Here is a 72,089-nt window from a genome sequence, read left to right as displayed (position 1 = left end):
CTCCTCCGGCTACACCCTACGTGATGATCTCCTGGCCGAGGCGTGGCAGCAGGACCCGCCTTATATGTGTTGCTTCCGGCTGGGCGTAGCCGAAAACCTGTTGCCCTTTGGAAGTTTCTAGAATGGGGCGGATGTCTGCTGACTTCTATCTTTCCCAGTTTGCCGTTATTTGGCCGTGGCAGGCGGTGGGACAGACACGTTTTGGGGCAGTGAGGGGCGATGTTTTCAGGTTTCTTATTACGGGCTTACTTCTAACGTTTCTTGTTTCTAGGACAATAATAGGTTTTATCATTACGTATTGTTATCGTTTCTTTGTTTGTTATTTAATAAAAAGTTCATCAGTGGCCTACTGATTTTCGTTTTCCTATTCTTTTCTTTCCAGGTTGTTTCATGCTAAAGTTTCTGTTAACAGGATACAGTGATCACTTCGTTATTATTGCATATGTCCTTTTCACTAGGGGTGCTCTCTGGTCGGGCCAGATGACCTATCTCTAGTAAATGGTCCGGGTGAAACAGGTGCATCAATCAGTGGGGAGTAGATAGGCATGACAGATTACAACGGGGGAGAAAGGTCCGCATTACGTACCCTTTCACTACTTGCAAAGATTTTCCTACGTTTATTTGCAAACAGGGAATACCTCCAAAAAGAACTAATTCCCAAACAGTCAATGTTCGGACAATCAATCAATCAATGAGGAATGAAATAGGTACGACGTGTTAAAGGCTTGCGTTACCTACCCTTCACTATCTGCAAAGGGAGAGAGAATATTCCTATTCTTCCTCGTTTGCAGGCAGAGAAGATCCTTAAGAGAACCAACTTCGAACAATTCAATGCTCGATTCAAACAATCAACAAGGGGTACTGTGAACACAAATGAACGCCGCTTATGTACATACACATTGCTATTTTCAACAGGTTGTTCCTAATGTTTCTATTTTAGCGAGGTCAAAAAGAGATCCCATTAGTGGCCTACTGATTTTGCTCGATTCCTTTTGTTTTTTTACACGATTTTTCGCTATCTGCAAAGACTAAACAGAGTATTGCGACTCTGTGCTTGTTTGTAAATAGAGAATGAACCAAAGAGAACAATCAATCAAATGGAGAGAGAAGCAGGCACGACGGATTACAACGGGGGCAAAGGCCTGCGTTAACTACCCTTCACTATCTGCAAAGAGAGAGTACTCCTAATAGAAATGAGGGGTGGGGGGCAGCATTCAAAGCAGATCAGTGTGCATAAACACGAAAATGTTTTTACTTACCACGTACTTGACATTCGACAGCTTATGATATTTGCTATTAAAAAACCATTGAAATTCACTGAAAAAACCATAGGTTATAGACCATATATAGTTAGGAATTAGCATTTACAAAACCTTGAAAATTCACTGAAAAAACCATAGGTTATAGACCATATATAGTTAGGAATTAGCATTTACAAAACCTTGAAAATTCACTGAAAAAACCATAGGTTATAGACCATATATCGTTAGGAATTAGCATTTAAAAAACCTTATTTTACTCACACAAAACCATTGAAATTCCATATATAGTTAGTTGCACTAACTATATATCGCGCACCCGCAATCCACTGCTGATGATGTCACATATTACATCATTCATGACATGGTCAGTGACATCACTGATGACATCACTGATGACATCTCAAATGACATCACTGATGACATCACTGATGACAACATCCAGTGACTGTATGTTTCTGTAAAGTTAAAATGTGTCTTACATATTGAAGAATGAGTGGAAGTATAAGTGTCTGGACAAAGGATTTAGTAGGTGCATGACTGAATGTATGAGTGAGTGATTAAATGTGTCTCACTGAGTGCATGGGTTAGTGACTAAAGTGTCTTAATTTGTGCATCATTATGTCTGTTGTTCTGTAAACTGCTGCATGTGTTGATCAGTAGCTATATGATTAACTATATGGGTTACTGATTGATTGTCCAAGTATTTGTATGGGAGACTGAGTGTGTGTGTGGCTGGCTGGGAGGTGTGTGACTCTGTGCAGATCAATGTGTACTTGTATCAATGATTGTATAACAAGGTAAGTATGTGTTAGTATATGTTTGAAAATGTAAGGTGCTCTATGTTTAACTGTATAGACAAGAAAATGGAAGTGTCATTGATTCTTTACAGGACTGACTAGGTGTGTGAGTAACTCCATGGATGAGTGGCAGACTGTGAGTGTCTGTATAGGTGTATGAGTGCATATGATAGTGTTGTAAAGATGAGTGATTGTATGTATGAATGATTGTATGGGTGAATGAGTGAAGGTGTGTGTAGACGTAGGAATCAGTGAGTGCGTATGTAGTAACTAGTATTGGTGTGTCAATGGTTTCAAAAATTATATTCTGTATTTAACACTGGGTGAAACAGAGGTTATATTAAAATGTGAGGAGATGCATTGTATTGTCACATGAATGATATCATCAGTGATGTGGTCATTGATGTCAAATGAGATGTCATCAGTAATGTCATCAGTGATGTCATTTGAGATGTCATCAGTGATGTCATCAGTGATGTCACTGACCATGTCATGAATGATGTAATATGTGACATCATCAGCAGTGGATTGCGGGTGCGCGATATATAGTTAGTGCAACTAACTATATATGGAATTTCAATGGTTTTGTGTGAGTAAAATAAGGTTTTTTAAATGCTAATTCCTAACGATATATGGTCTATAACCTATGGTTTTTTCAGTGAATTTTCAAGGTTTTGTAAATGCTAATTCCTAACTATATATGGTCTATAACCTATGGTGTTTTGTCAGTGAATTTTCAAGGTTTTGTAAATGCTAATTCCTAACTATATATGGTCTATAACCTATGGTTTTTTCAGTGAATATATATATATATATATAACATTTCTATGGCAAAATGAAACCCCTCATTTTGTTCCTTTTCAAATTAAATGTACTAAGTGTTACCACTTTATTCCAATCAAGATGACTTCAGGTGTGCCATACTTTTGTCATAAGTAAGACTGTTAGCGTTCTAGTTGTTCTTTAGAACACTCTGGGACATTCTGTCATTGGGCTATAGTTGGGCTACATCTGGCTGATATTTGGGCTACATTTGGGCTCTTTTGTCTCTGGTGGCCCTCTTGGGAGACTGCATATCAGAATTTTTTTAATGAAATATAAGAGGATTTGAGAAGTCACTCAAAATGTGCCCTAATTTTTCTTTCTTCAGCACTAATCATAATTTCTATGGCAAAATGAACCCCCTCATTTTGTTCCTTTGCAAATTAAATGTTTTAAGTGTTAACACTTTATTCCAATCAAGATGACTTCAGGTGTGCCATACTTTTGTCATAAGTAAGACTGTTAGCGCTCTAGTTGTTCTTTAGAACACTCTGGGACATTCTGTCATTGGGCTATAGTTGGGCTACATCTGGCTGATATTTGGGCTACATTTGTTTTTTTTGGTCTCTGGTGGCCATCTTTGGGCTACATTGGGGGCTACATTGGGCTACATTGGGCTACATTTGGGCTCTAACATATATATAGCCCAATGTAGCCCAATATATATTTTTCAAAGTTAATTTTCGTAAAAACCACTGCAGCATATATCTTGAGACATAGCAAAGGCACATCGGGCTACCAGTCCCTACAATTTTGCCAAGTTTTGTGGAAATCCATTCAGCCGTTCGAGCTAAAAGTGAGTCCAACCGCCCTATGGAAAACTCAATGTTAAAAACACGTTTTGGGACCCCCCTTTTTTCTCGGCCCCCGCTTGAGGAAACCCCCCCAAACTTTCAGGGGACGCTCAAAAACAAAATGTGCCATTTTCCTGAAAATTTCAGCCGATTCTGTCCATCAACGCCAAAGTTATTCAACACAGAATTTTCAGAAATCCCTATTCAAAAAAATCCTAACTATATATACCTACTGGCGACTGCCAGTAGGTAATATATATATATATATATATATATATATATATATATATATATATATATATATATATATATATATATATATATATATATATATATATATATATATATATATACATACACCAATAACGTAAAATCTAATTAAAAAAAACATATTATAAATTAAAACATTAAACTATTTTAAAGTCTTTAAATTAAAATTTTCAACTTCAGTGAATGCAACAGTAGAAAAATTGCTGGACAGTGGAGGGGTGAAAATCCCTATTCACACTCCAGTGAGTGCAACAGTAGGGAAAGTGTTGGATAGCGGAGGATTAAAAATGTCCATTCCCACTTCAGTGAATGCAGCAGTAGGTAAACTGCTGGATTGCGGAGGGGTACAAATTAGTATTCCCACTCCAGTAAGTGCAACAGTAGGGAAAATGTTGGTAAGCGGAGGGGTGAAAATTACTATGGGTAAAATTTACTATTCCCACTCCAGTATGGAACAGTAGGGAAAGTGCTGGATAGTGTATGCGTAAAAATCCCTATTCCCACTCCAGTGAGTGCAACAGTAGGGAAAGTGCTGGATAGTGGAGGGGTAAAAATTACTATTCCCACTCCGGAGAGTGCAACAATAGGGAAAGTGCCGGATAGCGGAGGGGTAAAAATTACTATTCCCACTTCAGTCAGTGCAACAGTGGGGTAAGTGCTGGATAACGAAGAGGTAAAAATTACTATTCCAACTACAGTGAGTGCAACAGTAGGGAAAGTGTTTGATTGTGGCGGGGTAAAATTTACTATTCCTACTCCAGAGAGTACAACAGTAGGGAAAGTGCTGGATAGCGTAGGGGTAAAAATTAATGTTTCCACTTCAGTCATTTCAACAGTAGGGAAAGCGCTGGATAGGGTAGGGGTATAAATTACTATTCCTACTCCAGTGAGTGCAACAGTAGCGAAAGCATTGGATAGCGTGGGGGTAAACATTACTATTCCCACTCCAGGGAGTGCAACAATAGGGAAAGCACTGGATAGCGGATGGGTAAAACTTACTATTCCCACTCCAGTGAGTGCAACAGTGGGGAAAGCGCTGGATAGCATAGGGGTAAAAATTACTATCCCCACTCCAGTGAGTGCAACAGTAGGGAAAGTGCTGGATAGCGAAGGGGTAACAATTACTATTCCAACTCCAGTGAGTGCAACAGTAGGTAAAGCGTATGATAGCGGAGGGGTAAAGTTTACTATTCACACTCCAGAGAGTGCAACAGTAGGGATAGTGTTGGATAGCAAAGGGGTAAAAAATTACTATTCCTATCCCAGCGTGTGCAACAGTAGGGAAAGTACTGGATAGTGGAGGGGTATAAATTACTATTCCCACTCCAGTGAGTGCAACAGTAGGGAAAGTATTGGATAGTGGAGGGGTAAAAATTACTATTCCCACTCCAAAGAATGCAACAGTAGGGAAAGTGTGGGATAGTGGAGGGGTAAAAATTACTATTCCCACTCTAGTGAGTGCAACAGTAGGGTAAGTGTTTGATAGTGGTGGGGTAACAATTACTATTACCACTCCAATGAGTGCAACAATAGGGAAAGTGCTGGATACCGTAGTAAAAAAAGTTACTATTCACACTGAAACACTTAAAAAAATATATATATATTAAAACATCAAAAATATAATAAAAATGAATAATTAATATTCTAAATTAATGTTTAAAACATATAAAAGAACACATATAACAATAGTAATTACATATAACAAAAGCTTACAAATACTATATAGAAAAAAATAACAAATACATTTACCCACTCATATTTATTTTAAAATACTTACAAAAAAATCAATTCATGACAAATTAATGTACTTATATAATGTCCTAACCTATAACACCATACTAATAATAAAACACTTCACATTTCCTAATTAAATTTACTTACATATTTTAAATAATTAATAAACAATTAAAGAATACTTACTAATAAAAAAATTATAAATATTAATCTACTACACACACTTTAACACTATAATTTGCATACCACAAACTAACTTAAACTAACAAATAATAAAACACATTTAGAAATGATCTTAAAATTACAATCAATTACTATAAACAACTAATAATTACATTATTAAAATTATTTAATATCCGCCCTTTACCCTCTTTAAAAATAAATATAACAAAAAATATTACAACATTACCCAAAATATGAATCTATTAACAATAATTTAACAACTATATAATAATCAAACACAAATTTCTTCCCACGGTTTACACCTACAAACACCACAACACACACCTAAAAATAATTAGACAATTACCATAATTAATTTACAAATTAATTTAATTTAATTAACACCAATTATTAATTCATAAATTTAAATTAAATAACTTCCCACCATTTATACCTACAAACAGCACAACGCACACCTAAAATAAAGGACATAATTGTCATAATTATTTAATAATTAATTAATTGAAATGTATTGTTTACTTTATTTATTTATTTATTTAAAAGGTTTTATGTAGCGCTGGTTCCACCTGGTGGTATCAGAACGCTTTAAATTGGAATGACAATAGTACATGGAATACAAAACAATGGAGTCCAAAAGAAGCATTCAGACATGCCGGACTTTGAGAACCACATTGAGTAACATAGCTTGACTTAATAAAAAATGCAAAGAAGTAGCAATTTACAAAACAACATGCGAATAGAGTAATTACAAATTATTACACAGTATAAAGGAGGTGGACTCATTTTTTGTGAATAGGAAGGGTTGTCCGAGTGAGAGAAAGGGGGGAGGGGAAGTGTTCGGAAAGGGGTGGTAGGGTGGAAGAAAAGGTGAAGATGGGTAGGGAAGGGGGGGTTGACAGAGGAGGAGTGAAGAGAGGGGGATGACGGGGTTTCAAGAAGGGGGAAGAGTATAACAGGTATGGAAATGGAAGGATGAAGGACACTAATATTTGTTGAGCAGGTGCATTTTAAGGTCTTTTTTTAAACTGGCATATGAAGGATTGAGTCGTAGATCTTTAGGGACGGCAGTCCAGATGCTGGGAGCCTTACCAGAGAAGGATCAAAATTGCACAGCTTTCTTTTTTAACAGAGGAGGAGAGAGTTGGTGCTTCTCATCGGTCGGGCACAGCCCGCTTTATTGAGATTGTTTTTGGGGGGGGGGAGGCACGAGTGGATTGCGGAAAGTTGAGGAGAGGGTCAGGGGGAGCCAGGAGAGGAGAGGATTCTGCTGGTCCTTATAATAACGGGGATGTTGAAGTGAGGAACGGCCATATGCTTAAGTGAGGTTATTGGCGGGTAGGAGTTGCAGATGTCGTATAGGTCAGTGGCAGAGTGGTCACTTAAGGTGTGAAGAGTCAATGTGTACGGTTATGTAGTGGTGTGGTTTTCCAAGGTTTGGGATTAGTGGACCAGAAGGGGCAGGTTTTGGGGTTAAATGGATTTGAAGTCTTTGAAATCCTCTCTTAGCCAGGCGACTTCAGATACCAAGTAAGCAATATTGCAGTCAATGTTGCAAAGAGTTAAAAGAGTGAGATGGGACGTAGTTGAGGCAGGAGGGGGAGGTGTTTTCTGAGTTGGTCAGGGGAGGTGTTTTGGCGTTCGGAGAGGGTGAGAGGTCTGGGGGGCAAGAACGGTGCTGATGTTGTGGGAGTGTGGGAGGTCTCTGGGGAGGAGAGTTCTGGCAGACAGGGAGAGGTACGTGGGAAGGGCAGGATAGTTAAAGAGGTAGTTGGGGCAGGTGGAGTGGAGGAGGAGTGGAGAAGGTGTGTTCGTAGTTGGTCGGGGAGGATGTCTGGTGTTGGGAGAGGGTGAGAGGCCTGGGGGGTGGTAAGCAGGGTGCTGAAGCTGTGGGGAGGTCTGGGGGAGAGAGGGATGATCTGGCAGTGTGCAGGAGAGACAGGCATGGAGAGGGGTGTAGGGGTGCGGGGACGGGATAGTAGGAGAAGAGAGGGTGTAAGGGGTGAGTGGAGAGGTGTCAAGGTACCACGACGTCCCTTACCTTAGATGTCTTCTTTGACGTTGTAGGATTTCGCAGGGACGCAAGGGACCAACTTCCCAAATAACTAACTTAAAGCTTGTGCTTTTAAACTTACAACAAGGAATACATTAGCAACTAGGGAGGAGGGCCGGGGTACTGGGCGCTGTGGGTTCTTGCTGTCGACCTGCGAAACAACAAGGGAAGAACTAAGACTCTGTAGAATTTCCTCACTATTCTGCTAAGACTTCTTCAGACTACTGTTAAGGCCTTTCTAAAGAAATATGTCTTGTCTCCTACCTGCGATCAGTAGATGTCTTGTTTTGCACCCAGTATGTATTGTGTAGATGTGGATGGTTTGGTCATGTCTCTTGATGACCTTCTTCTATGCTACTAGGTACCACTTTTTAGGGTGCTGTATTGGTGGGCACTTACACACTCTAATAACTCCCATGTGACCACTACCAAAAAGTGTAGGTAGATCCTTCTGGTCCTGACGAATCACCATCTTAATAGGTTGAAAGGCGAGAAACATGTTGACCTGATTTCACAAGCACATATACTCCACATCCTAACTAGGACAGGGGCCAAAGTCATTAAAATTGTTCTGAGTGGACCTCCTGCCCTATTTTACTACACCTTACTTACACTTCACTCACACCTACACTCTCTTAGGGCCCTCAAACGCACCTCACCCACCAGCATTAAGGAAAAAAGATCTCCGCCAAGTACGCCCCATCACGGGTGCCTGATCAGGTATTGCACCGCCGACCCGATAAGGAGCAGACCCGATGATGAAGCATGACACCTAGCTGGCTGGGTGTGTGAGGGTCTTTTTCCGAAGGAGAGGTGCCCTCTCCATACCATCTTGTAATCTGCGGATCTCCTTCAGCGTCCGCACCTAACACTTCTAAAATCCGGCACCCACTGTTAGGAACTGCATAGTGGTTTTGTTCTAATGTTATTCCGGACATGTATGCTGGACCTGGTTAAATAACAGTCCGGTCTACCCTTTCTTTGTGTCGCACGACAGCACGGGCTTAGGCCCGCAGGTAATCTAAGGTTACCAGGTAACGAAAAACGTTTTCCTTGGTCCATCTTTTAATGTAGTGTACCTCCTCTGCTACATTACCCAAGTCCAGTAATACCTATCTCGGGCAGATGGAGGTCTACCAGGGACTTAGTTTCAGAGATGAAGATGCGGCAGAGATCCTGAGAGCTCCACCCTTACTATGGCCGGATGGCAGTTCAGCCTCTGGGAGCCAGTCGGAAGACTAGTCCTCGCTAGCCAATTTGAAACATGAATGGCTCAAAGTCACACTTCATGGGGCAATGATGACTGAATATCTTAGAGCCAAAATAGCCCCTAATGGCTTAATTGTCAACAATGTCCCTCGCTTGTTTTTGGAGGATACCACATTCAAAAAAGAATGATCCCTAGTAGCATGGAAATGCACAAGGGACTGGTTGATCCTCATTATCAACACGGCTAAGAGGATCGCCGACACCCTTCTCATTAGGATACAGACAGCAGAGGGTGCAATCAAGGTCATTGTACAAACCACTGCATACAAGAGCAAGCTGGCAGAAATCAATGCAGAATTAGCAGAGAACCGTGAATACCTGATGAAGCAGAAAATCTCTAAGCTTCAGAAGGATATCCAGAAGTTCTAAACTGAGAAAGTTTACCCATACCTTAAAACCGACTACCAGGCAACATCCACAGGATACTCTTCAGAGGAGGGCTCCACCTCATCACGCAGAGGGTCATCTACCAACAGCAACTTTAGCGCTGGGAGTTGGAATAACAGGAGGACCCGGCAGTTCCAACCTCCAACATATCCACCATACAGCGCCCCCCAATACCCGGAACTTCCCTATTGGCAATATCCGATGTACCAACAAGGCCCTCCACCCTTTTTTCCTCCCAGATCTGAGCCACCTTTTTTAGACAGAGGTTGGGGCAGAGGAAGAGGGCGCAAAAGAGGGCACAAAAGATTCCAATGGCAAGATCAACCAACACGGTCAGTGGAAACCAGGAGTACCACCAGGGGAAAGATAGGTTAGTCATTAACCTCTCCCCAAGAGCCCTGACTGCCACTGAGGAAAGGGTACTACAAAAAGGCATAGGCTTTGTCCCCACCCCCAAAAATGACAAATTCCGCGATGTGTGTGAAATACAAGGTTTTTTCCGCAAAATCCGGTTACAAGCCTTTTTTCAAGACCAGGCACCACCTGACACCAATGACTCTGGCCTGCACAAGAATAAACAAAGTGGAATCCACTCAAGGTGATAGTGATCTCTAGAGCGATGGGGAACACACAATGTTGTTTAAATGCCCCTCACACACCAACAGGCCCCTTGGTGTCATGCTTCATCATTGGGGCCTTCGCACCCCTCTACGGAATGCGGCGTGCTACGACTCGCGAATACGCAGGAGCACTTGACGTGAACTAAGTGTGGGGGTGTGTGTTTATTACAAAAGAGTGAGTGAGGTGAGGTGAAAAAAGGTGAGTAGTTAAAAAATACCTGGCACGTGGGAGTAAAAAACTTTATTAAATCCCCGGCTGGTATTATTAAAATAAAAGTGCAGGGCGTGGTTTTTAGGAGATACGTGTTAGGGTATCAAACCACTGTATTAAAAGTCAACATGTTTCGGAGGTCAAAGCCCCCTTCTTCAGGACAAGGGTTATTGCACTAACCCCCCTTACTCACATGTAAAATGTAAAAGTGAAAACAACAAATTACCACAATGTGTAATGTTCCTCACAATGTTAAATGTAAGTGAGTGTCGTTGCGCCCAATTGGCGTCAGAACCTGTGGAGACAAAATCATAAATAAACATACAAATCTAACTGTCACAGGTATGAAGAAGAAGAATCATGCTTCTCCGAAAAAACATCAGGTGATACCCAGAAAAATAATTGGGACCTGGAAAGGAAAAAGAAAAAGACAAGGGACACTACAGACATATATACACGCAACACCAACAATACTCTGTGCTCAGGTGTCAAAAGAGCACAACAGAAAGGAATCCAAATCTTACTTAGAGTTCCCAAATACTGGACTTCATGAGCCTTTAGCGTATAGGGGAATCCTTCCTTTCTTAATCAGAAAACCTAAAAATCAATGTCAGGGGTTCAGTAGGAGAAATACGTATTCAGAACGACATAGGTACAGTGAAAAACGGCTTCTTTCTGTGGTCTATAACTCACGGTTACTGCAACAGCTAATCGCCTGCCTTCCCACAACGCGGCTCGAATGAAGTGAGCTGCAAAGGGATCGAGGCCCTTATATATGTTGTGCCTGTCGGTAATTAGCAAAGGTTAATTGAATAATGCAACCCGGTAAATGCCCAAATACGGAGAGAAACTCTCCGGGCGTCCGGTGTTGCGCTCGCGTCCTCCGCTACTCTGGCGCGCATGCGCACTACCGCTACTGAAAGACGCATGCGCGGCAGACACGGCTGGTGCGCATGCGCCAACGGAGACACTATGCTTGGACAAGAAGCACTTGGTAATGCGTTATAACCCCATGCAGCTAAATGGCGCTATGGATTAAATGCGAGGTGTTGAGGCAACTTGCTAGCAAAACAAGTCGAGCCAAAGAGAATCTCGTATCTTACCGAGATCTACAGTAAAATGGACATGCTGTTACATATGGAGTTTCACACACGTTGGTTCAATGAGGAGAAAATTGGTTGTGAAAAAGGGAAACCCCTGGAATCCAACCCTAGGGGTGACCCCATAATTACAACTCGGTGATACCTGTCCGCACTCACACAACAATCCATATGAACCCCAACATAAACACTTGTTGTATGTAACAATATGTGAACATCAACCACATTATGATGGGTAGTCAGATCTAGTGTTTATCTGAGAAGGTTCCATGGAATAGAATCGTTCAGCCCAGTGGTATCCGTTCCCAAACGAAACACCCACCGTTGTTCTTTCTCCAAGAGACCTGCCTCTGAGGGTAATTGTTCAATTATTGTCCACTGTAGCTCATTCACACAGTGTTGTTGTTCAATAAAATGAGTTGACATCTTAGTCGTTAACCTCTTACACCTGATGTTGCTTTTATGTTCATTTAATCTGACCCTGACAGGTCTGGTGGTCATACCCACATATTCCTTTCCACATGGGCAGGTGATCAGATAGACTACATTCTTACTGTTGCAGTTCGTGAATGCACGTTGTTCCCATGTTGTTCCATTGGTGAAAATTAGATTCTTACTCTTTTTTGTGAGGTGGCAGTTATTACAGTTGCCACATGGGTAGTGCCCATGTACGCCTTGTAACCTCGTCTGATTTTCGATAGGAGGGGGTGGTCTCCAGAAGGGCATCCCGATTGTTATTTCGTGCTCTGGTGAAGGCTTTTTTGATCACAGTCTCCGGATATTTTCTCTGTCTTAGTTTGGCACTGAGATCCATGGCCTGAGTTTTGTATCTGGCCACATCGGTACAGTTCCGACGGAGGCGTAGGAACTGTCCATACGGAAGGTTCTCTCTCAGATGACGAGGATGAAAGCTGTCAAATCTGAGGAGACAGTTCCTAGCCGTAGGTTTAAAATGTGTTTCCGTTTTTAACATGACTGTGATCAAAAAAGCCTTCACCAGAGCACGAAATAACAATCGGGATGCCCTTCTGGAGGACAATCCACGTCAGGAGAATGCCGCAAATAGGACTGTTTGCGTCACCACATACAGTCCGGTTAGCAACCAAGTGACTAAACTGGTTCACAAACATTGGCGTACTCTAACAAGTGGTGGCTTAACTTTGGAGAAACCTCTTTTTGCCCACAGAAGGGGCAGAAACTTAAGAGATATACTAGTTCACACCAGACCACCCCCTCCTATCGAAAATCAGACGAGGTTACAAGGCGTACATGGGCACTACCCATGTGGCAACTGTAATAACTGCCACCTCACAAAAAAGAGTAAGAATCTAATTTTCACCAATGGAACAACATGGGAACAACGTGCATTCACGAACTGCAACAGTAAGAATGTAGTCTATCTGATCACCTGCCCATGTGGAAAGGAATATGTGGGTATGACCACCAGACCTGTCAGGGTCAGATTAAATGAACATAAAAGCAACATCAGGTGTAAGAGGTTAACGACTAAGATGTCAACTCATTTTATTGAACAACAACACTGTGTGAATGAGCTACAGTGGACAATAATTGAACAATTACCCTCAGAGGCAGGTCTCTTGGAGAAAGAACAACGGTGGGTGTTTCGTTTGGGAACGGATACCACTGGGCTGAACGATTCTATTCCATGGAACCTTCTCAGATAAACACTAGATCTGACTACCCATCATAATGTGGTTGATGTTCACATATTGTTACATACAACAAGTGTTTATGTTGGGGTTCATATGGATTGTTGTGTGAGTGCGGACAGGTATCACCGAGTTGTAATTATGGGGTCACCCCTAGGGTTGGATTCCAGGGGTTTCCCTTTTTCACAACCAATTTTCTCCTCATTGAACCAACGTGTGTGAAACTCCATATGTAACAGCATGTCCATTTTACTGTACATCTCGGTAAGATACGAGATTCTCTTTGGCTCGACTTGTTTTGCTAGCAAGTTGCCTCAACACCTCGCATTTAATCCATAGCGCCATTTAGCTGCATGGGGTTATAACGCATTACCAAGTGCTTCTTGTCCAAGCATAGTGTCTCCGTTGGCGCATGCGCACCAGCCGTGTCTGCCGCGCATGCGTCTTTCAGTAGCGGTAGTGCGCATGCGCGCCAGAGTAGCGGAGGACGCGAGCGCAACACCGGACGCCCGGAGAGTTTCTCTCCGTATTTGGGCATTTACCGGGTTGCATTATTCAATTAACCTTTGCTAATTACCGACAGGCACAACATATATAAGGGCCTCGATCCCTTTGCAGCTCACTTCATTCGAGCCGCGTTGTGGGAAGGCAGGCGATTAGCTGTTGCAGTAACCGTGAGTTATAGACCACAGAAAGAAGCCGTTTTTCACTGTACCTATGTCGTTCTGAATACGTATTTCTCCTACTGAACCCCTGACATTGATTTTTAGGTTTTCTGATTAAGAAAGGAAGGATTCCCCTATACGCTAAAGGCTCATGAAGTCCAGTATTTGGGAACTCTAAGTAAGATTTGGATTCCTTTCTGTTGTGCTCTTTTGACACCTGAGCACAGAGTATTGTTGGTGTTGCGTGTATATATGTCTGTAGTGTCCCTTGTCTTTTTCTTTTTCCTTTCCAGGTCCCAATTATTTTTCTGGGTATCACCTGATGTTTTTTCGGAGAAGCATGATTCTTCTTCTTCATACCTGTGACAGTTAGATTTGTATGTTTATTTATGATTTTGTCTCCACAGGTTCTGACGCCAATTGGGCGCAACGACACTCACTTACATTTAACATTGTGAGGAACATTACACATTGTGGTAATTTATTGTTTTCACTTTTACATTTTACATGTGAGTAAGGGGGGTTAGTGCAATAACCCTTGTCCTGAAGAAGGGGGCTTTGACCTCCGAAACATGTTGACTTTTAATACAGTGGTTTGATACCCTAACACGTATCTCCTAAAAACCACGCCCTGCACTTTTATTTTAATAATACCAGCCGGGGATTTAATAAAGTTTTTTACTCCCACGTGCCAGGTATTTTTTAACTACTCACCTTTTTTCACCTCACCTCACTCACTCTTTTGTAATAAACACACACCCCCACACTTAGTTCACGTCAAGTGCTCCTGCGTATTCGCGAGTCGTAGCACGCCGCATTCCGTAGAGGGGTGCGAAGGCCCCAATGATGAAGCATGACACCAAGGGGCCTGTTGGTGTGTGAGGGGCATTTAAACAACATTGTGTGTTCCCCATCGCTCTAGAGATCACTATCACCTTGAGTGGATTCCACTTTGTTTATTCGTATGACTCGGGAGACTGAATCCACTGACTCTCTCTCTCCCCCCTCTTGTTAAAATTTCTGGCCTGCACAAACCATCTACTTTCACACCTACAAGCAGCATGGTCCCCAACGAAATACTGACTTTTGAGCAGGCAGTAATAAAAGACCTCAACAGTATGACCTCCACTACTGCCTTTCACAATTTGTCTAATGATGAGACTGCAGCTATCAAGTCTATAGCAGATGATCCCAATATCACTATCAAGTAGGCAGACAAGGGTGGCACCACAGTCATCATGTCCACCCTTGATTAATTAATTGTGGGTTTCTAAAGCGCTAGAATCGACTCCCGAAGGAGTATCTCTGCGCTGTAGACCGCTGGGGAACCCGTCCTGGCTTTCCCTGTGAGATGGTCCCTACTGGGTATCTCCAAGGTGAAACCAGGCATCCCCGGCGTATGTGGGGGGTCGTTGTGGAGATGAGGCAAGCTAATGCCCAGAGTTGCCGAGTGTGATCCCTGGTTAGAGTAGGCACCGAGGCGAGAATTATCGAGTCCGCTGACCCTGGTCCTCGACCCTGCCGCGTCGGGAATAGAACCCTGGTCCCGGGCCGTACTCTGCTTCCAGGTCTGCCGCCTCTAACCAGTGAGCCACACCACTCCATTACAATATGGAATTCCAGAGACAACTGAGTGACAGGAAATAATATACTCCTATAAGAGAAAACCCCACACCTAGATTGAGCAAGGTCATCTCCACTATGGTATTCGCGGCAGAAACACAAGAGTGGATCACGGAGAAGAAAGCAGACTTCCTGGTCACTAGGGAACCCATCACCCCCTACTTCTACTGCCTGCCAAAGATACACAAGAAGACGTCCCCCATTCCAGGACGTCCCATAGTATCAGGGATTGGATCATTACTGGAACCACTACTATCCAAATTTGTGGACCATTTCATTCAGCCCTTGGTCAGAGAAACTCCATCCTTCGTCAGGGACACCACTGACGTCATCCGTTTGATTGAAGGGACTCAACATCCAGAACAAGTAGACCTGCTGGCCACCCTGGATGTCATTGAAGACGTAGCAAAGCCACAAATACTCATTTAAGCTTCACTGCCAGAAAGATTGCAATGTTACAGTGGCAGCAAAACAATAAACACCTAATCAAGAATCTAAACAATACCGATGCCAAGTATTTGTACAGGTAACCATCTTAATATTTACCAGCTGTACCCCAGGTATTTATCAGATAATATCACTCCTTAGTATATAAGTGAGGCCCTTTTTAAATTATTTTCAATAGAAATCCTCCCATATAATAATTGTTTTTCAAACTTTATCACCATGGAAAAAACTAATTAGGATAGAGGCCCACGGGGAATTCATGCTCAACTATTTGAAAGCCGGTATCATCCCTTTAAGATTAAAAGTTAGGAACATTCCCGGTCTCTTTGTAGATGAGAAAACATTCCTACACAAATGGAGCATGATAGCTAGTAGATGTTCCCGCGACCTCATGATACTAATTATAGCCACATCCAAAGAACTAGCCTCAGATTTAAAAAAAGAAATAGAAGATCTGGAAGATAAAATAAAGAAATCATCCACAATAGAAGAGGCTGATAAACAACTAGAAACCCTAAAGAAAGATATCCTATCCTTTGCTGAATACTTAACAAAAAGGAAAAATGAGAAATTCACAAAGGATAAGAGATTCTATACCTTGGAACGAACTTATCCTTACCTCGGATTTTTTTTTTATAAAACAGATTACCATCAAGGAGAAACCAACTATAATCCCCAAAAGATTAACGCCTTTTCAGACTCCTCAGATCCTGATTCGCATGGAGATAGTAATTCCAACTACCATGAGGAAGGTCAATATAATCCACATAATGGACGTAGAAATACACGTCAGCCTTTTTTAGGCTACCGCGGTGCCAAACGGGGACGACGAGAGTAAGATTTTAGCCCCAATCGAGAGGCCATTATCAGACCCACCAGTACCCCCTGGAACCTCTACACTACCTAGAGACACGCAGCAAACAATATCAAAGACAATGGATGTAATACCCATTTTTTTTTTCCAAACCTTTATTTGTAGCAAATCAGAGTACAGAGATGGGCCTACAACCATCGCGGCCGGCCGCTAGTAAAGTCAAAACATTGCGAGCAATAAGCTTTGTGGCAACAATTCAAGGCACAGGATAATACAGTAACAGTACAGAATTCGGATGCGGCATAGCAGCTCGAGTAAGGATATGAAAGGTTCATTTTACTAATAAGGAGCAAAAAGAAGCGTCACGCAGTCACACGCATTCCCACGATAGTGCGTCAATCAGGATAGATGAAACAGTGTCTATACGATGAGGGGGGCCCCCGGGGACAAAATATACATAACAGGAGAAGCAAAGGCACAGCCCCAGCATACAACAGGTCCAAACCCACCCTTCAGCGCCATACACACCGCAAGAAACACAGGCAACGACGACAACTGAGAAAAGGAAAGACTAAAGGGCCATAGTAACGAACACAAACATACGCCCCACCCGCAACCCCCCACCCTGCACACCCGCAGAAGGTCAAGGCCTACCCCCCAGCCGCGTGCCTGTTGCCCTAATAGAACCCGAAATATAGAAAGATAGAAAAGAAAGAAAACAAAAAGAAAAAGAGAGAAATGGAGGAGGACCCCCAGTGTGCCGCTCGGCCCCACCCTGCACCACAACACTACGAAAATCCCAAAAAGGAGTCAATACCACAAAGAAGATCAATAGAGCCTGGGTACAGGAACAAAGAAATAGCAATCACAGATATCCACGACACCGCCCGTCAATAATAAAGCAAATAGAGGACAGGCCACCTCAGCCCTGACCCTGTCTGATAAGAATACTGCCTGAAGTTCTATCAATAAGCAATGGGAAGCACAGTCTCGAAGGTCCGAACAGGATAGGCGGGCCCGGACGGAACAAGGCCATAAAAAAGCATAATAATTCAAAGCCACCCAAATACAGACAGTAAAGATAAGGCAACCACAGCGCCGGGCCCATGGACTCCCAAAAGCAGACACAAAAGAACAGCATCCAGGAGGAGAAAGTCAAAAAGCCCGGCCATGGCCGCGAACCCCCGGGGCCAGTCCAAGACGGAAAACAGCGCTCCACTCCCAGCCGCCAGTCAAACAGGTGCCCCGAGGACAAAGTCATACAGGCGACCAAGACGGCCAGCACGGGCAAAGAAGTCCGGGCTCCAAGCGGTCCGAGGAGCCTCCGAGGAACCAAAACCTTCCCCACAGAGGCAGCAGCATGGTCAGCGGCCGACTCCCGGAGTAGGACCCTGGTCGACATAGGTAGCGAAACAGCGATGGCGTCCAGTCCTGTACCCAGAACTCGGGCGTAGCAATCAACAGTCTCCTGCAAAGTCGTCAAGGCAGCCAACACATCTCGGGGTGTGAACTCCGTCGTGCGATGCGGGCATCCCTGTCCCATCTCTGCAACAGCCGCCCGGCCCGGACGTGAGCCGCGAAGAAAGGCGCCAGCCGCCATCTTGAGCCGATCGGCACCGGTCCCCTGCACAGATCCAGGGAGCGGGCCGCACCGTGGGGACACCGCAGGATGCATCTCCAGGACAAACAAATTGTGGGGCATGGTCCAGAAAGGAGAGCCACCAAAAGGCTAAAGTCCCGCCGGGCCTCGGGAGTCGCCCACTTATATCAGAGCGATCTCCGGTTATGCCTGGACAACAAATGTTGGGGAGGGGGCAGGAGTCAAGCGCCCCCTCCGATCGCACGCCTCCACTCTGTCCTACGAGGGTCCACGTCGATCAGTTCGTGTCGTTGCCGCTGGCAGCGGTCGTTCAGAACATCAGCCCCCACCGGCGAGGCGCCGCTCCACCCTCGACGGCCGTTGATGCTGCGGCCGAGGCCGGAGGCCTCGCCTAATCAACACCCCGGTCCCACCATCACACGGGCCGCAAAGCAGACGGGGAGATTTCTCAGGATCGGCGGCACGTAGACGCTCCGGAAGCAGACGGTAGGTGTTCGCTTTCTCTTCGGAGGCAAAGGAGGGCACTTTGGGTCAGGATATTCGGCAGGATAGTCGTGTGGGGCAAAGGGGCTCGCGGAGCCGAGCGACTATGCGGCCATTTCAGATGGCTGCTTGGCTCCTCCCCCCGTAATACCCATTTTTAACCTTTCAACATATAACTTAGATACTGCTGACATGTCTCTTTTAACGAAAGGATTAACATTTGTTCCCCACTCCAATGTAGAGCTATTTGAATTACATCAGGATATCCACTCTTTCTTCAGAAAAATAAGATTAAAAAAGTTCTTTATGAACAAAGAAGAAATTGATCAAGACATCAGAGTAGATAACATAGTAACCTTACCATCTACCTTCACACCCTCTCTGGACCAAGTTGGCCCAGAGATGGCAATATTTGAAAAGGTGGTCTTAAATAAATTAGAACAAGCCTTGCGGTTTGTACCCAAACCTAGATATAACATTTCTAAGGAAGAACACATATCCTTAAACAATCTGAAAAACAATAAATCACTTGTCATTAAAAGCAGTGACAAAGGAGGAGGCATAGTCCTCATGGACTCAATAAACTATGAGACCAATATGTTAAAAATGTTAAATGACCCCTCTTTCTACAAAAAAAATCACAACTAATCCAACAGACAGAGTAATTAAAACAATCCAAAGAATTACTAACAGGGCTCTAGACACAGGAGCAATAAACAAAAAAGAATATGATTTCTTAAATAAATCAGAAAAAAAGATATCTTGTATTTACGGGGTACCTAAAATACATAAGAACCAGCAGGACCCCCCCTATCGCACAATTGTTTCTACAATAGGCACTCCCACTGAAGCCATCTCCAAATACCTAGACAATATTCTGAGACTGTATATTCCATTGACATCCTCCTATATTAAAGATACAGGGTCAATCATCACAAAGGTTGAACATCTGCCTTTTAACCAACATAGTGACCTGTTAGTCACCCTTGATGTTGAATCCCTGTATAGCAACATCCCCCAAAAAGAAGCAGTAGATGCAACCTTGTGGTTCATAGATATGTACAATATTCCATGTTCCAAACCGTTCATCCATGAATGCCTCTCCTTGGTCCTAAAAGAGAATGTCTTTCAGTTTGGTGAGTTTATGTATCAGCAAACCAAGGGCGTGGGCATGGGGGCAGCCATGGCTCCGTCCATAGCTAATATATACATGGCTCTTTTTGAGTCCAGACATATATATAACGAGATGGCCCCATTCTTTGAGTCTGTTTCCCATTGGTACCGTTATATCGATGATATTTTTTTCATCTGGACCAATGGGGAACAGACCCTTCAAGAATTTTTAGATTGGCTTAATCTTGCAGATATTAATCTCCACTTCACTGCCCACATTAACACAACGCAAGTTGAATTTTTGGACATCTATATTAGGAATGAATCTAATAAGCTTGAGGTAGATCTATATACCAAGCCGATGGCAAGGAATACCCTGCTTTACTTTACTAGCTACCATCCCAGGAATCAGAAGGATAGTATCCCCTTTTCGCAGTTTCTTAGAGTAAGAAGAAATTGCACAAACCTGAGAGATTACGATACCCAATCAGTTGCCATGAAACAAAAATTTCTCGAACAAGGCTATCCCCACCGCCTCGTAAGAGAAGCATACAAAAGAGCCCGGTTTTATGACTGGGATGCTCTACTCAAACCCCAAAAAGAACAACAAGAACCTAAACTGGTATGCATCACTAAGCATTCCACTCTAAATGCCACTGTTAGACAAATCATAAATGCTAACTGGCATCTTTTAAATGTGGATTCATCTCAAACTAAAATAAAAAAAACAATGTTTGCACATCGTCGTAACAAGAATTTAAAAGACCTAGTAGTGCATTCACGTTACACCACATCAACCACCAAAAATCCATTCATAAAAAAATCAATAGATGGCACTAACCAAATAAGGGGCACCTCCTGATGCGGTTCCTGTCAGTCATGTAATAGTATTATACCAGGAGAGTCATTTATCTTCAATCAATTTAATATTCAAGCAAAAGAACTATGGACGTGCAATACACGTAACATAGTTTACCTGATTCTATGCCCTTGCAATTTGGGCTACGTGGGAGAAACCTCACGGACAATAAAAACCCGTCTCACAGAGCATAGGTCTGCCATTAAAACACGTAAGCTCACAGCCTCACTGGTCCATCATTTCTCTGAATTTAAACATTCCCCATCAGATATCAGATGGCGTATTTTGGAGAAGATCCATACGCCAAATGATAACGGTGGTGATAAGATCAGAAAGAAAAAAGAAGTATTCTGGATCTTTTCCTTGGGGACATTCACCCAGGGCTTAAATAATGAATTACCCTGGGAGAACGCTATTGTGTAGAAATAAAGACTTTGGACATTGATGTGATTATACGGTACCCCTTTACAATTAATCAGATTCAGCAATTTAAGATTCTTCTCCCCAGTAATGCACCAAACCAATAAACCAATAAATTAATAAACCAATACCTCCTTCCCCTTTCCCTCTCTTCTCCTCCGTTTCCCCTTCGGCCCCTCCCTTTCCCGGCCGCCCCCTCCCCCGCCCACTGCCCTTTTTCCGCCCCCCCTCCGATCCCACAGCTCAACCCATTATCACATTATCAGATAACGATCTCTTCCTCTCTTTTGATTATAGCTTTTCTCCAACAAGCGCTATAGAACTTTTTCCAAATACGTAGCGATTATAAATCCAGTTACACATCGATTTTGCCCCATTGTTCCACCACCCCCATATTCTACTAATTACGAGACAATACACCTTTAAAAGGTGAACCTGGCAACCCATACCACTGCTCTGCGACAGTATACACCTTTAAAAGGAGGCAACACCAATGAGAACCACCTATGACTTTGCGCACTATATAAACCAATCAGTGCAACTGTCTCTAATCACTCTACTAAATTTCCAGCGGCTAAACCGCGGCATTCCGGCACGCCAATACACTCTTAAAAACAGGTAAGAAATATTGCGCCATCCTAAAGAATTAACCCGCAAATAAGATCCATAGAGTTGTGTCTTTAAGTACGGCCATTTTCTATCCCTGATAGCCGGAAATCTGAATCCATCTTAACGCTATTCGCTGTGCAGCCACGCGGTTCCATAGACAACTTCTATCTCGTTCTACTCCTAGATGCCAAACAACGTAACTCTGGCACGTTATCATCTCTTTTACAACAGGTATGCAATATGTAATCATCGCGCCATTTAAAACAACTAACCAGTAACGTATTTTGCAAGAAAGCTCTTTTAAAAAGTCAATTATATTTTTTCCTATATAGCCGGGAATTTGTACCCGCTTAAACCCTCTTCGGCTGTGCAGCCATACGGTATCACAGATGGTTCATCCTTCCAATGTAGCGTGTTACCTATTTTTAAAACACAGGTAAGAATTACAAAGAATTAAAATCACACATCTTTTAGCCAACTTTAGAAATAATGTCCCAATATACAGTCTCTGATTTCCGCTATCCCATCCTTAGATAGCTGTCACTCTGCACCTGCCCGGACCGTTTTCTTGTCATGAAGTATCACTGTCCCGACGTCTGATATCGTCATCAACTTCTAAACGCAGGTAGAATCCATTAAGAAACTAAACCACGTATCACTCTGTTAGTCTTCATTAAAAAAAAAATTCCGAAATGCAGTCCCTCATTTCTGCTATCCCACCCTCAGATAGCTTGAACCCTGCACCCGCCCGGATTATAATCTAACCACGAAGCATTACTGTCCGGGCGCTCGATATACTCTGCACTACAGGTAAACTACAACAGAGATATTTATTTGCTAGACTCTTTTCGCAGCATGCCTAATTATCAACTTATGCCTTGCCGTTGAGCTATGATTATCTGTCGCTCTTAACGGTGGGTCATAACTTCTAAGTAAGATCGCTACTCGGCATGCAGCAGAACGAGGCCTTTGTGTTAAAAGCCATGCTACTCCGGCTCCACATAAAAACCGTACGATAGGCAACAATATGCATCAATTGCCTTGCTGCAACTGTAGCAAAGCCACAAATACTCATTTAAGCTTCACTGCCAGAAAGATTGCAATGTTACAGTGGCAGCAAAACAATAAACACCTAATCAAGAATCTAAACAATACCGATGCCAAGTATTTGTACAGGTAACCATCTTAATATTTACCAGCTGTACCCCAGGTATTTATCAGATAATATCACTCCTTAGTATATAAGTGAGGCCCTTTTTAAATTATTTTCAATAGAAATCCTCCCATATAATAATTTTTTCCAAACTTTATCACCATTTTGTTTGTCATTATTCAATGTTGAGTTAATTTAATATACCTAACTGGTTAGATACCCTTTGAGTAAATATAAGTTGTCATTTTACTCAATACCGCCAAATAGATTAAAATTAATTCCTGATTATCTTAATATTTGCAAGGTACAAACAAACACCACTTCATTTCTTTTTTTCTTTCCCAAACACTGTGTATCACTCCATTCTTTCTCGTTTTGTGTTCAAAATGAAATATGTACTGTATGCTTTAATCACACTACATGCTGTCTTAATAGGATTAATATGACTGTAATCATGTCTTGTTAGTACCTTTTTATATGTTAGACAAAATGAACCAATGCTATGCGGTATATCATGAAACCTTATCGACTCACTGGCCCAAATACTCTAGCAAACTGTATTTATTAATGACAACTGTTTAACACAAAGATATACTCTAAATATTGTCTGTTTACTTTTAGTATCACGATGGTATTGTCCTGAGGAAGACACCTTCAACGTGTCGAAACGCGTAGACAGGAAACCATCCCTCCATGATATTACTTTACTGTACAACACAATGTATATCTGTCAATAGAATCTTTTTTATCATTTTTTATCAAGTTTTATTAATATGTCAATGATATATCCCATGACACCTTTTATCAAATTTATTAAAATGTATTTTTTGTGCTAATTCAGTGTCTCACCATTTAATTTCCTGTTTGTTTGCTAATTGAATTGCGCCAGTGTTCACTTTGTATGCCTGGGTACGTTACTTTGCACATATTATTTGCCCTGACCCAGGAACCTTATCCAAATCAGGGGGTCCTTGTTTTTTCACATAGTGTTTAAGACCTTGACCTTTGACCCCCCTTTCCCACGCATCAGGTAGGTATGTCCTCAGTCGGAGTGTTCAAGACCATGACCTTTGACCCCCTCTTTGCAACACTTTCCGTTAGGTATGTCCTCACCAGAGTTTTGAAGACCTTGACCATTGACCTCTCTTTCCCACACGTCAGGTAGGTATGTCCTCACCGGAGTTTTGAAGACCATGACTTTTGACCCTCTCCCACGCGTTAGGTAAGTATGTCCTCGGCGGAGTGTTGAAGACCATGACCTTTGACCTCTTCTTTCCACATGCGTCAGGTAGTTATGTCCTCGCCGGAGTGTTAAAGAACTTGACCTTTGACACCCTCTTTCCCACGTGTCAGGTAGGTATATCCTCGTCGGAGTGTTGAAGAATTTGACCTTTGAGCCCATCTTTCCCACGCGTCAGGTAGGGATGCCCTCGCCAGAGTGTTGAAGAAATTGACCTTTGACCCCCCTCTGCCCCACCATCAGGTAGGTATGTCGTCGCCGGTGTGTTGAAGAACTTGACATTTGACCCCCCTCTTTCCCACGCATCAGGTAGGTACCAGATTGTTGAAGACCTTGACCATTGACCTCCTCCTTCCCACGCGTCCTGTAGGTATGTCCTTGACGGAGTGTTGAAGACCTTGACCCTTGACCCCCTCTTTCTCACGTGTCAGGTAGGTATGTCTTTGCCGGAGTGTTGAAGACCTTGACCTTTGACCCCCTCTTTCCCATGCATCAGGTAGGTATGTCCTCAGTCGGAGTGTTGAAGACCATGACCTTTGACCCCCTCTTTGCAACACTGTCCGTTAGGTATGTCCTCGCCAGATTTTTGAAGGCCTTGACCTTTGACCTCTCTTTCCCACATGTCAGGTAGGTATGTCCTCACCGGAGTTTTGAAGACCATGACCTTTGACCCCCTCTTTCCCACACGTTAGGTAGGTATGTCCTCGCCAGAGTTTTGAAGACCTTGACCTTTGACACCCTCTTTCCCACACGTCAGGTAGGTATGTCCTCGCCAGAGTGTTGAAGACCTTGACCTTTGACACCCTCTTTCCCACACGTCAGGTAGGTATGTCCTCGCCAGAGTGTTGAAGACCTGGACCTTTCAGCCCCTCTTTCCCACACATCAGGTAGGCATGTCCTCTCCAGAGTGTTGTAAAAACTTGACCTTTGACCCCCCTCTTTCCCACTCATCAGGTAGGTATGTCCTCGCCAGTGTGTTGAAGAACTTGACCTTTGACCCCCTCTTTCCCATGCGTCAGGTAGGTATGTCCTCGCCAGAGTGTTGAAGACCTTGACCTTTGACCCCCTCTTTCTTACGCGTCAGGTAGGTATATCCTCGCCGGAGTGTTGAAGACATTGACCTTTGACCCCCTCTTTCTCACACGTCAGGTAGGTATGTCCCCGCCAGACTGTTGAAGACCTTGACCTTTGACCCCCTCTTTCCCACACGTCAGGTAGGTATGTCCGCGCCGGGGTGTTGAAAACCTTGACCTTTGAGCTCCTTTTTCCCATGCGTCAGGTAGGTATGTCCTCGCCGAAGTGTTGAAGACCTTGACCTTTGATTCCCTCTTTCCCACGTGTCAGGTAGGTATGCCCTTGCCGGAGTGTTGAAGACCTTGACCTTTGACCACCTCATTCCCACACGTCAGGTAGGTATGTCCTCGCCGGAGTGTAGTAGACCTTGGCATTTGACACCCTCCTTCCAATACTTTCCGGTTGGTATGTCCTCTCCGGAGTCTTGAAAACCTTGACCTTTGACCCCCTCTTTCCCACGCGTCAGGCAGGTATGTCCTCGCCGGAGTGTTGAAGACCTTTATCATTTGACCACCTTTTACCCACGCATCAGGTAGGTATGTCCTCGCTGGTGAGTTGAAGACCTTGAACTTTGACCCACCTTTTGCCACGCTTCAGGTAGGTATGTCCTCGCCAGAGTGTTGAAGACCTTGACCTTTGACCCCCTCTTTCCCACGCGTCAGGTAGGTATGTCCTCGCCGGAGTATTGAAGAACTTGACCTTTGACCCCATCTTTCCGATGCCTCAGGTAGGTATGTCCTCGCCGGAGTATTCAAGACCTTGACCTTTAACCCCCACTTTCCCACGCGTCCGGTATGTATGTCCTCGCCGGAGTGTTGAAGCCCTTGACCTTTGACCCCCTCTTTCCAGCACTTTCCGGTAAGTATGTCCTCGCTGGAGTGTTGAAGACATTGACCTTTGACCTCTCTTTCCCACTCATCAGGTAGGTATGTCCTCCCCGGAGTGTTGAAGACCTTGACCTTTAACCCCCTGTTTCCCACACATCAGGTAGGTATGTCTTTACCAGAGTTTTGAAGACCTTGACCTTCGACACCCTCTTTACCACATGTCAGGTAGGTATGTCCTCGCCGGAGTGTTGAAGACCTTGACCTTTGGCCCACCTTTTGCCACGCTTCAGGTATGTATGTCCTCGCCAGAGTATTGAAGACCTTGACCTTTGACCCTGTCTTTCCCAAGCGTCAGATAGGTATGTTCTCGCCAGAGTGTTGAAGATGTAGACCTTTGAGCCCCTCTTTCCCATGCGTCAGGTAGGAATGTCCTCTCCGGAGTGTTGGAGACCATGACCTTTGACCCCCTCTTTCACACGCGTCAGGCAGGTATGTCCTCGCTGGAGTGTGGAACACCTTGACCTTTGACCTCGTCTTTCCCTTGCATCAGATAGGTATGTCCTCGCCAGAGTGTTGAAGACGTTGACCTTTAACCACCTCTTTTCCACGCGTCCGGTAGGTATCTGCTCGCCAGAGTGTTGAAGACCTTGTCCTTTGACCCCCTCTTTCGCACGCGTCAGGTAGGTATGTCCTCGGCGGAGTGTTGAATACCATGACCTTTGACCCCTGACCCCTTCTTTCCACATGCATCAGGTAGTTATGTCCTCACCGGAGTGTTAAAGAACTTGACCTTTGACACCCTCTTTCCCACGCGTCAGGTTGGTATGTCCTCGCCGGAGTGTTGAAGACACACCTGCGAGAACATCTTTCCCACGCGTCAGGTAGGCATGCCCTCGCCAGAGTGTTGAAGAAATTGACCTTTGACCCCCTCTGTCCCACCATCAGGTAGGTATGTCGCCGCCGGTGTGATGAAGAACTTCACTTTTGACCCCCCTCTTTCCCAGGCATCGGGTAGGTACCGGAGTGTTGAAGACCTTGACCATTGACCTCCTCCTTCCCACACGTCCTGTAGGTATGTCCTTGTTTGAGTGTTGAACACCTTGACCCTTGACCCCCTCTTTCTCATGTGTCAGGTAGGTGTGTCTTTGCCGGAGTGTTGAAGACCTTGACCTTTGACCCCCTCTTTCCCACGCATCAGATAGGTATGTCCTCAGTCGGAGTGTTGAAGACCATGACCTTTGACCCCCTCTTTGCAACACTGTCCGTGTGGTATGTCCTCGCCAGACTTTTGAAGACTTTGACATTTGACCTCTCTTTCCCACGCGTTAGGTAGGTATGTCCTCGCCAGAGTTTTGAAGACCTTGATTTTTGACACCCTCTTTCCCACACATCAGGTAGTCCTCGCCGGAGTGTTGAAGACCTTGACCTTTGACCCCCTCTTTCCCACTCATCAGGTAGGTATGTCCTCGCCTGAGTGTTGAAGACCTTGACCGTTGACCCCCTCTTTTCCACCCGTCAGGTAGGTATGTCCTCGCTGGAGTGTTGAAGACCTTGACCTTTGACCCCCTCTTTCCAATGGTTCAGGTGGGTATATCCTCGCTGGAGTGTTGAAGACCTTGACCTTTGAGCCCCTCTTTCCCACACGTCAGGTGGGTATGTCCTCACCGGAGTGTTGGAGTCCTTGACTTTGATCCCCCCCTTTTCCCACGTGTCAGGTATATATGTCCTCGCCACAGTGTTGAAGACCTTGACCTTTGACCCCCTCTTTTCAATGGGTCAGGTAGCTATGTCCTCTCCTCGCCGGAGTGTTGAAGACTTTGACCTTTGACCCCCCTTTCCCACGCATCAGGTAGCTATGTCCCGGCCGGAGTGTTAAAGACCTTGAGCTTTGACCTCCCCCTTTCCCACGCATCAGGTAGCTATGCCCTGGTCAGTGTGTTGAAGACCTTGAGCTTTGACCCCCCCTTTTTCACGCGTCAGGTAGCTATGTCCTTGCTGTAGTGTTTAAGACCTTGACCTTTGACCCCCCTTTCCCACGCATCAGGTAGGTATGTCCTCAGTCGGAGTGTTCAAGACCATGACCTTTGACCCCCTCTTTGCAACACTTTCCGTTAGGTATGTCCTCGCCAGAGTTTTGAAGGCCTTGAACATTGACCTCTCTTTCCCACATGTCAGGTAGGTATGTCCTCACCGGAGTTTTGAAGACCATGACTTCTGACCCCCTCTTTCCCACGCGTTAGGTAGGTATGTCCTCGCCAGAGTTTTGAAGACCTTGACCTTTGACACCCTCTTTCCCACGCGTCAGCTAGGTATGTCCTCGCCAGAGTGTTGAAGACCTTGACCTTTCAGCCCCTCTTTCCCACACATCAGGTAGGTATGTCCTCACCGGAGTGTTGTAAAAACTTGACCTTTGACCCCCTCTTTCCCACTCATCAGGTAGGTATGTCCTCGCCAGTGTATTGAAGAACTTGACCTTTGACCCCCTCTTTCTCACGCGTCAGGTAGGTATGTCTTCGCCGTAGTGTTGAAGACCTTGACCCTTGAGCCCCTCTTTCCCACGCGTCTGGTAGGTATGTCCGCACTGGGGTGTTGAAGACCTTGACCTTTGAGCTCCTCTTTCTTACGCGTCAGGTAGGTATATCCTCGCCGGAGTGTTGAAGACATTGACCTTTGACCCCCTCTTTCTCACACGTCAGGTAGGTATGTCCCCGCCAGACTGTTGAAGACCTTGACCTTTGACCCCCTCTTTCCCACACGTCAGGTAGGTATGTCCGCGCCGGGGTGTTGAAAACCTTGACCTTTGAGCTCCTTTTTCCCATGCGTCAGGTAGGTATGTCCTCGCCGAAGTGTTGAAGACCTTGACCTTTGATTCCCTCTTTCCCACGTGTCAGGTAGGTATGCCCTTGCCGGAGTGTTGAAGACCTTGACCTTTGACCACCTCATTCCCACGCGTCAGGTAGGTATGTCCTCGCCGGAGTGTAGTAGACCTTGGCATTTGACACCCTCCTTCCAATACTTTCCGGTTGGTATGTCCTCTCCGGAGTCTTGAAAACCTTGACCTTTGACCCCCTCTTTCCCACGCGTCAGGCAGGTATGTCCTCGCCGGAGTGTTGAAGACCTTTATCATTTGACCACCTTTTACCCACGCATCAGGTAGGTATGTCCTCGCTGGTGAGTTGAAGACCTTGAACTTTGACCCACCTTTTGCCACGCTTCAGGTAGGTATGTCCCCGCCAGAGTGTTGAAGACCTTGACCTTTGACCCCCTCTTTCCCACGCGTCAGGTAGGTATGTCCTCGCCGGAGTATTGAAGAACTTGACCTTTGACCCCATCTTTCCGATGCCTCAGGTAGGTATGTCCTCGCCGGAGTATTCAAGACCTTGACCTTTAACCCCCACTTTCCCACGCGTCCGGTATGTATGTCCTCGCCGGAGTGTTGAAGCCCTTGACCTTTGACCCCCTCTTTCCAACACTTTCCGGTAAGTATGTCCTCGCTGGAGTGTTGAAGACATTGACCTTTGACCTCTCTTTCCCACTCATCAGGTAGGTATGTCCTCCCCGGAGTGTTGAAGACCTTGACCTTTAACCCCCTGTTTCCCACACATCAGGTAGGTATGTCTTTACCAGAGTTTTGAAGACCTTGACCTTCGACACCCTCTTTACCACACGTCAGGTAGGTATGTCCTCGCCGGAGTGTTGAAGACCTTGACCTTTGGCCCACCTTTTGCCACGCTTCAGGTATGTATGTCCTCGCCAGAGTATTGAAGACCTTGACCTTTGACCCTGTCTTTCCCAAGCGTCAGATAGGTATGTTCTCGCCAGAGTGTTGAAGATGTAGACCTTTGAGCCCCTCTTTCCCATGCGTCAGGTAGGAATGTCCTCTCCGGAGTGTTGGAGACCATGACCTTTGACCCCCTCTTTCACACGCGTCAGGCAGGTATGTCCTCGCTGGAGTGTGGAACACCTTGACCTTTGACCCCGTCTTACCCTTGCATCAGATAGGTATGTCCTCGCCAGAGTGTTGAAGACGTTGACCTTTAACCACCTCTTTTCCACGCGTCCGGTAGGTATCTGCTCGCCAGAGTGTTGAAGACCTTGTCCTTTGACCCCCTCTTTCGCACGCGTCAGGTAGGTATGTCCTCGGCGGAGTGTTGAATACCATGACCTTTGACCCCTGACCCCTTCTTTCCACATGCATCAGGTAGTTATGTCCTCACCGGAGTGTTAAAGAACTTGACCTTTGACACCCTCTTTCCCACGCGTCAGGTTGGTATGTCCTCTCCGGAGTGTTGAAGACACACCTGCGAGAACATCTTTCCCACGCGTCAGGTAGGCATGCCCTCGCCAGAGTGTTGAAGAAATTGACCTTTGACCCCCTCTGTCCCACCATCAGGTAGGTATGTCGACGCCGGTGTGATGAAGAACTTCAATTTTGACCCCCTCTTTCCCAGGCATCGGGTAGGTACCGGAGTGTTGAAGACCTTGACCATTGACCTCCTCCTTCCCACACGTCCTGTAGGTATGTCCCTGTTTGAGTGTTGAACACCTTGACCCTTGACCCCCTCTTTCTCATGTGTCAGGTAGGTGTGTCTTTGCCGGAGTGTTGAAGACCTTGACCTTTGACCCCCTCTTTCCCACGCATCAGATAGGTATGTCCTCAGTCGGAGTGTTGAAGACCATGACCTTTGACCCCCTCTTTGCAACACTGTCCGTGTGGTATGTCCTCGCCAGACTTTTGAAGACTTTGACATTTGACCTCTCTTTCCCACGCGTTAGGTAGGTATGTCCTCGCCAGAGTTTTGAAGACCTTGATTTTTGACACCCTCTTTCCCACACATCAGGTAGTCCTCGCCGGAGTGTTGAAGACCTTGACCTTTGACCCCCTCTTTCCCACTCATCAGGTAGGTATGTCCTCGCCTGAGTGTTGAAGACCTTGACCGTTGACCCCCTCTTTTCCACCCGTCAGGTAGGTATGTCCTCGCTGGAGTGTTGAAGACCTTGACCTTTGACCCCCTCTTTCCAATGGTTCAGGTGGGTATATCCTCGCTGGAGTGTTGAAGACCTTGACCTTTGAGCCCCTCTTTCCCACACGTCAGGTGGGTATGTCCTCACCGGAGTGTTGGAGTCCTTGACTTTGACCCCCCCCCCTTTTCCCACGTGTCAGGTATATATGTCCTCGCCACAGTGTTGAAGACCTTGACCTTTGACCCCCTCTTTTCAACGGGTCAGGTAGCTATGTCCTCTCCTCGCCGGAGTGTTGAAGACTTTGACCTTTGACCCCCCTTTCCCACGCATCAGGTAGCTATGTCCCGGCCGGAGTGTTAAAGACCTTGAGCTTTGACCTCCCCCTTTCCCACGCATCAGGTAGCTATGCCCTGGTCAGTGTGTTGAAGACCTTGAGCTTTGACCCCCCCTTTCCCACGCGTCAGGTAGCTATGTCCTTGCTGTAGTGTTTAAGACCTTGACCTTTGACCCCCCTTTCCCACGCATCAGGTAGGTATGTCCTCAGTCGGAGTGTTCAAGACCATGACCTTTGACCCCCTCTTTGCAACACTTTCCGTTAGGTATGTCCTCGCCAGAGTTTTGAAGGCCTTGAACATTGACCTCTCTTTCCCACATGTCAGGTAGGTATGTCCTCACCGGAGTTTTGAAGACCATGACTTCTGACCCCCTCTTTCCCACGCGTTAGGTAGGTATGTCCTCGCCAGAGTTTTGAAGACCTTGACCTTTGACACCCTCTTTCCCACGCGTCAGCTAGGTATGTCCTCGCCAGAGTGTTGAAGACCTTGACCTTTCAGCCCCTCTTTCCCACACATCAGGTAGGTATGTCCTCACCGGAGTGTTGTAAAAACTTGACCTTTGACCCCCTCTTTCCCACTCATCAGGTAGGTATGTCCTCGCGAGTGTATTGAAGAACTTGACCTTTGACCCCCTCTTTCTCACGCGTCAGGTAGGTATGTCTTCGCCGTAGTGTTGAAGACCTTGACCTTTGAGCCGCTCTTTCCCACGCGTCTGGTAGGTATGTCCGCACTGGGGTGTTGAAGACCTTGACCTTTGAGCTCCTCTTTCCCATGCGTCAGGTAGGTATGTCCTCACCGGAGTGTTGAAGACCTTGACCTTTGAGTCCCTCTTTCCCACGTGGCAGGTAGGCATGCCCTTGCTGGAATTTTGAAGAACTTGACTTTTGACCCCCCTCTTTCCCACGCGTCCGGTAGGTATGTCCTCGCCGGAGTGTTGAAGACCTTGACCTTTGCCCCCCCTCTTTCCAAACACTTTCCGGTAGGTATGTCCTCACAGGAGTGTTGTAGACATTGCCCTTTGACCCCCTCTTTCCCAGGCGTCAGGTAGGTATGTCCTCTCCAGAGTGCTGAAGACCTTGAGACCTTGACCTTTGACCCCCTCTTTCCCACATGTGAGGTAGGTATGTGCTCGCCAGAGTGCTGAAGACCTTGACAGTTGACCTCCTCTTTCCCATGCCTCACGTAGGTATGTCCTCACCTGAGTGTTGAAGACCTTGACCGTTGACCCCCTCTTTCCCATGGGTCAGGTAGGTATGTCCTCGCCGGAGTGTTGAAGACCTTGACCTTTGACCCCCTCTTTCCAATGCTTCAGGTGGGTATGTCCTCGCTGGAGTGTTGAAGACCTTGACCTTTGAGCCCCTCTTTCCCACACGTCAGATGGGTATGTCCTCACCGGAGTGTTGAAGTCCTTGACATTGACCCCTCCCTTTCCCACGTGTCAGGTATATATGTCCTCGCCACAGTGTTGAAAACCTTGACCTTTGACCCCCTCTTTTCAACGGGTTCTGTAGCTATGTTCTCTCCTCACCGGAGTGTTGAAGACTTTGACCTTTGACCCCCCCTTTCCCACGCATCAGGTAGCTATGTCCCGGCCTGAGTGTTAAAGACCTTGATCTTTGACCCCCTCCCTTCCCACGCATCAGGTAGCTATGCCCTGGCCAGTGTGTTGAAGACCTTGAGCTTTAACCCCCCCTTTCCCACACGTCAGGTAGCTATGTCCTTGCTGTAGTGTTTAAGACATTGACCTTTGACCCCCCTTTCCCACGCATCAGGTAGGTATGTCCTCAGTCGGAGTGTTCAAGACCATGACCTTTGACCCCCTCTTTGCAACACTTTCCATTAGGTATGTCCTCACCAGAGTTTTGAAGACCTTGACCATTGACCTCTCTTTCCCACACGTCAGGTAGGTATGTCCTCACCGGAGTTTTGAAGACCATGACTTTTGACCCTCTCTTTCCCATGCGTCAGGTAGTTATGTCCTCGACGGAGTGTTAAAGAACTTGACCTTTGACACCCTCTTTCCCACGCGTCAGGTAGGTATAAACTCGCCGGAGTGTTGAAGAATTTGACCTTTGAGCCCATCTTTCGCACGCATCAGGTAGGGATGCCCTCGCCAGAGTGTTGAAGAAATTGAACTTTGACCCCCCTCTGTCCCACCATCAGGTAGGTATGTCGTCTCCGGCGTGTTGATGAACTTGACTTTTGACCCCCCTCTTACCCACGCATCAGGTAGGTACCGGATTGTTGAAGACCTTAACCATTGACCTCCTCCTTCCAACGCGTCCTGTAGGTATGTCCTTGACTGAGTGTTGTAGACCTTGACCCTTGACCCCCTCTTTCCCACGTGTCAGGTAGGTATGTCTTTGCCGGAGTGTTGAAGACCTTGACCTTTGACCCCCTCTTTCCCATGCATCAGGTAGGTATGTCCTCAGTCGGAGTGTTGAAGACCATGACCTTTGACCCCCTCTTTGCAACACTGTCCGTTAGGTATGTCCTCGCCAGATTTTTGAAAACCTTGACCTTTGACCTCTCTTTCCCACATGTCAGGTAGGTATGTCCTCACCGGAGTTTTGAAGATCATGACCTTTGACCCCCTCTTTCCCACGTGTTAGGTAGGTATGTCCTCGCCAGAGTTTGGAAGACCTTGACCTTTGACACCCTCTTTCCCACACGTCAGGTAGGTATGTCCTCCCCAGAGTGTTGAAGACCTGGACCTTTCAGCCACTCTTTCCCACACATCAGGTAGGCAAGTCCTCGCCAGAGTGTTGTAAAAACTTGACCTTTGACCCCCCTCTTTCCCACTCATCTGGTAGGTATGTCCTCGCCAGTGTGTTGAAGAACTTGACCTTTGACCCCCTCTTTCCCATGCGTCAGGTAGGTATGTCCTCGCCAGAGTGTTGAAGACCTTGACCTTTGACCCCCTCTTTCTTACGCGTCAGGTAGGTATGTCCTCGCCGGAGTGTTGAAGACATTGACCTTTGACCCCCTCGTTCCCACACGTCAGGTAGGTATGTCCCCGCCAGACTGTTGAAGACCTTGACCTTTGACCCCCTCTTTCCCACGCGTCAGGTAGGTATGTCCGCGCCGGGGTGTTGAAAACCTTGACCTTTGAGCTCCTCTTTCCCACACGTCAGGTAGGTATGTCCTCACCGGAGTTTTGAAGACCATGACCTTTGACCCCCTCTTTCCCACGCGTTAGGTAGGTATGTCCTCGCCAGAGTTTGGAAGACCTTGACCTTTGACACCCTCTTTCCCACACGTCAGGTAGGTATGTCCTCGCCAGAGTGTTGAAGACCTGGACCTTTCAGCCCCTCTTTCCCACACATCAGGTAGGCATGTCCTCGCCAGAGAGTTGTAAAAACTTGACCTTTAACCCCCCTCTTTCCCACCCATCTGGCAGGTATGCCCTCGCCAGTGTGTTGAAGAACTTGACCTTTGACCCCCTCTTTCCCATGCGTCAGGTAGGTATGTCCTCGCCAGATTGTTGAAGACCTTGACCTTTGACCCCCTCTTTCTTACGCGTCAGGTAGGTATGTCCCCGCCAGACTGTTGAAGACCTTGACCTTTGATCCCCTCTTTCCCACGCGTCAGGTAGGTATTGTCATGCCCCAAGCCCCCTCCCAGTGCGCTAGCCCTTTAATCATGCACTATATAGGTGTCCTTAACCCAGGGAGCGACGCTTCACGTTCTTGCGTCTAGCTCCGTTGGGTTCGTTCCTGTGCCTGACTTCCTGTGCCTGACTTCCGGTTTTTCTTCGTCCTGGTGTTTGTCTGTTGTGAGAGTTCTTCGGCTCTGCTGGTTCGGTTCTGAGCCTGCCCTGGCCGTTCCTCTCATGTGCACAGTGCCTCTCCACCGCGCTTGTGTAAATCGACACGTCCTGTGTCGCTTCCCGTTTAGGCTGCCTTGCAGTATTCTGGTGTCTCGCCCGGCGGCCGGGTTTAACTCCGCCATCCGGCGGGATTTCCTCTCCCTACCCTCTGCCTCATTGCAGCTCCGCTTGTCAGCCGGGTTTGGCTCCGCTGACGAGCCGGGCATCCTCCCTCTGCTGTTGGCCTCATTTGTTTTCCGCTCCGCTTGTCAGCCGGGTTTGGCTCCGCTGACGAGCCGGGCATCCTCCCTCTGCTGTTGGCCTCATTTGTTTTCCGCTCCGCTTGTCAGCCGGGTTTGGCTCCGCTGACGGGCCGGGCACACATTCTCCCTCCCTTTGTCTTACCTCACCGGGGTGCTCCGCTGCCAGCCGGGTTCTGCTCCGCTGGCGGCCGGGTTGTTTACCGGTGCGCTGAACTTAGTTAGTTAGGGCTTTTCCTTTTCCCTGCTTATACCTATTTCACTTTGGGGTTATTCAGTTCTGGTGTTTTATCACCTTTTTGGACTTGATATCTTGCGTGGACCAGTGAGGATTGGGATACAGATACATGTTCCAGAAACACGGTAACAGCGCATTCTTGCGCTGCATATTATAATGTTATAAGTGATACTGTATTTAAGTTTTGACTCCTTGTTTTGATCATTATAGATGTTGTTCCCACTATCAAGAATACTGACAACCGAATGCTTGTAATCAAAGAATCCTTTGGGGTGTGCTTCGTGGCTGTTAAGACAAAAGATCAGAGTGAGCAGGATATATTGTTAGTCACTCACTACACAAGTATACATTGGGTCAGTAGACTTATAAGGGCATTGTCTTCTTCACTGCAGCTCCAGTTATATCCCTTTCCAGAGGTTTTCCCATATTCATTCAGGAACATCAACATACAAACAGCTAGGTATGTAAGGTTATGTCGTATACTTGGGAATGTGATTGTCCTCTTCAGATTGAAGAATATAACTCTTTGCATTGCAGTCTCTCCTGATTGCCAAGCCCACACGAAGGTTGAGACGACCAGTCTGAAGACCCTCAACACCCACTTGTTACCCCAACCTTTCCTTGTTTTGTTTCCCTGTTTTCCCCTGGCTTGCCTCTTGTGCTCTAGTGCTTGATAGAGTCGGAAGGCTGCAGGGGAAGGCTGTGGATTGAACTTCGGATTCCTGACGCTCCTGCAGAATCATCGTGTATCCTTTACAGGTATGTCCGCACCGGGGTGTTGAAACCCTTGACCTTTGAGCTCCTTTTTCCCATGCGTCAGGTAGGTATGTCCTTGCCGGAGTGCTGAAGACCTTGACCTTTGAGTCCCTCTTTCCCACGTGTCAGGTAAGTATGCCCTTGCCGGAGTTTTGAAGAACTTGACCTTTGACCCCCCTCTTTCCCAAGCGTCCGGTAGGTATGTCCTCGCCGGAGTGTTGAAGACCTTGACCTTTGACTCCCCTCTTTCCAAACACTTTCCGGTAGGTATGTCCTCACAGGAGTGTTGTAGACATTGCCCTTTGACCCCCTCTTCCTTAGGCGTCAGGTAGGTATGTCATCTCCAAAGTGCTGAAGACCTTGACCTTTGACCCCCTCTTTCCCACGTGTGAGGTAGGTATGTCCTCGCCAGAGTGCTGAAGACCTTGACAGTTGACCTCCTCTTTCCCATACCTCACATATGTATGTCTGATGTGGACAACAAGGACCCCCTGATTAGAATCAATGATTCTTTGGACAGGGAAAAAAAAAATAATAATAATTTTTGTGTGTACAACAAAAGACAATCTATCGAACAGAAGGGAAGTGTATTCGCAAAAACAGGAGCTTCAAAGTAATTCCAATATTTAAAAGTTCTAATCTCTTTAATGAGTATTTATTTTAAAAACAAACATTGTATACATCAAATTATATAAAATTGACATATATAAACCGATTATACAAAATTAATACAATATACTCACCTGAGTGTTGAAGACCTTGACCGTTGACCCCCTCTTTCCCACACGTCACGTGGGTATGTCCTCACCGGAGTGTTGAAGTCCTTGACTTTGACCCCCCCTTTCCCACGTGTCAGGTATAAATGTCCTCGCCACAGTGTTGAAGACCTTGACCTTTGACCCCCTCTTTTCAATCGGTCAGGTAGCTATGTCCTCTCCTCGCCGGAGTGTTGAAGACTTTGACCTTTGACCCCCCCTTTCCCACGCATCAGGTAGCTATGTCCTGGCCGGAGTGTTAAAGACCTTGAGCTTTGAACCTCCCCTTTCCCTCGCATCAGGTAGCTATGCCCTGGCTAGTGTTTTGAAGACCTTGAGCTTTGACCCCCCCTTTCCCACGCGTCAGGTAGCTATGTCCTTGCTGTAGTGTTGAAGACCTTGACCTTTGACCCCCCCTTTCCCACACGTCAGGTAGCTATGTCCTTGCCAGAGTGTTGAAGACCTTGACCTTACCTTTGACCCCCTTTCCCACGCGTCACATGGCAATGTCCTCGCCGGAGTGTGTTGAAGGCCTTGAACTTTGACCATCCTTTCCCACGCGTTACGTAGCTATGTCCTCGCTGGAGTGTTGACGACCTTGACCTTTGAACCCCCTTTCCCATGCGTCAGGTAGCTATGTCCTCGCCAGAGTGTTGACAACCTTGACCTTTGACCCCCTTTTCCCCCGCGTCAGGTAGCTATGTCCTCGCCATAGTGTTGAAGACCTTGACATTTGACCCCCCTTTCCCATGCGTCGGGTAGCTATTTCCTCGCCGGAGTGTTGAAGACCTTGACCGTTGACCCCCACTTTCGCACACTTTCCGATAGGTATGTCCTCGCTGGAGTGTTGAAGACCTTGACCTTTGACTCTTTCTTTCCCACGCGTCAGGTAGGTATGTCCTCTCCTGACTGTTGAAGACCTTGACCGCGTCAGGTGGGTATGTCCTCCCCGGAGTGTTGAAGACCTTGACCGTTTACCCACTCCTTCCCACACATCAGGTAGGTATGTCCTCGCCGGAGTGTTGAAGGCAATGACTTTTTACCAAGTCTTTCCCACACGTCAGGTAGGTTTGTCCTCGCCGGAGTGTTGAAGACCTTGACCTTTTACGCAATCTTTCCCATGCGTCAGGTTGAGATGTCCTCGCCGGAGTGTTGATGTCCTTGACCTTTAACCCACTCTTTCCCATGCGTCAGGTAAAGATGTCCTCGCCGGAGTGTTGAAGACCTTGACTTTTGACCCACTCTTTTCAACACTTTCCGGTAGGTATGTCCTCGCCTGAGTGTTGAAGACCTTGACCTTTGACCCCCTCTTTCCCACGCGTCAGGTAGGTATTTCCTCACCGGAGTGTTGAAGACCTTGACCTTTGACCTCCCCCCCCCTTTCCCACGCATCAGGTAGCTATGTCCTCGCCGGACTGTTGAAGACCTATACATTTGACTACTTTTCCCACGTGTCAGGTAGCGATGTCCTTGTCGGAGTGTTGAAGACCTTGACCTTTGACCCTCCCCTTTCCCACTTGTCAGGGAGGTATGTCCTTACCGGAGTGTTGAAGACCTTGACCTTTGACCCCCCTTTCCTACGCGTTAGGTAGCTATGTCCTCGCCAGAGTGTTGAAGACCTTGACCTCTGACCCACTCTTTCCAACACTTCCGGTAGGTATGTCCTCGCCGGAGTGTAGAAGATCTTGACTTCTGACCCACTCTTTCCAACACTTCAGGTAGATATGTCCTCTCTGGAGTACTGGAAACCTTGACCTTTGACCCACTCTTTCCAACACTTCCGGTAGGTATGTTCTCTCCAGAGTGTTTAAGACCTTGACCTTTCCGGAGCTCTTTCCAACACTTCAGGGAGGTATGTCCTCTCCAGAGTGGTGAAGACTTTCGCGGTGTAAAGGTATGGCACAGCTGAGTCTGCTCAGTCATCCCTCAATCTAGTAAGGTTGCCATATAGGTGTTTGAGGTTCGCCTAGTGCCCAATGAGGCAGGAAGTTCAACTGGTCCTGATGCACTAGTTTAAAGATGACCTGCCTTAGTCGAGTGGCCAGTACTTTCGCAAGTATTAAGCAGTGATATATGCCTATAGAAAGGCACAACTATCTGCTGGTTTTCTGTCTTTCAGGACTGCCACTACCATGGATAACTGCTGGTTAAAGGATACCTAGCTTATTTAATTGGTTTCAAGGAACATCTGTCTCTTGTGCATCGCTAAGCCATACTTTTATATAGTTCTATTGGAAATTTGTTCAGCCCTGGAGCTTTCCCATATGAATGTCTTTGATGGTCCTTGCTCACTTTATACTATGTCTTTCATCTAGTTAATTTGTTTCCTCTGGCATGAGGACCAGGAGGCGTATATGTTAGAGGAAGCCTCCTGTGTCACTTGATAACTTGTTTGTGATTGACCAATATAGGTCTCGATAGTAACTTGCAATTTCTGCCACTATTTCTGTTTGCCCGTTGACGTGCGGCTCCTTCTCCCTCCATATTTTCTATACCATATTTCTATCCCTTTCTTGCTCAGTCATACAGGAATCTACCTGGTCTATTGCTTACCTCATTTAGTCTGTACTGTGAGGTCAAGACAAAGGTTCTCTCTTTATTATCAGCCGGGTCCCCTTAGTCTTGCTGTTGTAGCCTCAGTATGGCTTACTGTCTTATTTACATACTTTTGAAGCCCCTCAGGACCACCATGTAGGCTTCCCATGTTATGAGCTCTGAGGTTCCTAAACCCAAGTTTTCTTCAATGTAGTGGACAGTGCCTTTTCTCAACTCCTGAGTGATGCTTCTGTCTGTGAGGTACCATAGGACTTGAGCCCAGGCCCTGTCTCTATCCACATATGGGTCCTGCAGCTTGGCCCACATCTGTGAGTGATTTTAGATCCCATTCACAATCAGTCTAGTGTAGTGACTCTCCCAATATAATGATCGATATTTTATAAACTGTTGCATGCTCTGGAGTGGAAAGTCTTTTGTCATGCCCTGGTGTGCTGGTTGTCTAGATGTCAGATAGACCTTTGGCCCAAAAGAATCCCACCAAAGGAATTTCCCTTGCCCATCCCTGTCATTGTGGGTATCTATCCTCCCCATCACTCACCACTAGATTGAAGTTGCCTAAAATTAGTACCTAGTCAGGTAGGCGCAATCAGAGGGTAAAAAAGCATCTTCAAGGTCTATGCAAGGAGTTTAGGTGGGACATATAGGGAGAAAAATGTTGATTTGCATGCCGTCCTAGCAGCCCGACTCTTCAACTTATCACTCTTGGACGTCGACACATATGTTGAGCGTTGACTTCTTAATTAGCAGTCCTACTCCCTTTGAGTCAGATGTGTGTCCCAAATGCCCCAGCACTTTATGTCCGCCATATCACTGCCTCACAGTTGTTTCCCTTCTAGTCCGTTTCTTGTAACATTGCCCTTCATGTCACTAGTGTTTTAGAAACTGAACCTCTACGCATCTCTTTGTTTTGTTCCCAAGTCCATTTACATTCCAGGTCAAAGCTGTTAATTGGCCCCCTCGGCTGCATGCTTTGTGTAGATACATAGTGAGACTCTTTGCTTTCCTCTTGCTTTGCCCAGTTGTTTGGCTTCCCATATCTCCTGGAGTCTCTGAGACTCTGGCTGGACGCGGTCAGTTGAGACCAATGACAGCAGCTATGTGAATAACTCCCCTCTGAACCACCCCATCTCCTTGTTCCTCCCTGCTACCTTGCTGTCTGGGCTTAAAACTGCTTGGCCTCCCCAACTCGCCTGTTGTGTCCTCTCTGACCATGGAAGCTGTACTGGAACCTTCCCAGCTTTGTCCTCCCTCCCCCATTCCCTGCAGTCACCAATTGCCCCTCCATAATTTCGCCCAGCAGAGCAAATGCAGATATTTAACTGGTAGTTTGCATCGTGTTCAGGTGCGTTTAACATAATAATAAAAGCTCAACTAACTATGCCAGCACTGTCCTCAGACCTCACCAGTCCATCAAATAATGCTAGATAAATCTGGGGAAGAGCCCTCCCTTCATCCCCCGCACATGGATGCGCCTGACTTGTACATGTCTCCGAGCTCTCTGAGATAGGGAGGATCCCAAACCACCAGCAAGATTATCACGCTGACAGCACACAACAGGGAAGATATCTCTGCGAGCACTCAGGCCCAGGAGCACCCAATAGGTGAAATAGGAGAACAATCAACACCCTTTCAGCAGGCCCACCAGCTGTAACCCAGAGCTTTAGTCTTTTTTTATTCTATTAGAACCACAATACAACTTTAGAGGGAACATGATTACTTGAACAAAGCAACATTTTCAAACTCCTGATGTATCTCCAGAATGTCCCAATTTTTTTTTCTGAAGAATCAATAAAAAAATGGCATTTCTTTTTGCATTGAAAGGAGAAAGTAGAAAACCAATAACAATGGTAAAAAAATACAAGAATGTGTTTAACTGCATTACGTTACAAAAACCAACATTTGCCAAGTGGGGCGTTCTAATTTCACACCTGGAGTCTGATCTCTCTCTAACAATATGCCTACAGTGCATCACAAAAAACCCAAAAATGAGTGAAACTCTATGAAAATCTGTGGTTTTAGGGGAAGATCCATCACCCACCTTAACAATGGACTTATTGCCTTTGGCAAATGAATCTGCAAACACAACGACAAAAAAACAAATATACACAGACAAAAGAATATGAAGATTTTGCTGCAGCGCAAAATCAAGGAAACCTGCTGCACAATGTTATATTAAAAGAAGAACTTAAGCCTTGTATTAAAAAAACGAACAGCATAAGTAACAAATGACTCAAAAGCAATGAAATACAAGTTTGATATGAAATCAAACTGCACCCAACTTTAACCCAAAAACGAAATGTTATTCCCTCCCTTTCATAGGAAATAAAACATTAGAAACTGAGCCACAACCCCCTTCATATACTGATCACATTGAAAGCTGTGATCTAACAACTTCAGAAGAGCATGATATTGAACGGACACATTCCTCATTGAAACTCCAACAGCAACTACAGGATGATTTTAAAAAAGTAAAAAAGTATTGACATCAAAACAAAACTTTCCACCTGCACACAAGCAACAAGACCCCAAATAGGAAGGAAGAGAAAGCTCAACTTTAAAAAAAAGCCAAGTGGGCCTCCTATAACTATGTCCATCATAATTTATGAGGATCTGCAGGGAATCCCTACTATAAAGCACAAAAAAACTAAAGAAATTAGTGTGAGAAACTGTCAAAGGCCCAGCTCACCTGAGTTTCTGTTCAGTTCTGATGGAGGTTGAAGACAGTCCGACCCCACCCTGAAACTGCTTGTTCCAGCACACTAGTTTTAAACCATGCACTAAGAACCAGAAGCTCAAGGGAAGCGGGGAAGTGGATAAAATAAAAAAAGAGAGACAACACCGTTCTTGCGTTTCCACTGTAGAAGTGCTGCCAAACTCTGCGGCCCTCTCTGACTTCTGTAGAAACTGGTGCCCTATGAAACATAAACAAAGAACAGATAAGTGCAACCTATCCCTAAATGTGTTCCTGACTAACCCTTAATCTATTAGAAATTCTCTTCTAAAAGTACCTCTTGGATCCTGGTCTCTAGCTTCCAGGTTTGGAATGTGTTACTGTTCTGGGATGTGCTTTCTATTACTGTAAAACTTCTGTAAAATCAAACAAATATCATTATCAGAATTAACAACATCTAACATTCACCTTAATATAACTAAAGCCTAAATTCTTAATAGCAAACTCACTTTTCACACATTTCCAGACTTTTTATAAAACAAATACTGTACTTTTACATCAAAATACAGCAGGTAATTTGTGCAAGTCTTTGATTTACTGTTTGACTTGCTGTCAATGGTTTCCTCTGATCGATTCTTAAGAAGTTCCAGGTAAAACAATGTTTATTTCACAAAGTTCCACAAAGTATTGTAACAAAGGGTTTGAACCGCAAAGTTCGTGGGAGATATCTTGTTCCAAATTGCCTTTACATGAATCCAGAAATCGCCGACAAAGTTCTTTCAGGTAATAAAAAGTTTTGCACTTACTGGTTGCTGAAAAGGGATACTGATCAGTCTAACCTTGTCCTCTTTCTCTTTTGCAGGTCGATTGCAGTGGACAGAAGAGGGGCTGAGGCAAGAAGGAGACAGGAACCTGAAGAAGGAAGAGCCAGCAGCCGTGACCGTTGAAGCCAATGAAGGTCTGGAGAGAGAGGAGTGCCAGCGCCGAAGGATCTGTTCTCAGGTAAGTGGGAGGTAGACGAGCACAAGCACTGGGTGAGGCTCAGGGGGCTGTCTTTTATAGACAGGGCTGGGTGTGGTTCGAAGAGCTGGGTGTGGTTCGAAGAACTGGGTGTGGTTCTCACAAGCAGGTGTGCAGAGCTTCAGGTATTATGCTAATGAGTTGAAGTAACACATGGCCTAGGGAGAAGTGCTCTAAATAAGCCTTGGTAAAAGCAAGGTCCAATGTGCAAACAAGACAACAATGTCCAAAATAAGACTTGGTGAAAGCAAGGTCCAATGTGCAAACAAGACAGCAATGTCCAAACTTGTGAATACATGGAGGAACATATACAGAAGACTTAGGGAGGGGCTGAGATAACAAGAAGGCTTTCAATAGTATGTTTAAGAGAGCTATTATAGAGACCACTAGTGCAATGAGAGGGGACATGCTCTTTGCTGTGCATAAACCCTAACAGAAACCTTCATCAAACTATGCCAGCACTGTCCTCAATTCTCACAAGTCCATCAAATAACGCTAGCTAAATCTGGAGAAGAGCCCTTTCTTCATCTCCCACATATCGATAGCCCTAACTTGTACAAGTCTCCAAGCTCTTTGTTGGAAGGAGTATCCCAAACCACCGCAAGATTAGCACACTGACAGCACAAGTCAGGGAAACAATCTGTGTGAACACCATGCCCAGCAGCACCCAATAGGTAAAATGAAAGAAAAATCAACAACCTTTCAGCAAGTCCACCAGTTGTAACCCAGAGCTTGGGAGTTTTGTTATTCTATTAAACCGACAATGCAATAGCGGTTATGCCTAAAACCCATGGATAATGACTGCTATCTGAACTCTTCTACACGGATTGAGCGTCGGCACAATGGTTCACATAGAAGTACAAGAGGACCTTTGGATTTTTAAATAGTAAAGTCTGATGCCTCCTTGGTGTGGTGATGTCTTACAATATTCTCCAGGAATCAGTTGTAAAATGGTGACATGTGCAATTCTTCACAACATAGTGACTCAGAAAGAATTGGAAGTTTGAGTGTCTGAGTCAGAGTCTGATGAAGAGGGCAAAGAACCATCAGCACCTCAACAAGATGATGACTCAAGAACAGTCCAAGGCCGCAGACGGCTCGCAAATGTAACAAATAATTATTTTACAGGGTAAGTTATAAATGTACCAAATCGTTTTAGCATAATAATATAAATGCTTTGTAGTTGGTAAACCATAGTGTCGCTTTACTCTCAGATATGGTAACGTTTGTAAGCAAAGTAATGTAACATTACCCTATAACACAAAATATAAATGATAAGGTACAAAAGGTATATGTGTGCCTTATAATAATATAAAATAAATGGTATAAGGTGTGTTGTTACCCTAAACACTCGTAAAATAACAAATGACAAATAAAATGTCTAGCTTTTCCTTCATGGAAATATGGGTATAAGCATGAGTATGTTGAATTTTTTGAAAACCAAATGTAATGATTTTCTTCATGTTTGTCTTTTCATTCCAGGTACTGAACCTTAAGCATTGACGCCTTCAAACCTCCAAAGAGTTGCACATTTTTGTCACTAAGAGCAATTCCCAGAATTTATTAGGATTGTGTGTTGGCAACATGGCGAGTGCAAGCTCCACATCGACCGGATTTGTCTTAGCCTCCCTACAGTTTCCTGGGTGACACGCTCTGTGCCTCTTCCACACACTTCTTGCACTAAATGAGTATTCTCTGTGACTCTGTCATTTATATATTCCGCTTAGAGTGCTGTGTCCTGGCTATGAAGATTAATTGGTCTGTGAGATTTCACATGTCCCTCGGCTTCTGGCACATCACTTTAATGAGCCTGACATCTGTTAGAAAATGGATTCATGATTAATAAATTTGTTGAACTCAAGCTATTGTGTTAATGTGTTTTCACTACATCTACCATGATACACTATGAACAATCACTGCTTTTTTAATGTACACTATTATGCGGATTCCATTCCCTATTTATATATACACAAGAATTAAAAAGGTTGTATAATGTATGTGTTTTGACACTGCCTAACCACATATATTTGTTTATGCAACAATGCTATTGTAGTGTAGTTCATATATTCCCAATAGGCTCTACGCATTGGAATAATTTCTCCTGCAGCTTAGACGTAGGACTGAAGTCGACTAGGTCTCTGCCGAATAGATTAGACTTAATTGTGAGTGCCAGCTAGCTCAGAGGTCACTAGAAACTTTCTCGAATAAACAAGAAGGGATTAGTCTCTGACAACCATGTAACATGACAACTTTGTTTCCCCAGAATGAAACGTATCTCTAGAGTCGCGGAAACAATAGATGGCTATTTCACTCAGTCAAATGTGCATGCTTTGTTTCACCAGAGTTGCTTAGAAATAGAGAGACGGGCGTTTTCAATAAAAGTATTTATTGATCAGTCTTATTTCTTAAGCATAAGAAATGCACTGCTACAATTGAAATGCTAGTTAAGAAGTACACTGCATATAATACGAATAGTATTATAAAATAGTACTGTAAAAGCATTATATGGTTTCTGAGCCATACATATAAAATACATAGAATGCTTAAAAAACATACAATGATAAAATAGTGGCTAAAAGTACTCAACTTGTGCTTCTAACATACGCCTACCCCGGTGTACCTAACCTAAGCCTAGTATGAGGGAGGAATAAGTGACGAGTAGTTTAGATTGTAGTAGTTCTCTGCCAAGAATCTGTTCAAGAATTCTCTAGGGATCTAATCAGCTCCGTACCTTGGTTTTAGAATGATAGAGTTCTTGTATCTCTCTCTCGGGACTCGATCTCCCAGCAACCCGCAAGGGTAGCCTAGAAACACTGGAGCTGGATTTCTCGGCAGGAAAAAGACAGCATCTTTTCAGTGCGTCAGTTGGAGGGTCGGCTTCCTTCAGCACTTGCAGCAGCAGGGCATCGGGCAAGTAGTTAGTCGATCTGCTCCGGAACCACTGTGTGTTTGACTGGGCAAATGTAGGCATATTTATACCCCTGAAGGTGCCGAGTCTGACGTAAGATTGGACATAATATCGTCACTAGTGCCTTAGTTCCTTGAAAATTCCCGGATTTCTTGGATAAATTAGTATCTAAGCAGGGGGAGGTTCCTGACTGCTGAAGGCTGATTTTACCACAAACTCAATGTGGATTCTCGGAGTTTAGTGGAAGTAGCCATGCCGTATTAGGGCTGCGCAGGCTATAACTAAATAAGGCAATGATTCTTTTTTTTTTTTTTTTTAAAGTTCAAAAGGCTTTATTAACCATTGCACATGTATCACAGCTGTGTGCCTACAACCCGGAGGCTGGCAGCGTAAATCAAGAAGAATATCCTTCCACGAAACACAGCCCATCAGCCGAAATCCCAGGGGACCGGCGGCAAGTAAGAAATAGGCACCCCGGGGGGGCTGCAGCACATGTTAGACAAAAAATGACAGAGCATTTCCAGGTGAACTTTACTTTTCCAGTTAACCATTATAACAAAAACAAAAACAACGTCATAGGCATGTAAGCAATTAGGCAGCAGGGCGAGTACATGCGTTCTTTCAGACATCAAAACAAATTCGCGGAGACTGTGCAACATATCCATCACAGCAGATCAGACAGAAATAAGGGAAAAAGGGTCAGCATGCATGGACCAGCCTCACATCAACATCCCCCTCTTGTAACCAAGAACTCCCTACAGGTATGAGTCAGCCTCCAGAGGTGCATCAGGGTCGGTATCAGGGGCCACCCCCATTGGGCCATCCCGCTCCATATCAGTAGCCGCAGCAGACTCATCAGGCGCATCCGTATGAACCGCGCCCTCCAGTACCGCCGCCCAGTAGTTCTTAGGCCTATTCTTGGGGGGCAACAAGTCGCTATAGAGCCCGGTCTGTGTACAGCAATAAACTAGATCTCTCTTCTACGCTCGCACCGTAGGCGGGGGGCCTCTCATCCAGGCTCTGACAATACAATGCTTGGCCATCAAGAACGCCAGATCCACAATACGTCGCTGAGAGGAGCGCAAGGGTTTGGAGTAGCACAGGAGAGCCAGTAAGGGTTCTGGGGCTAGTGTCAAGTTCACCGTTTTATTAATCTCAGCATAGACCAATTTCCAAAAGGAAAAGATCTCGGGACATGACCATGCAACATGAATGAAATCCGCCAGGGGGGCCCTGCACCTCTCACACTCTGAAGAATCACGAAGACCGTATCTATGAAGCCTCTCCGGCGTATAATATGTTCTGTTCAGAAATTTAAAATGCGTGAGCCTATGGCGGCCATTAAAAGAGTATACTAACAAAAAGGAGCCAAGAGGGAACGGAAAGGTATGTAAGGGATCGCCCTCCACTCTAAGCAATCAATCTACAATAAGATCCCTATACCTGGGACGATTAATACATTTAACTGACATGAGAACACATCACTCAGGTTGTATTTTTTCAAGCATACCAGAGTAAGCCCCCTGCTATATATCGCAGTGGGGTATGGATCCTCTAATGTCTTATTGTCCCCATAATCTACTGTTCCGAAAGGGTTACTACGTTCTCAACTCAAACAATCTCCAGAACAATGTCCAACAAATGTCTGCCTTCTTTTCTGGCAGTACATATATCCACACTCAACCACATGTGCACATAACTAAGAAAAATGTGTGGTGGAGAGGAAGGCACCTCACGGGCGAACAACCCTCGGGGATGTTGGCAGATGTTACCAACTCAATGCCCCTTTCTCATCATCGGTTGCCTTCCAATCCCAAAAGAAAACAAACTTGGTACAACACATAAAATGAAATGCGTGTAAAGGTGCTAAACAAAGAGTTTTACAACATTAACTCATAAAGGACAGAGTGACATAAAATCAACAGACACACCCACTCAATTACTTTATTCTTGGTTTTAGTGTGAACTGATGAATTAAAAAAGAGAGGTTGGTAGCTTAATGTCGCCTACCAGTACCTGATACCAAACAGGCCTTCCAGTACCTGATACCAAACAGGCCTTCCTCTCCACCACACATTTTTCTTAGTTATGTGCGATATATAGCAGGGGGCTTACTCTGGTATGCTTGAAAAAATACAACCTGAGTGATGTGTACTCATGTCAGTTAAATGTATTAATCGTCCCAGGTATAGGGATCTTATGGCCATTAAAAAAGATCTTACGTACGCTGGCACAGCAATAGCTCCAAAGGTCTTCAGTCATTTCGGTGCCAGGTCATGTTGCCAGGCCAGACGAGGCTTGGTATAATCCGCATACAGCTCCGTCTGGGCCATCCGATAAAGAGTTGAAACCAATCTCTGAGGGGACTTGGCCGTGACCACATAATCAAAGGTAGTTACCGTCACTGGTTCCGTCATGTCCGGTCCCAGGAGGTCCCGCAGAGCACAGCGTACCCTATGGAACTGAAAGCGCGCCATCCAGGGAAGGTTCTCCATCGCGGCAGTCACCTCATCCCACGTCTCTGCCACACCGCCCAAAAACAAGTCACCCATAGTGTGGATTCCAATCCGTATCAGTGCCAGAATCACACCCTTTTCCCTGCAGGGGCTCAGCCAGTAGCACCATTCAAGATTAGCGCTCGGGGAGTAAAGGAGCGAACATGCTTGGGCGTACGCCATATAGTGCCAGGCGTGGGTGACCGACAATAGAGAATCGACCAGTCCCGTACGTTGATCCCTAGTCTGCATTAACAGGGCAGGTAGAGGAGTCGGGTCTGCGACTATCCATTCTATACGGACGTAAGGGGCGTCCTGTGGACCGTGGATCCACGCGTAAGCATGGGCAGACTGCGCCACACGGTAGTAGAGTTCCAAATCTGGGGCGTTGAGCCCGCCTGCCGCATACGGTCTTACTAAAATATGCCAAGCAACTCTAGGTTGTTTACCCGCCCAAGCGAGCCGTTCCAGAAGCGATTGAAGACTGTGGAAAAACTGGACAGAAAGGACCATGAGGATCGTGTTGAACAGAAAAAGAAAACGCGGGAGTATCTCCCATCTTCATCAATGCAATGCATCCTAAAAGAGACAGTGGGAGAGAAATTCATCTCTCTACATCGTCCTCCAACCTCGAGACCGCGCAGCCATAGCTTTCCCGGAGAACGATATCCGAATCGGTATGGAGTCGGATGCCAAGATATCGTACCGCCTCAGTAGTCCACTGTAGTGGAAACTCAGGATCAAACTGCACCGTAGCCGCTGTAAGCGGAAACATGATCGACTTCGCCCAGTTCACCCGGATGCCGGAAAGGGCGCCAAACCGGACCACCTCCCGCAATACTGGGGAAAGATGATTCTCTGACATAAAGAAGCGTATCGTCCGCGTAAGTAGAGACAATGAGCTTATACGTAGGGAAGCGGATACCCTGGTGAGCGTGGTACTCGCGGAGGGCACAGGCAAGGGGCTCAGCTACCAAAGCATAAAGCATCGGGGAAAGTGGGCATCCCTGTCTCGTGCCCCTGCCAATCTCAATGGGCTCCGAGGTCAGAGGTCCAATACGGATCCGGGCCCTAGGTTTGTAATACAGGACCGATAACAACTGCAGGAAGAGAAGGCCAACACCCATCCTGCGAAGAACATAATGCATAAAGGTGCACTCTACAGAATCGAACGCCTTCTCCATATCTAAAAATACAGCAACAGCCGGTACCTCCGGACGAGTATGTTGAAAAGCAGTAAAGACCGTTCTAATGTTATATACCAGATTGCGCGTAGGAACAAAAATAGACTGTTCTGGGGCCACCAGCGTCGTGACCATAGGATGTAGATGGTTAGAGAGCACTTTAGCAAAGATTTTCGCGTCAACGTTCATCAGGGAGAGCGGGCGATACGAGGCGCAGTCATTCGGGTCCTTGCCCGGTTTAAGAATTGCCACAATCGGGGGGCGTGGTCTGCTGTCGAGAGGAATGGCCGCACTCTAGGGCGGCTCCTCCACCCTTGCCACTAATCCTTCCTTTGATCCTGAGCCTGTGCCTTTTTTAGCCCCAGCGCGAAGAAACATAACTTCGCTGCCCTGACCGGACGGGCCCGTCTGGTCCCCGCCTGCCTCTGGACTTCACTTGCGGCGGCTGGCTCCCGAGACCCAGTGACCCTTCGGGTCCAAGATGGTGACCGGACCCGCCGGCAGAGTTGAGGCCTAGTGCCGGGACCGCTGGGAGACACAGGAGCCCACTAAATTGATTCCCTGGCCCAGGCGGAGCTTGGGGGGGCGGACGCCCACCGACCCATGCAAGTCCCATCCTGCTGGGCCCCACGAGTAGCGAGCGACAAGGCTGGAGCTGGGCCCTCCCCGACGCCCGGGCACTGCTCCACGCGAGTCCCCGGCTTTGGGCCTACTGCCGGGGACCGCTTCTGGGCTTCCTGGACCTGCTTGGGCCTGCTCGCTCCAGTCTAGGCCCTCTGGGCTGCCTGAGATTACCACCCTTCATCGTCGTGGCCTATTGGGACAGCCGCACACCACTTATTGGCACCCTGTGGACCTGCGTTGCACACCGGGGACCGGAGCACACTGGAGCTTGGCCCTGCGGCAAGGGGGCTGGTACTTGCCCTCCCTGCACCTACTGACCACTGCGAGGGACCTGAACTCACACCTGCCTCTGGAGCCTGCGGTGACTGAGGTGCTCCGATCTGGGGAGGGGAGACCATACACATCCAGCGTGGAGAGGGCCGGTCTGCGATAGTTGCCGGGTGACGTTGGGGCACGGCCCTGGACCTGATTCTGGCACCTAGTGGGGGCCCCCTCTGACATCTTGTGGCCTGGTGCACAGGGCGAAGCGATCTCTCCCACGGATCCTGATATCTGCTGAGTGAACTGATCCCCGGGTGTCCCTCCCTTCACTTTACCTGGACGGACTACATGGGCCCCCCCCTGAGCTGTGAACTACTGCACGTGCTCTCCGACCTACAAGAGAGTGAGTAGAGCGTTGTTCCCCCGGTACCCTACTGTCGCCTGGCCCCCCCTTTTCCTGGCTCGAGCTGGGTCCCGGGACTCTCTACTTGCATCGCTCTCGCAGGAGTAGTGACTACTTACCTACACCGAGGTGTCGGGGACCCCCTCTTGCCTGCACACGCCTCAAACCTGCTCCACCAGGACATCCTGTACGCTTCGGGCTCTACGATGGCCTCTAACAGAGGCAGTAAGCCTTCCACTCAGAGACAAATCAATAAACTCTCTTGGGGTTCTAAAGGAGAGACTAAAGACGCTAACCCCGACAATGCACCTACAGCTGTGACTCCTCCTCCTACAGCGCGGACCCTTACTCTAGAGGATGTGATGGAGGCGATCGCTGGAGACCCGCATAGGTTCCGTGAACATCGAGGTGACTGCTGCGAGCGGATCTCCGCAAAATGGACTCCAAGGTGAAAGATATTGAAGTTAAGACCACGGCGCTTGTGGATGACACCTCCACCCTTCAACAACAAGTGGCACAACTCCAAAAGCAGCAGCTACCAAAGGGGGAGCTCCTCGACGACTATGCAGGGCGCGCTAGGCCCAACAACCTCCGCATACTGGGAGTTCCGGAACGAATGGAGGGGCCTACTGCTGATCTCTTTTGTGGAAACCTTGGTGCTACGACATTTACAGCCGAAACAGCTCTCTAATTACTTCTCCATCGAACAGGCTCATAGGGTCCCGGGTGGTAAGCCGAAACCGGGTGCTCCCCCCTGCCCCATTATAGCCCGAGTGTTTAACTTTCGCGACCGGGCTGTCATTCTTCAGACGGCGCGGGCGGGCCCGCCCTTGTGCATAGACAAACGCCCAGATATTGTTCTTCCCTGACTTTACCGTGAAGGTCCAGGCTCGTCGGCGCAGTTTTCAAGAAGTCAAAAAGGCACTCCGTGATCAAGCCATAAAATATGCAATGTTTTTCCCCGCCAAATTGCGAGTTGAATCGGACGGAAAGACCTGGTTCTTTGAAACCCCTGCTGAGGTTTGGGACTGGCTCGAGGGGTGGCGTCGGCCGGATGCCACGCAGAACCGCCGCCGGCTGATCACTCTGGCACAGACATTCTGCCGGTGAGCCAAGATTTGTTTACTGACCCGGCGTAATGACAATAATGATGCCATCGACGGTCTGGCTCCAATTGGGTTGATAGATCAGGAGGGATTTTTTGCTCTACGAACTGCTACTTCATGCAGACGTCAGCTACCCCTGACCAACCAAGAGAGTATTGGTTTGTATTGACTCCTGGTTTCCAACCACTCTCCTTTGTGAACTTGACCTGGGGGCCCGTCCGGTCATTTCTTAACTTGTGTAATATGTAAATGTCACTGCTGTCACCATTGAACTTCATTGCACTAGGCTCCAATATCTTGCAAAATCTAGGCGGGGGCACTCTTGGCTCTCCACACACCCCATCTATGTCTGGGAGGGCGACAGGCACTCTGCCGAGTTGGGGTGTGGATAGTTTTGAATCCGCGGGCAGGGGGGCTGGGTGGGGGGTTGACTGGGTAGGGAGGCGGGGTTCGGGGGTAATGTTCTAATGTTGTTGATTATCGCATTCTTTGTTCACAGCAGGGTCCGTTCTTGTCACATTCCACACCTCTCACAGGGTCCACTTATGGCACATGGCATCCATATGGTGCTATTGATCTTTCAGGAGGTCTCACGGCCCCCTGACCCCACACTCCTTCTTGCCGAGGCCACAAGATGGCATAACCTGGCCGTCCTCCGGTCACTCCTTTCTACCACACCCACCACTATGCTGCAGTCCCTTCTTAGAACCCTCACGGTCATGTCCTGGAATGTCAACGGACTAGGGCACAAAATTAAACATGGCATCGTCCTCCAGTACCTAAGACGCCACTCACCCGATATAGTACTGTTACAAGAGACCCACCTTGTGGGCAACACATGCCAGGCACTGCACAGAGGCGGCTATAAACTGCTGGTTCACGCGGGATTCACCTCCGGATCCCGGGGTACAGGGATTCTGGTTAAATAGAATCGCGCTCTCACATGCTCTAAGTCATGGGCTGATCCCTTGGGCCGCTTTGCATTAGTCGAGGCCACTTGGGAGGGGCGTCCCTTGAATATCATATCTGTATATCTTCCACCGACGCTGGTCCGTGATTCCCTTGGTGACTTAGGTGCCCGACTGACTGACCTCCCTACAGGTACACTCCTCATTGGAGGTGACTTTAACACGACGATGAATGATGATGTTGATCGCCATCCCAGACGAGCTTCCCATAAGCAGAGCTCTGACCTGTCGGACTTTGCACAAGCCATGGGACTTGAAGACCTCTGGAGATCCCATCACCCTGACACGCCCTACATTACACACTATTCTAAAGCACACAACAGCATGTCCCGAATAGACTATTTCTTCTGCTCCACAACTGACGTCGGACACTTCTTGCATACGAAGGGCCTTCCCCGAGGCATTTCCGACCACTCTCCAATTACTGTAGGTTTGACGTACCACCACCAGTACATCCGAGGCCCCATTATTATTAACCCTTGGCTTCTGCAGATATTAAGGACTGTCTGATAGAACATACCGACTTTTACTTTACGGAAAATGTTGGCTCTGTACGCTCAGCAGTCACGATCTGGGAGGCATACATGGCGGTCATTAAGGGAAAGGCACTAGCGCTCAAAATGGGATATATACGGAAGCATGCCGACCTGATCCATCAGGCCGAATCTGACTTAACACGTCTTGAAATGTCCCACAACACTGCCCCCTCAGAAGACACGACCCGTCAGCTCCGAGCCCAACACCTTCACTATAGAGCTCTGACGCTAGAAAAGGCTCAGGCTAAATTACTCCACACACGCCACCACGTCTATGAATTTGGCGACCACGCAGGGAAGATGCTTGCTTGGCTGGAACGGCGGGAACAGGGATCTCGCTGGGTGTCGTCTATTAAGATACCAGATGGATCGACAACCCTGGATCCGCAAGAGATCGCAGACGCCTTTGCCGACCATCTGGCATATGTTTATACAGCTGGGGCGGTTTACACCTCGGAGGAATCTAGGCAACTCCTCGATGAGATGCGTCTTCCTACCATCTCTGATGAGGATAGGGAAATGCTTGATGCTGACATTACGGCAGATGAGCTCACAATGGCTATTTCTGTGGTTAATTCCGGCAAAGCTATGGGCCCCAACGGAGTCCCCATTGAGTTCCTGAAGGGCATGTCTCCTAGTATTGTCCCCCATCTTAAAAATATGTATGAGGGCAGTTTGGAAGCAGGTCTCTTGCCACTTGATCAACGGCTAGCCTCCATAGCGGTTATTCTTAAACCAAACAAACCACCCACCGATTGCAAGTCCTATAGACCGATCTCTTTGATCAGTGTGGAGGCTAAGATCCTCGCCAAGCTTCTGGCTAACCGACTCCTTGTTGTGCTTCCCTCTCTCATTCATGATGACCAGTCGGGCTTCCTCCCGGGTCGGGACACAGCCCTAAATTTGTGAAGAGCCAACAATGTCTTAAGTCGGCAATCCATCTAGCAGGTCTCCCAAAAATCTCAACAGCCCATCTAAAAGCATGTCTAAATGCGGCAGCAAGACTCATTACTGGTTCGAGAAAATATGACCATATCTCCCCTCACCTGAAAGCATTAAACTGGTTAACTTACGAAGCCAGAATTCAATTTAAAATGGCATGCACTACACACAAAGCGCTCCACCACAGAACACCAAGTTACCTTGCTCAGAAAATAAAGCTTTCAGGAGGAAGCAGACCAGCCAGGAGCGCTAGAGATATGCTGCTGAAACCACCCATCTTTTGGAAGAAGAAGACATACGACAGAGCTTTCTCCGGAGCAGCCCCCAGAATCTGGAACTCACTCCCTCCAAACATTAGAAAAATTACAAACACAGCAACATTTAAGAAGGAAGCGAAGAGCTTCCTAATGAGCAAATTCCTGCCATAGGCCAGATGACTCTTTAATCATTAAAACTTATACACCATCGTTAATCAGGAACTGTTCTTGGTGTAGACCCCTCCGTAAGCACAACTGAATCATGTGCAAAGAAATATTACATTCAACAAAACGTATAAGAAGACAAACACGGGAATATTATATATAGCATTGATGATGTTTTTGTTGTAAGGTTAAGAAATACATGTCATGTACAGTAATTTGTATATAGTAATGCCACTCATTTTAATGAAACTGATAAGAAAGTTCATGTACAGGAGGTATATACAGTTATTCGCAATGTTTCACTAATGTTCATAATGTATCTGTTAAGTGCTCTGATACCCAAGGGTCATGTCCGCGCTATATAAAACTCCACAAATAAAAATAAAATAAAATATTACAACAAGATGCCGCTATCGTATCCCTTGACGCCACAATGGCGTTTGACTCGATTGAATGGTCCTACCTGTTTGAAGTCCTGCTAAGGTTCGGCTTTGGTCCCAAATTTATCCAATGGGTGCGGCTCATCTATACTGACCTCCTGGGCCAAGTGCGAGTAAACAATCACACATCTCATCGGTTTAGACTCCACAGAAGGACCCAACAGGGCTTCCCCCTGTCGCCGCTGCTTTTCGCTCTCACCCTGAAACCTCTGGCCCACTGGATCTGTAGGGACGTCTCCATCAGAGGCCTCCAGTGGAATGCCGAGACAACTGACAAAATCTATCTCTATGCCGACGATATCCTCGTCTATGTCACCTCTCCTCGCTCCTCGATCAATAGCCTATTCCACGTCCTCACCAACTTCGGGAAATATTCGGGCTATTCGATAAATTGGTCTAAATCAACGCTGTATATGTTACATGGCCCCCCACCCCGACTACCCCGTGGATTCACCATCACGATAGATCAGGATCGCTTTAAATACCTCAGTATTTTTGTAACTCCAGATTCCACATTGTTCTACTAGCGGAACTTGGTGGGCCCCCTGCGTCGGCTACATAGTGATGTTGCCCACTGGCGCTCTCTGCCACTTTCCCTTCCGGGCAGGGCGGCCTTATTTAAAATGTTGGCGCTTCCACGCTTTTTGTACGCCCTGCAGAACTGTCCCTTGCTGATCCCTGACTCCTACTTTACCGCCGTGGAGAGCGACATACGCCTCCTGCTGTGGGATGGCGGGACGACCCGCATTGCCCTTCAAAAGCTCACCCAGAGTTGGTTCGACGGAGGTATCGCTCTGCCTAACCTGCGTCTTTATTATTGGGCTTCGCAACTAGTGGCCACCAACCACTGGATCCATGGATCACCCCTAAATCCAGCCTTTCACCTCGACAGGTCTCAGACAGGGCGAGAGGGTTATCTAGGAGCCCTTTATAGCACACCAGTCAGACATAGATATATAGGACCGATGGCACAGACGGTCGCCATCTGGCATAAGATGCCTAACATACTTCCACTGCGTTGCACTTCCTCTCGGGAGGAGCTACTTGCACTGCGTACCCTGCCCTCTGAAAACCATTCTGTCATCGACAATGGTTTCCTTTCATCATCCCCACGAGGAATGGACGCATCAGCTCCTCCTCAGTCAGGTAAAAACACCCTGCTGTGGGGCCTGCTTAATTGCAGATCACTTCCGCGTCATGCAGTGGAACTTAACCTTCTCATTCAAGACCAGGAACTGGATATCCTGTTTCTATCAGAAACTTGGATTACTCCCAGTTCTGACGCTGACATCGTGCTAGCCCTCCCGCCAGGCTTTCTCATGTTTCATTTGGATAGACCTGAGGGGTGAGGCGGTGGTCTTGCTATCCTTTATAGAGAAAATTATGTATGTAGGGCCTGGAAGGGACTCGTCGCTGACTGTGAGAGTTGCCATTTCTCACTACAGATATCTCCTACCGTGACACTGGCAGGTCTGCTGATTTATCGGCCCCCTGGCGGTGTGGGCAACTTTGTAAGTTCTGTGATGGAAACAGTAACACTGCTGGCCGCATCTACATCTAATTTTATTGTGTTAGGGGATCTGAATTTGCATTTCAATGACATCGCAGACACAACTGCTACAGATCTCAAAGGCGATTTGACTGCATGTGAGCTCCATTTAATCAACACAGGAGCCACCCATGAGAAGGGTCACCTACTGGACCCAGTCTTTTCCAACATCCCCCGGCTCAAGGCCAGACCAGCCTTTCCTCTTCCATGGTCAGACCATTCTTTAGTTTCGGTGGAATGGCAAGTCAAACTGCCTTCAACACCGACACATCAAGCGTTTGTGGTGGACCGAGCCTGGTCCAGACTATCGATCAGTGACTGGTCCCACAAACTGGCAAACTTACGACCTCCATCTGAGTCAGACCCGATTAAAGGAGATGCTGACCTTAACAGATGGCTGAGTGCCTCGCTTGATGCTCTCATCCCTATGAAAACTATACAGAAGAGGGAGAAAAGAATTGGTTCTGCCCCTTGGTTTACGGCTGAGCTCCGCCTGCTTAAAAAAGGATGCAAAAAACTTGAGAGGGCTTGGAGGAAGAAATTTGATGCTACTAAGCGGAAGGACTACTGGGTAGCGATGAGATGCTACAAAGCAGCCCTCCGCTTAGCGAAAGCTCAATTGTTTGAGGAACGAATACGACTTGCATCAAACTTGTCCAGGGAAACTTTCAAGGTGGTGCAAGAACTCCTTAAAGTTCCTGAACCGGCAGCCACCCACGATCTTCAGAAGTGCAAGGAGTTGGCCGACTTCTTCCACACTAAAATTGTGAAGATACCTAATTCCCTACCCCAGGTTACAAGACCTCAAGGGACCCAAGAAGAGTGCTCCTCTATTCGGTTGAAGGAGGGTCTCATCTCCCTGGACACGTTTGGCCCAGTTTCAGAAGCTGAAACTCTAAAAGCCATAGTCTCTATAAAAAGTGGCTCCCCTATGGATCCGGTTCCCTTCAAAATTCTAAAGCAAGTAGCAACCTCTATTGTTGGGCCCATTACGGACCTGATGAATGCTTCTTTCTCCCAGGGTCTGGTGCCACCTAGCTGGAAAACAGCTGTGGTTAAGGCACTGTTAAAAAAATCTAATCTTGACACGGCGGAGCTGGCCAACTATAGGCCTATTTCCCTGTTGCCAAGCCTCAGCAAATTGCTGAGAAGCTTGCAAATCACCAATTGTCCAATTTCTTAGAGTCGAATGGTCTGCTCCGAGACTCGCAGACCGGTTTTCGCCCTGGCCAAGGTACTGATACAGCCCTCCTGGCAGTCGTTGAAGAATCCAGACGCATCTTAGACTCGGGAGGATCAGTGGCAGTGATCCTCCTGGATCTGAGTGCTGCGTTTGACACCGTGAACCATCGGGTGCTGATCCAACGACTGTCAGAGGCGGGTGTGGCAGGGGCCGCCCTGAAGTGGCTTAGTTCATTTCTCGACGGTCGGTCATACCAGGTCTGGGAAGGCAGCAACAAGACTACATCCATCTCTCTCCAGTGGGGTGTGCCACAGGGCTCCTCCCTGAGCCCGACATTATTTAATGTCTACATGGCCCCCCTGGAGGACGTGGTGGCCCCTTATAACATCAAGATCATCAGCTACGCTGATGACACTCAGCTGGTGGTCGCCCTTCCTCAACTTGTAGATAACCCTGATTTGCTGCACTCATGCCTGGTGGACGTCCACACCTGGATGGGCGGTTCAGCTCTTAAGCTGAACGGCTCTAAGACAGAGATCATGTTGCTAGGGAATAAAGCTCCCCCATTGCCTTTAACATGCTGGCCGAGTTGTATGGGTGATCTCCCCATCATGAAAGAGGAGATCAAGAGCTTGGGAGTCTGGCTGGAGCAAGATCTCTCCTTCAGAACTCAAGCCAAAAAAAACTGCAGGAGTGTGTTTTGCCCTGCTGCGGGCCGCTCGTAAAATCTTCCCGCTTCTTCCTCTTCCATCGAGGAAGCTGCTGATTCAGGGTCTTATAACATCTCGCCTTGACTATAGTAATGGTCTTTTCCTGGGTGCCCCTGAATCTACCCGTAGCAAATTACAGCAGGTCCAAAATGCGGCGGCCAGATTACTCATGGGCATTCCCAGAACCGAATCAGCTAGACCCGCCCTTAAGGCCCTGCACTGGTTACCGGTGCGGGAGAGAGTAAAGTTCAAGGCACTCTGCATCGCCCACAAAATTCTTCAGGGTAACGGACCATCTATCCTAAGAAATTTGGCAGTGCCTTACAAAGCGAACAGAGCGCTGAGGTCCGATCAGAAATATCTGCTCTGTGTCCCGAGAGTAAAAAGATCACGCACGGGCGGGAGACGATTTTCTGTGCACACAGCAATGCTTTGGAACTCTCTGCCCCTAAAACTTCGTGCCGAGACCTGCATTTTGCGCTTTCGAAAAGGTCTGAAAACATACCTGTTTTCTGCGTGAGTTGACCTAACCATCTCATTGTTTTAGCTGTAGATGCTCTGTTCAAAGCGCCGGGATGCCCCAGGGTAGCTGTGCGCTATATAAAATTTTAATAATAATAATAAGGCCAAAAGATGTCTGGGATGGTCAGACAAAATTACCAAAGCGACGCCACTGTGGTCATCACAACGGCTGGGATCCCTTTGTTTCCACTCGGGATTCGGCCGCTGGGACGCGATCAGCATTTCCACGGTGGGAGACCTGATACGTAAAGGCAAGATATTGACTTTTGACGAACTGCAGACCAAGTTTTCCCTTGCACGAATTGAACTGTTCCGCTACCTCCAAATTAGACATGCCATCCTCTCTGCCGTCCCCGATCTCTCCTCCATTCCTGAAACTGCTCCCTTAGAGGACAGACTACTGTCGGAACCCCTCCCCTCGAAGGCCATTTCCTACACATACCGTAAGCTATGCAATAACTTCCCTAACTCCTTTCAGTCTCTGCGCGACAAATGGCAAATAGACCTAGGTCCCCTGACAGAGGAAGACTGGCGGGCGGCCCTCATGTCCCCCAGAGAGTCTGCGATCAACCATAGGTTCCGAATGATTCAACTAAAAGTACTTCACAGGACCTACATGTCTTCTACCCTATTGGCCAGACTCGGTAGGCGTCCTGATGACTTGTGTTTAAGAGGTTGCGGTATGTTGGGCACCTTTTACCATGTCCTATGGGACTTTCCAGCGATACAACAATTTTGGAAGGGGGTTGTTCGAAAGATGGGAGACTCATTGGAGAAGTCAGTCCCGTTGACTCCGAGGGAGTGTGTCCTTAACATTTGGGGGGCAACGGACCTGAGCGAGCTTGAATTACAATGGGCGGCGCTCGGCCTCCTGCTTGCTAAACACTCAATAGCTATGAAATGGGGTTCTGCTGACAGGCAACTGGTGGTGGGATGGATGGCTGAAATGGACCGCTGTATGCTTGCCGAAAAAACAGTATATAAACTTAGAGGTTGCCCCGCAAAGTGGGATAAGATATGGGGGCCCTGGAATAGGTACCGTGGTGAGTTGTGTGACTCCCCGACGGCGGAGATAGCCATGACTAGAGTTGAACCCCTATCTCGCATTTTGTATTGATGTACCACTGTAATTACTTTGTACCTTGATCTTACTGCTGCATATATATGTGATTGTTTGATGACCCTGCTTTCTTTTCAATAAAATCTTATGTTAAAAAAAAAAGAATTGCCACAATGACAGCCTCGCACATGGAGGGCGGCATAGATCCTGAATTGGCCATATCATCGAGCAGGCTCAGCAGATGGGGAAGCAGCAGATCGTAAAAAGCCTTGTAAAAAGCCACCGTGAGGCCATCGCTACCCGGGGCGCCACCACCCCTCATGGAGGACAGTGCCAACACCACCTCCTCGCTCTCAAAGGGGCGAGCCAAAAACTTACGGTCCGTGTCAGAGAGCCACGGGAGCTCTATGTGCGACAAGTAGTCAACTACCCCTTCCTCCGGAGCGGGCCCCCTCGAGGCTTACAAAGCCTCGTAGTAGTGTTTAAAGCGTGCAGTTATCTCATCGTTTGTCAGTGGGAGCCCGGCGTCACAAGATCTCATTATCGGAACAGAAGAACGTTCTCTGCCTTGCCTGGCCAAGCTGGCCAGTACCGCGCCCGGGCACTCTCCCTCACAGTAAGTCCTGGCGATGGCGTACTTCCCTAAACGTTTAATCTCCAGATCTGCCTCGTCATTGTACTCCCGAAGGACCCCAGCAATCTCGGCGGTCGATAGATCCCCCGCCATACTGCAAGCGCATTTCTTCTAGATCTCGAAGCTTCTGCTCCAAAATGTCAAGGCGGTCCCTGATCGACTTTAACACGCCGCCATGTTTAGAGATAGTAACACCTCTGGCATAAAGCTTAAATGCTTCCCAAACCGACTGGAACGAATCAACAGAGCCCACATTGGCCTCAAAGAAAGTCTCCAGGGCCGTAAACAGTTCCTCCTTGAAGAGAGGGTCAAGTAAAGAATAAGGGGGAAATCGCCAAGAAAAAGGCAGAATCCATCTCGCTGGCACAGAGAAGGAGAGCAATATAGGCGAGTGGTCCGAGTAGGTCCGCGGTAGGACCTCGCAGGATCGCACGTTCCGCATGTATGCCGAGGACGCAAACCAATAGTCAATCCTCGTATGGATATTGTGGGGGGCTGAGTAGTGTGTAAACCCTCCCCGCAATTGATATCTATGCTGCCAGACATCAAACAGATCAAGGTTAGTCAAATGTGTATCTAGCGTACGTGCAGAGGCCGAAGGCGTCCGGGGTGGACCATCCGATCTGTCCAGCGCCGGTTGCAGAGTAAGTTTAAAGTCCCCTCCCCAAAAAACAACCCTGTCCGCAAACGCAGAAACCCTCTGGCCCAGTGTAGTGTAAAAACTAGGGAGATCAAAATTGGGGCCATATGTGTTCACTATGCACATGTCAAGACCTTTACCAGAACAGGCCATGATCGTGAACCGACCTTCACCATCAGTGGTCACCGGCGTCCAAACAAGGGAGGATTTAGGATTAAACCAAGTAAGAACCCCCCTAGCATGAGAAGTAAAACCAGCAGCATGGATATTATCACGGAGCCCTCTATAAGCAAGGATGGGACTGTGTGGTGCTAGGTGCGTTTCCTGCAGAATTGCAATGTATACCCTGTGCTTTGCCAAATATTGGAGAACCCTACGGACCTTGCGGTGGTCATTCAAGCCCCTCACATTCCATGTAAGGAGCCGCATTGTATCAGAAGCCTCCACCCCATCTGTCACGTCCCCTGCCATGGAGGAGAAAAGAAATTTGTGTCGATCGCATACAGTCTAGTAACTGGCAAGATTGGGTGCTCATCGCTGTCGCTCCTACCCGCTAGATCACATGCCTCGAACAACATCTGCCCCGCACCGCAAGGCAACAAAAAGGTCTCTGAAACCAAACCATCCCATCCCCCCACCCACGCTTGCCCTGCCCCAACTAGGCTGCACTCATCCAACCACCCCAACAAGCATTCCTCCCCTCCCCAAGCAAACATCAGCTCCACAACAGTCACAGACACCTTCGCCACCCACAAAACGTCCACCCCTTCCTCCCCCCCAAGAACCATAGGGACAGTGGTAAGCACACAAGGGCAAAGGTAGCCGATCTAGCCCGTACCAAGGGCAACCAACAACAACAGTGCAATAACCGCTCCCCCGTCACCCCCGCGCCCCAGAACCCTGATGAAAACAAACGTGGCATCATTGCCACAACATGCACATTTGGGAATCAAAAATAGGAGAAGCTAAGAGTAGTACATCAGAAAGAATCACCCCGCCCAAAGGGGGCACTAGTGTGACTACAGCCAGGCAGCAAACAAAGGCATGAGCTCGAACAAATTATAATAGGCAGTATTAGTCAAACAAATACAACGGAAGCCCCAGATATAGCTCCCCACAGGATGCATCCACACAAGAAATCGCAAGCCTAGATGACCCAAGTTCGGAAAATATGGGCTGGCAATACCTGAGAAGTAGGCAATTGGATCGTCCGCCTCCAGGACATCATGTCCTCTCGGGGCAGGCCGCACCACCGTCAGTAAAGAGTATAAAAAACAGCAACCAAACCTGGGGTGACCCAATCGGGCAGCAACTGTCTCAAAAAATGCCCCGATCAGTCCTGGTCCTCCATGGAGCCCCCATCTAGCTCCGCGTCATCTTGTCGCGGCTGTCGTTTCTCTCGCTGCCAGTCTTTAAGGGCCTTTTGGAGCGCTTTAAGATCAGTAAAAATTAGGGACTTCCCTTGTCGATTGACGCGCAGCTTTGCCGGGTACAGCATCGCATAGTCCGCGCCCATATCTCGCAGCTGACGTTTCATGGGGGCAAACTGTTTCCGGGCCTCCTGAACACGAGCCGTGAAGTCAGGGTAAATGGACAAAGTGGATCCCTCATTCTGCAAAGGTTGCTTTTCTCTAGCCAGCTTGAGCGCGACATCCCGATAATTTAAAAGTTTGGCTATAATGGGACGTGGTGGAGCACCCGGCTTGGGGCACGGCCCCAAGGATCGATGCGCCCTTTCCACCACAAACATATGGGAGAATACATCATCCCAAGCAGCTTCTTTAACAGGGCCTCCATAAACAACTCCATGTTACCAGTAGGGGTACTCTCCGGAAGGTACTTGACGCGCAGGTTACCGCGGCGCGAACGGGCCTCCAAATCCTCAGTTTTATCCAGGAGTTTCTGCATAGCCCTGCCAATTTGTCTATTGTCAGTCTCTAGCGTGATGTGCGCCTCCTCCACTTCGGTAATTCGGCGTCGGACATATCCAACCGTTCCGCATGTTTATCCAGTCGTTCTGCCATGCGGTCCATGCGGTAAGACAGGGCGTCCAGTTTTGTGCCAATAGCCGTCATTCCCCCTTGAAGATTCTTTTCCATGGTCAGGAGTATCTTCCTGAGGTCCTGCTGCTGCGCCTCTCTGGCACGTCCCCACCAGTCACGTCGCCACTTCCAGCGCCATCTGCCATCTTCGAGGTCTGCCTCGCAAAGGAAAGCTTAGGTTGTGACTTATCGGAGCGCCCCATGGCGAAGAGAGGAGTTGCACCAGGCCCCCGGCGTATAACTACGGACAAAGCACTCCACACCTGTCCCGTCTAGGCCCAAAAAGTCGTAATGGCGTGCAGTGTGAGGGAGAATCAGTGCAGCAGGGTAGTCCGAGGTGTCCGCCAACCTCACGCGGTCAGCAGGTCGTTCCGCAAATGTCGGCACAGGTGGGGCAAGCAGCCGACCACAGCTCTCGAGGCACCACGCGAAGACGTGCAAAATCCAAAAAGCACCATACTCCACCCGCAATGGCCGGTCATCGGGTCTCGGACCATGAAGTGGACCCAGATAGTCTCTAGTTGATGTTGCATGCAGTCAAATCAGGTGTACAGGCGCACAGTGCTCTCGGAATAGCTACATCAGAAGAGACTCACCATCGCAGTCCGCGGGGAGTTAGTTGTAGTGGGGGAATGACACCCTCTGGCGTCCGGTAGGCGGTCCAGCCACCTTGAAGCAAAGCGGGGCAAGAGTGGGCGCCGCCGCATCCGTGGACCTCCAGGCAGCAGTCCGAGCCGCCCCTTGGTAGTGCAACCGGCCCGACCAAGGCCCGTCGCCCCACAGCACTCTCGCACCCCGCAGGACGTAGCTGTTCCGCACGCCGATCCCGACTCTAATGAACCAGCAGGACCAAGTCTGGGGCAGGGGAAGCAGGGAGGCCCCCCCCTTCGATGAGCGCACCCTCCTGCTCACGGTCAGTGAAATGGGACGCGGCCCGCCTCTCAGAGCGTGGTCGCGTAACTCTCAGCGCCGGGCAACACCGCCCCCGAGTCAGCTGGAGTTATAGTCGAGGCCGCGGCTCGTGGGCCTGCTCCTCCGCACCGCACCGGATCGTAGATATCCGTCGTCCGGTCAGTGAGCTCAATCGTTCCGCCGCTAGAGGGGCCGCGGTGATCACGCTACCTTCTGGGCTCAGAATGTCGCAGTATCAGTCCCAAATGTGTAGGATATTGAAAGGATTGTGGTTCAGAGCGGAGGAGCTCCGGACTCAGGCGGCCATCTCAGGCGGCCATCTCGGTTGCCGGCTAGCTCCGCCCCCATAAGGCAATGATTCTTTATGCCTATATAAGGACTGGATGGTTTACACCTATATATGGGCATGAATCGGGAAAAATTACACTAGGGTCCTAGATTCCCACATAACACTATCTTATACTTCCCTAGAGAGACTCCTGGAATGTCAGGTGCATCCGTTTTACTGAATCCATTGAATGATTCTGATATCAGAGTAGTTTTTACCAGTTTGTCTCTCGGAGTTGGTTTGGGCAGTGGCGGACCTCCTCCAGTAGCTCTAGCCTCGATTAGACAGTTTGTAACCTTCTCGTTTGTCCATGATCTGAGACCTTGCCGTTGTTTTCTGATTTCCCTCAATAGATCTCTGCATCACACCAACAGAGTCGATTTTTTCTGTATTGCTTTTCAAATTTAATTTTTTGTGATAAAGGTCCTGTGAGGGATGATTTTCCAAAAGGTTTGTCATGGTGCCCAGCACACTGCTCTGTCAATATTTCCAGTTCTTTTCTTGAATATTAAATTTTGAGTTTCCAGGCCCCAACCTCCTCTGTGTCCTTTCTTGACCATCGATATATTTATGGGTGGATGCCACACACACACACACAGGTTGATATTGTTTGGATACTGTCCTCAACCTCCAGCATGCACACTCTGATGTTTCCAATTGAGCATCACTTTTCAGTTGTGAGGTCATCAGGCTATGACAAAATATGACGGCTACTAATTCTGACAGAATTCACAAGTTATGAAGTTGCAGAATGTGATTACTTAAGTAGCACACCAAACAAATACTGATTCTTAAATTGTTGCTGCAACTACTATCGTGCATTCTGAATAGTGATTTCCTAATTGCAAGGTGCTATTTGTCACAATTAGGAAATCACTGATCAGATGCTTCATACATCTGTCCCAATATTTATAGAACCATCTCATGCAAAGTTAAACCCTCTGTAGACTGACACAACTAATAAAACCTCTATCAATACCCCTTCAGGAGCAAACCCAAATTTAAATGTAATAAATTTCAGGCCCCCATGATAGACACTTACATGGAGCCACTCAAAAGGTCATGATAAATTGAATGCCACTAGGACTAACAGCTAAATAGATCTCTATACTGACGTTTTAGTATTATTAGCTTATAGAGATGCTACAAGGCAAGGGCTTCCCTTATATGGTCCATCAAAAACCAAGAATGCCCTGCCCTTGGGATATCAGAGCTGGCGACCAACAAAACCACCCAACTGTAAATGAAAATGAACAACGGTCCAAGTAGACTTAAATAGTATGGTGCTAACGAAACACCCCCTGTCACTGAACCGGAACACGGAGCCAATCGATTATCAAATAACAGATGAAGATCTGCTTGAATCAAGTACATTCAACTTTTTACAAACCTCAGAGGAAATCATCTCCCCAGAAGAAGATCAAATTCAAAATAACCAAACAAATTGGTAATAACTATCAGCTGTATTGAACGTGATGATCCAAGCTGTTTTGTGACAAACACACATCCTTGAAAAGCAAATAGCTGCTATATAAACGACCGTACACTCTTTGGCAATGATCAATACTAAACTGAACAATCTGAACTTCTTAATAATCAGGCCTACCAGTGCCCACAGGCATATCCCTCCTGCTTCCCAATAATTAATAAATGTTAGCAGTTATTTAGCAGGCCTTCAGGTAAATAAGGATGTATCTATTTACACAATCACTGGCTTAATAGTAGAAATTATTTACTATTTGGCTGAAAATAGAAAAGAAACTTCACTATTTAGACGACCACTGGCTAACTAATAGTCTCACTGTTTTGCACACCACTGTGCAAATAGCAGAGAAATATCAGCATTTACCTGCCCACATGCTAAACAGTTGAGATTCTAAACTGTTCAGCTCACAGCCGTGTAAATAGCGAAACAAATTCACAATTTAACCGGCAACTGGTTAAATAGTAGAGACTCCACACTATCTTTCTGGTGGCGGTACAAATAGCAGGAAACCTAAATATTTACATGACTGCTGACTATTTACATGACTGCTGACTAAATTGTAGAGATTTTGCTCTGTTCCGCTGGCACCATGCAATTAGCTGAAAGCGTAACTATTTACTCACCCGCTGGATAAACAGTAGAGATTCTGCACTGTGTGGCTGGCGGCCTTGCACATGGCAGAAAAACCTCCCTTCTTACCCTGCAGCTGGTTAGTTTATATTTTGCACTGGGCATCTGACAGCTGTGCTAATAGCTGGAAAATTTAAATATTTATGTGGCTGCTGGCTGAAAAGTAGAGATTCTGGCTGTTTGTCCATCAGCTGTGAAAATAGCAGAACATCTTCCATATATGTCTGGTAATTGTCTAAATAATAGAGATACTGCACAATTAGCCGGCAGTTTTGGATAACGCTCTCCCTCCATGAGGCATCCATCCTAAAGGGACGCCTTCCCCTTTGCAAATTAGTTGCTACTCCAACTAAGAGCCATTAGCTGATCAATGGTTTGCAACAAGATTTGCGGTCACAAATTATCAATCAATTCATTTCTAAATTGGAAAAGGGAGGGAGGAACCCCCTTTCATGAACCCTCCTATTTGCAATTCATAAACGATCGCAAACTTCATTTTACTAGTCTAAAGAAATCTCCAACTGAAAAAAAGTGTTTTGAGCATAATGATAAATATTTGTGTGGTCAGACACCATGTGATTTTGCAACATGAGGCCCTTAGTGCTAAAAACTGGCTCAGATGCAGGCACTAACCTTTAAGTCTAAAAGCCCCAGACATTTGAAGGTTTCCAACATATTTTGAAAGCCATGGCACAGAATGCCACCCCATTACACCGTGGGCCTATACATGGTAACTTGGGAGGCCCTTCATAGAGCTGTCTAGTGTTCCAAAAATGTTCTTACTTCTTCACATTTACCTGAAGATGCGACTAAAAATTAAGATGATCAGAACCTTTGCTAGACTAGTTAAAGCAGTTTACTCTTCTAAAGCTATATACTCGCTTTTCCTCACAAAGCCTTGGGAATGTACAGAAGCCAGATATGGGTTTAACAAAATACACCGGGTTATGAGAACATCTCTTTTTCTGCAGCAAATCTATGCATTTTGGAATTATTCATTCTGGTTCGGTTCAAGTAAGCAAATCAGACTAAAACACTTGAAAACAATGATTTGTAAAAGTAAAAACCAGAAATGGAAAAGAGCTATCACAGCAACATAGGGGCGTCTAATATTTAGGATGATTTCATCAAAATGTAAACAACTGCTTAGGGCTCCTTATGAAGTGACCTACATAGCATATTTAAGAGGCTTCATTCCAATCTCATGACAGAAGTAAAAAAAAACTATGGGCTTGATTCAGAGTTTGGAAAACGAAGTAAACCCAGTCAGGATGAATAAGGACAATACCACCCATGTCCTGAGAGACCTCCGCCCACCAAAAATGTAGAGTTGTCCGCTGGCCTGTGGACAGCTCTCTAGATTAACTGGAACTGCCTTCATTTCAGTTCCTGTCTATGCATAAATTATTTGAAGGAAAGTCAGATGTGATGACTGGGTACAAACCTTTAAAAAAAAATTGGTTTTGTTGGAAAGGGGTTTGTTAGTAATGATACGTAGTGACTTAGTAATAAACCCACAAACAAAATACCAGGTTCAGATAGGGTCTCAATAATGAATCCCTTATTGCACCCTTGGTAGCTGGTAACGAGCAGGCAGGATACAGTTGTGTAATATATTTCTAAACACCAATACATTGACCAAATAAGACACAACACACAATAAAATTCCAAAACCAATTTATAAAAACAGTCCATATTTTTATGAAGGAATTTACACCAAACTGACAGAAATCTAATGTAGGGTACTGGAGATATGAATTTTTAAAGAATAAACACTTTTTAGTGCACAAAAACAATAACGCTAACGTAATAAATCTGTTCGCTCTTGGCCGAGACAAAGTCAAAGTTTGAGGCTGACCACGATAGATCCTCTTCAGGACAGATTTGTATCAAAGTTATCGTCTAGGTGTTCTGTGATCCCCCTGTGAAATCCTGGAAGTCTGCAGCTCCGGGGCTTTCAGAAGGACGAATCTGAAATTTAGGCCTGGTCGCCGGCGTTGAGTCAGTCGACTTATGGAGCTTTTTACAAAAAGGTTCCCAAACTTGATCAAACTTCTGGATCTTCTTCCAGAAGGTCCCCATGAGGGTTCAAAATGCTCACCACACCATTCCAGTGGTTTGGAGTCTCTGAAATGGTCCTTTGGATGTTGGTACTACAAATCTCACAATGCACCTGGCCAAATCTGCTTTTAAACTAACGGTACAAAAGGGGGTGGTGATGGACGGAGCATCTGAATCAATCAAACACTCACACCCAGTCAAAAGATCTGGGTTTAATCCATCACCGTTCTTTAGCCCACTCTGCCACCCCAGTTCAGACATGGCTATATGCAAATCAGTCTGACCCTGTGCCTCATGGGAACAGTCCAGCCCGAACTGCCGAGCCATGTCTTCCCTGGACCGGAAACAAGCTTCCGAGGAGCGGTTTCTGGCATTCCAGCCGTCTTAAGCCCGGCTTGCTTGAATCCAGTGGCAAAGTGAGCAAGGGACTCACGTCTGAGCATACCCTGCCACACTTATGGCGGCCAAAAGCGGTACAAAAGGGGGTGGTGATGGACGGAGCATCTGAATCAATCAAACACTCACACCCAGTCAAAAGATCTGGGTTTAATCCATCACCGTTCTTTAGCCCACTCTGCCACCCCAGTTCAGACATGGCTATATGCAAATCAGTCTGACCCTGTGCCTCATGGGAACAGTCCAGCCCGAACTGCCGAGCCATGTCTTCCCTGGACCGGAAACAAGCTTCCGAGGACCGGTTTCTGGCATTCCAGCCGTCTTCAGCCCGGCTTGCTTGAATCCAGTGGCAAAGTGAGCAAGGGACTCACGTCTGAGCATACCCTGCCACACTTATGGCGGCCAAAAGCGGTACAAAAGGGGGTGGTGATGGACAGAGCATCTGAATCAATCAAACACTCACACCCAGTCAAAAGATCTGGGGTTAATCCATCACTGTTCTTTAGCCCACTCTGCCACCCCAGTTCAGACATGGCTATATGCAAATCAGTCTGACCCTGTGCCTCATGGCAACAGTCCAGCCAGAACTGCCGAGCATGTCTTCCCTGGACCAGAAACAAGCTTCCGAGGAGCGGTTTCTGGCATTCCAGCCGTCTTAAGCCCGGCTTGCTTGAATCCAGTGGCAAAGTGAGCAAGGGACTCATGTCTGAGCATACCCTGCCACACTTATGGCGGCTAAAAGCGGGACAAAAGGGGGTGGTGATGGACGGAGCATCTGAATCAATCAAACACTCACACCCAGTCAAAAGATCTGGGTTTAATACATCACCGTTCTTTAGCTCACTCTGCCACCCCAGTTCAGACATGGCTATATGCAAATCAGTCTGACTCTGTGCCTCATGGGAACAGTCCAGCCCGAACTGCCAAGCCATGTCTTCCCTGGACCGGAAACAAGCTTCCGAGGACCGGTTTCTGGCATTCCAGCCGTCTACTGCCCGGCTTGCTGGAATCCAGTGGCAAAGTGAGCAAGGGACTCACGTCTGAGCATACCCTGCCACACTTATGGCGGCCAAAAGCGGTACAAAAGGGGGTGGTGATGGACGGAGCATCTGAATCAATCAAACACTCACACCCAGTCAAAAGATCTGGGTTTAATCCATCACCGTTCTTCAGCCCACTCTGCCACCCCAGTTCAGACATGGCTATATGCAAATCAGTCTGACCCTGTGCCTCATGGGAACAGTCCAGCCCGAACTGCCAAGCCATGTCTTCCCTGGACCGGAAACAAGCTTCCGAGGACCGGTTTCTGGCATTCCAGCCGTCTTCAGCCCGGCTTGCTTGAATCCAGTGGCAAAGTGAGCAAGGGACTCACGTCTGAGCATACCCTGCCACACTTATGGCGGCCAAAAGCGGTACAAAAGGGGGTGGTGATGGACAGAGCATCTGAATCAATCAAACACTCACACCCAGTGAAAAGATCTGGGTTTAATCCATCACCGTTCTTTAGCCCACTCTGCCACCCCAGTTCAGACATGGCTATATGCAAATCAGTCTGACCCTGTGCCTCATGGGAACAGTCCAGCCCGAACTGCCAAGCCATGTCTTCCCTGGACCGGAAACAAGCTTCTGAGGACCGGTTTCTGGCATTCAGGCCGTCTTCAGCCCGGCTTGCTTGAATCCAGTGGCAAAGTGAGCAAGGGACTCACGTCTGAGCATACCCTGCCACACTTATGGCGGCCAAAAGCGGTACAAAAGGGGGTGGTGATGGACGGAGCTTCTGAATCAATCAAACACTCACACCCAGTCAAAATATCTGGGTTTAATCCATCACCGTTTTTTAGCCCACTCTGCCACCCCAGTTCAGACATGGCTATATGCAAATCAGTCTGACCCTGTGCCTCATGGGAACAGTCCAGCCCGAACTGCCAAGCCATGTCTTCCCTGGACCGGAAACAAGCTTCCGAGGACCGGTTTCTGGCATTCCAGCCGTCTTCAGCCCGGCTTGCTTGAATCCAGTGGCAAAGTGAGCAAGGGACTCACGTCTGAGCATACCCTGCCACACTTATGGCGGCCAAAAGCGGTACAAAAGGGGGTGGTGATGGACGGAGCATCTGAATCAATCAAACACTCACACGCAGTCAAAAGATCTGGATTTAATCCATCACCGTTCTTTAGCCCACTCTGCCA

The 72,089-nt window shown here is 46.8% G+C and overlaps 1 protein-coding gene across 1 annotated transcript; it reads left to right on the top strand.

Annotated features, from left to right (window-relative positions):
• The first annotated feature begins 21,686 nt into the window (after positions 1–21,686).
• LOC144826139 (uncharacterized) lies at positions 21,687–45,312 on the top strand. The gene is made up of 6 exons (XM_078684532.1): positions 21,687–21,811; positions 21,904–22,033; positions 22,135–22,238; positions 43,303–43,442; positions 44,442–44,589; positions 44,943–45,312. Exons 1-4 carry the CDS (start codon positions 21,687–21,689, stop codon positions 43,385–43,387), a joined length of 444 nt encoding a protein of 147 aa, XP_078540658.1. The 3' UTR covers positions 43,388–43,442; positions 44,442–44,589; positions 44,943–45,312.
• Positions 45,313–72,089: the final 26,777 nt, after the last annotated feature.

Source organism: Lissotriton helveticus, chromosome 3_2 (assembly GCF_964261635.1).
Source record: "Lissotriton helveticus chromosome 3_2, aLisHel1.1, whole genome shotgun sequence".
Lineage (NCBI taxonomy): Eukaryota > Metazoa > Chordata > Amphibia > Caudata > Salamandridae > Lissotriton > Lissotriton helveticus.
Note: the sequence above shows the minus strand (reverse complement) of the source record. Positions and strands in the feature narration are given on the sequence as shown.

Bases quoted from the DNA above. Each gene is read 5' to 3' on its own strand.
- LOC144826139 (XM_078684532.1), top strand. From the start codon at position 21,687: ATGAGAACCACCTATGACTTTGCGCACTATATAAACCAATCAGTGCAA. The intron at 21,812-21,903 runs GTAAGAAATATT...TATCCCTGATAG, and splicing joins CAATACACTCTTAAAAACAG to CCGGAAATCTGAATCCATCT. The intron at 22,034-22,134 runs GTATGCAATATG...TTTCCTATATAG, and splicing joins TATCATCTCTTTTACAACAG to CCGGGAATTTGTACCCGCTT.